Here is a 71,618-nt window from a genome sequence, read left to right as displayed (position 1 = left end):
GTTGCTGCAGACTTGGGATCTGGAGCAGGTTTGCTTGAGAGACAGGAAGACGGTTTGAATGACAGGAGGCCTACGAGGTTAACACAGCTACCGAACAACAAGAGGGACTCGAACGTATCATACGGTACAAATGAACAATGCAAGGACGTACATCAATGTTTCAGCTTGGCTTGGAAATCATCTCACAGATGAGCCTGAAAATATCAGGAGGACCTCTGTTACGCTCACGAGGCATTAGACTGGTTGTGCAGAAGAAGAGCACTGTGACTTCTAACTTGGCGATAACGCCATCGGTTAGTTTTGTCTTCTTCCAGTTAAATGATCAAATGAGCCCCAGCAGCCGTGCAGCCAGTCTCTGAAACATAAACCGCGTTTGCTGATTCAACGAGTCAAACGTTGAGGTTGTTCGTGAGAACAGCTTAGATGTGGCTGAAAATATGCGTTTACGCACACACATTAACATTCTCGCCGTCTCACGCGCACACGCGCGCGCGCAAAATAACCCCCACCTACAATTCACTACAGGAAATAAAGGATTTCCTTTAGCTGCATTTGGCACGGAAGGTGAGGTTAGTAACTCTGTGTTTGAGTATATTATGAATGAGACGCTCTCGCAACGTAAACCACATGCTCACTCATGCCACAGTCTGTGGTGATCAAACTTAAATAAACCGTTCACATCAATGCACAGTCACCTTCTACACACCTAATTAAAAGGCGTTTCCACATGCATGCCATGAACATCAGAGTTGTGCACACGAATAACATTGCCCCATGAGCTCCCAGAGACTGAAGGACTCTAATTTTGCTCAGCGTTTTAAAACTTGGCATGGTTCGACGTGTTGAATACAGTGAAAATGCACATCAAACTAAAGTTAGAAACACCAATTATCAAACCTTGTTGAAATACTAATTAGCGATATATGTCTATGTAAGAGTTCGTATTACTTTTTAATGGTGCTGCTACCGCACAGCTTCTAATGCAGCGCATTCTCCCACTTCTCCAGGACGGGATGAGGTCACATGACTCCATCATGCATGAAGAGAGAAGAGGCGTGTGTGAGGGATGTACACCGCTCCTGGCACAAAAGGGAACGGATCGCTCCTGGCAAAGGCAACTGGACTGATTATATAATTGGCCAATTACACAGGTGCTTATTATGACTTTTATTTAAGCTCGACGCTCTGATATGCTTTGTCAGCATAGACGCATAAGTGCACTGTGCGCGCGCGTGCATGTCTGTTGTGTATGGATTTGACTGCGTAACATAGCAACAAAAGCTCTCTGTTTATTCCTTATTAATGTGTGCACCTATGAGCAGTGTGTGTGTGTGCAGTGTGATTGAGGTTCAGGTGTTACCCCGGGGTTTAAGTTCAGAGTAGACTGTGTCCCAACAGCACCTACTGAGAACATACAAGAACTCATGCATGCTTCCACATGGATGGATAGATAGATAGATAGATAGATAGATAGATAGATAGATAGATAGATAGATAGATAGATAGATAGATAGATAGATAGATAGATAGATAGATAGATAGATAGATAGATAGATAGATAGATAGATAGATAGATAGATAGATAGAAAGAAAATCAGAAAGGGGATAGAGGACGACAGAATAGTGAAAGATAATGGAGCAAAGTAATGAGGACACAGTCTCTTTGCTGTGTGTCAGCCCCGGTCTCTCCCTCTGCTGCCAAATAAAACGGAAAATGAAAAAAGAAAAAGAAGTGTTTTCCGTGGGTGTGTGGTTTTACATTACCAGACGTAGCTGCAGCATGTGAAGAGGAGTGTTGGCCCTGTTGCAGCAGCAGCAGCAGCAGCAGTGTATAATCTGCTGTCGGTACCTGCAGCCACAGCACCTCGGACTAAACACAGACACCGTCTCTCATCAGCTTCCGTGCTGGGAAACTATGTGGGTCGCCGCTCATCAACAAACCCTAAACCACCGCCACAGCTTCCAGACAGCAAACAGGCCGAGTCATTTAGCAGATACAGCGATTAGCACACACTGGTGTGTACTTTCATTTGAATGAGCTTTCTTTCTTTTCTCTCTCACGATCGATGTGGGCTTTCATTCATGCCTTTGCCGCTGCGTGATGCACTTTAGTACGCCTGTAACACACATAATGCAGGCAGTGAGAATTTGAAATGACATCACATTACGCCGTCCTGCTTAAGAGTATGTGTAGATGGACAGACAGATAGACAGACAGACGTGGCCGCCTTCAGACATGACAAACACACAAGCCAGAGCAGAGATCTTGTCTCGCACGCTGATGGGCGCTGCCTTGCCCGTCGGACTGGAACGATAAGAACCATCCGCCTCATTTCTGGGCACAAGACTCCGCCAGTAATACCAGACAGCTGGGTGTTGAAAATGAAAAGTTTAACCGTTTCGCTGCTGGGCAGAGTTGAGTCGGCTGTGGTTGACTTGACAAAAAAGATCGCTATCGTTTCTTTCTGTGTATTAGTGGGGCGGTTTCACTCTTGTGAGTATTGATGAAAGTGTCGCGGTGCCTTTCCCGATTTTGTGGGTGCGGCTTGCGAGGCGGCCACGCCTGTCCTCAGTGCTACCTGATAGACTGGTGAGCTGTGCAAGAGACACCGACACACTGCTACTGTCTGTTGTTCCCTGCACACTGCTACTGCCTGTTGTTCGCTGCACATTACTACTGTCTGTTGTTCCTGCACATTACTACTGTCTGTTGTTCCTGCACATTACTAATGTCTGTTGTTCTTTGCACGCTACTATTGTCTGTTGTTCCTGCACATTACTACTGTCTGTTGTTACTGCACATTACTACTGCCTGTTGTTCTCTGCACGCTACTACTGTCTGTTGTTCCTGCACATTGCTACTGCCTGTTGTTCTCTGCACGCTACTACTGTCTGTTGTTCTTTGCACGCTACTTCTGCCTGCTGTTCGCTGCACATTACTACTGTCTGTTGTGTAAATGACCCATATAATTTTGTCATAATATTGTCGCGGTTTTTCTATAGCCCGGATAACTATGGATGGAGGCGGGGACTTTTAGGTGCGACAAACCGTGCTTCACCACCGTTAGCTAGATAGCTGCGCCAATGCTAGGGCTAGCCTGCTAGTTAGCTAGTTAGCCGTGTGCTAATGGGTTAGCAAGCTCACCTTGGGACTAGGGCTGGTGATGGAACAGGGCGGCTGAGCTCTAGGCGGGGTGGGAGATGGATGGCTGCTCTCCGGGGTGCGTGTCTCTCTCTCTCTCTGTACTCTGCTCCGGTGTGACCGGGTGAATGTCTCTCTCAGTCTCTCTGGGGAAGCTCTCGGGGGTAGTCAGCTAGCTACAGGTACCGAGGCAGTCTGCTGCTAACACTACCACTGCTAGCCACCGTATCTACTGTCTAGCCCAGGATATGCTAGGTTTCCCTGCTCTATCCCACGCTAAGGTGACAGTCTACGATATGGTTACTAAACAGTTCTGGCGCTTTGTCTCTCCCGCGGTGTCTAATATAGTTGCGTCTGTGACAGCGCGAGCTAACCTGTGATTGGTCCTCTAGCTGCACGAGCCCAGTGCAACATTCCAAGTACACCCCCAGGCATTTCCCACTACACTGCCCCCCTCCAGCACTGTTGAGTCCCTTCAACATAAATGAACAACAGACTACAAAGATCAGTCTGATTAATCTAACACGATAAACGGGACAGAACACCCGCGAAATGAACTAGGCCCGGAACAAAGGGCGTCAAACAAATGTGGGTGGTCGCTATTCATACTGGACTCTTGTGACTAGCCTAGTAACCCCCAAGTCAACTAGTCACGTCCGTCAAAGTTAGTCTAGGAGCCAGGCGGGCCTCCGGACTGGCCGGCCCCGTCTGGTGGTGTACGGGAGATGGGACTCAGCGGCGTCGGCTTCGTCTCCTTCTGGGTCAGGGGCGTTGGACTGCCCGCCCGGAGCACAGGCTGCTGTCCCACGACGTTGGGTGATTGTCGACTCGCCTGAAGAGTAGCTGGCAGCAGTGGGTTGGAGCGCTGGAACCGAGCCGAGGAGCCTGGTGTGCTGGGTCCTCCATCGTCGTTTGCGTGGAACAGGTCCTCCAGCCGGAGATCAAGGTCTTCATCGATCTCCTCCTGCTCTGTCACCCCTTCGTACTCCTCTGTTCTCTGCGCCCCCGGCTCCTCCATGTCAGCAGCGGGAGGACCTCCTTCAGGTGTTTCCTGCAGCCCTATGGCTGGTACTGGAGCAGACAACAGAGCATGGCGCCTGTCATCGGTGCCCCAGATCTTCACCGGGCAGTCATCTGAGCCCGTGAAAATGCGTCGCCCAGTGCGGTCGAAGGTGACACAGTAGACAGAGGAGAGATGTCCCAGAATCCTCTTGTGCATCTTCATGTGCTGGTAGACAGCTGTAGGCAGTAGCTGGCGTAGACGGTAGGAGCCATTGAGCCGACGCCCATTGCTCGTCTCCACGATATTGGGTGGACTCCCATAGATAATAGGAGGCTCTGGGGGTCGTCCACAGTGCAGAGCAGCCAGCGCTGAGCCCTTCCACACAACATGCTTGCAGCTCTTGTTGGTACGCAGGAGGTTCTGCCTGCCGGCTCCCAGGATGCTGTGGAGACCAGGCACGCTGGCAGGAACCTCTTTCTCCAGCAGTGGACATACTCTAGAACACACTTGGAGTAGGTGGTCTTGGCTGATGTGCCTGTGCAACTTCACCTTGTTAATGTGGTCGATGCCACTGGCCAGGGTCTTGAGCTCGGGGGTGCTCATGCTGTCTCCTACCGGCGGAGGACTTGGAGAGCTATCGCGACGCCGCTCGTCTTCCCATGCTACTCGCCGGATTCTCCCTTTTCCTTCAACCTCTCGCCCCAGCGTCGCTTTAAAGTCATACTCGCGTGCCTCAACCTTCCTGATTGCTTCAGCTAGTGTTTTGGGTTCTGCCCCCAGGACTTCATACGCGATGTTTTGGTTCTTCAGCCCGCGCAGAAAGGCTTCTGCAGCGTAGGCCTCCTGCAGTGTAACACCAACCTGCGGGTATGCCAGTGTGACAAGTCTCCTCACTTCCTCGCCAAACTCATAGAGGGTCATCTCTCTGGCCTGCTTAACCTCGCTGAGTTTACGGCGCGCAGTTCCCTCAGGCAGCTCTTTACCGTAGCGGCGGCGTAACTGGGTGATGAGCGCGTGGTAGTCATCTTTTATCGGAGCCGGCTGCGCGATGACAAAAGACATGGCGTTGTCCCTCAGTCGGAGATACAAGGCGTCCAAACAGGTCTCGTCGGTCCAGCCCCTCTTTCTCGCCATCCGTTCGAATGGTCCAACGAAACTATCCCAGTCGCCCTTACCATCAAAAGTGGCGAGGAGCTTGATGTCATTTTCGTGTCCTCGGTCGGGACCTTGTGAGCTTCGGTTACCGCTCCGACTTTGAAGGTCTCCTGTCTGGCTCTGTTGACCTCTAGAGGAACCTGCCTGCCCTCCAACGCTGTCATCCAGCAGGTTTCGGCCGCCGTTGCTGTCCAGGGACATTTGGCCACCCTGCATCCCGTCGGGGGGTGGTACTGCAGTCGCTCCATTTTTTCCACCATGACCGATCGGAGTGCTGGTAAGTGGTGCGGGCTCACTGGGTCCATTTCCTGTATAGCGCAGGGCTGCTGGGGCCGCTTTGCTGCTCGGCCTGGCTGGCGTCTCCTCGTTGCGCCAGTCGCTCAAGTTAGCCACTGCGGCCATAGCTGCTGGCAACAGGTGATCAGCGCCGTCTCGCTGTCTGGCCCCTGGGTTCTCCCGGGCCGGGGTGAACTGCGAGAGTAGGCTCATGTCTTGCACCGTTCTGCTAGTTCGTTCTCCGAGCACAGCCCCTGCCGACCCTACACCACTATCGCTTTGAGGGCTACTAGGAGAAACCCCTTGCTTCACTACTTGAGCGATGGGCGACAAACCGGGAGGCTCACCTTGGATATCTGAACGATGACGGGCCCAATCGGTGCGCTGAATGGGAGGTGTGGGGGGACGAGATCGCTTAGCCACCGCTTCCGCTAGTCCATCGATACGCGCTGTGAGGGCCTCCATCTGCATCTCTATCTGGCGTTGCATCTTAACCTGGGTCTGGCGTTCCATGTTTTCCATCTGGCGTTGCATCTGAACCTGGGTCTGGTTCATGGTTTCCATCTGCGCCAGGAGGAGCTTCATCCAGGCGTGCTCTCCGGGGTCTTCTGTCCCCACACCAGCACCATCCAGACTCAACTCAGACTGTTCTTTTACATTTTCTTTGTCCTGTGACATTTTTATTTTTCCACTGATTTACGTGACTACTGAAGAAATTACAGCGCTTCACAAAATGGCTGACTCACTCAGTTGCTAGCTGGGTTAGCTCACAGTGTGCAGGCTGAATTATGCCGCCATGTGACCGGGGCAGGATCCTCCGGTGTTGAGATTATGGCGAATCCCAACCTTTTATCCCACTTCTGACACCACTTGTCGCGGTTTTTCTATAGCCCGGATAACTATGGATGGAGGCGGGGACTTTTAGGTGCGACAAACCGGGCTTCACCGCCGTTAGCTAGATAGCTGCGCCAATGCTAGGGCTAGCCTGCTAGTTAGCTAGTTAGCCGTGTGCTAATGGGTTAGCAAGCTCACCTTGGGACCAGGGCTGGTGATGGAACAGGGCGGCTGAGCTCTAGGCGGGGCGGGAGATGGATGGCTGCTCTCCGGGGTGCGTGTCTCTCTCTCTCTCTGTACTCTGCTCCGGTGTGACCGGGTGAATGTCTCTCTCAGTCTCTCTGGGGAAGCTCTCGGGGGTAGTCAGCTAGCTACAGGTACCGAGGCAGTCTGCTGCTAACACTACCACTGCTAGCCACCGTATCTACTGTCTAGCCCAGGATACGCTAGGTTTCCCTGCTCTATCCCACGCTAAGGTGACAGTCTACGATATGGTTACTAAACAGTTCTGGCGCTTTGTCTCTCCCGCGGTGTCTAATATAGTTGCGTCTGTGACAGCGCGAGCTAACCTGTGATTGGTCCTCTAGCTGCACGAGCCCAGTGCAACATTCCAAGTACACCCCCAGGCATTTCCCACTACAATATTGTTATGTCTGCACACATCGACAGTGCTGCATTTGATTTGGTGCTGTTCTATTGTGCTGGGATCGATTGGTGATGCCTGCGGGCTCTGGGTTGTTTGATCGGGTCTGCCTGTGATGCTGAGTCAGTCTAAATAAAGAATGCAAGTTAGCGGTTGTGTCGAGCGACAGCGCTGTGTCCTGACGTGATTTCTAAATACAATATTGGCGACGAGGATGGCTGATATCTCTCTCCCACCACCTGCCCCCTTCCTGGCATTACCTGGCGAGCCTCCGGTACCATGGTTACATAGTTTTGAAAATTACATCATCGCATCAGGGCTCGACGACGTGAGCCAGGCTAGGAAGACGGCTCTGTTGCTACACTGCTTGGGAGCAGAGGGTCATCGTGTGCTCGGGACTCAGGGGAACGTCACAAACTTTGACGAAGCTGTGGGACTTATGAGCACCAATTTCGCTGCTCCACAGAGTGCCCTCCTTCGGCGATTTATATTCCGTCAGCGACACCAACTGCCTGGTGAGTCTGTGCGGCAGTACGTAGCTAATTTGCGAGGGCTAGCTAGCTCATGCAAGTTTGGCGCGCTTCAGGACGAGATGGTTCGCGACCAGCTAATCGAACACACCAACAACGCAAAGGTGCGTGAGACTCTCCTGCTGGAAAAAGACGATCTGCTGCTGTCCAGAGCAATTACCATCGCACTGCAAGTTGAGGGAGCAGCTGAGTGTGCTGCTATGCTAAATACACAGCAAGTGGCCACCTCCAGTCACGCTGCCAACGACTCCTCCCTCTACTCACGGCTGCCCCTCGGGACGCAACCCAGCCAGAGCGAGGCGGGCGCCGACTCCACTGGGGACGTCTTGCAACTGCAACGAAGGCGTTCTCGGCCCCGCCCTCAACAGTCCTGTGGTAACTGTGGATCTCGGTCTCATGTTTCAAGGGCTCAGAACTGCCCTGCCCGTGGCCAGACATGCCGTAGCTGCGGTAAGCAAAATCACTTTGCCAACGTCTGTCGATCTTCCCCGGCTGGGTCAGAGGGCCACACCCCCCAGTCTTCAACCGCCGTCATTCACAAGGTGAGCTCTGGGCCAGTGTCATTCAAATCATGCACAGTCAACATTAATGATGTGTGCATCCCCCTGCTGTTGGACACCGGTGTAGGTGTGTCTCTCCTGAATGTTGATACCTACAGTCAATTTTTCGGTTCACTTCCACTGTCCGCACCCTCAGCTGTCCTCTGTGGGTATGGTGACTCCAAAATCGATCTGGTTGGCTCTCTCCAACTGACTGTCCGCTATGGAACCAAGCTGGTGCCCAATGCAGTTTTTCATGTGGCACGCCGTGGGGCCAACCTGATGGGCCTGGACCTGTTCTCCGCTCTGGGGTTCTCCCTCTTAGACACAAGGGGGGCAGCAATCCTGACTGTTGCCACACCTTGGCAGCAGAAGTGGCCATCGCTGTTTATGGGGCTGGGCTGCCTCTCCGCCTTCGCCCATCAACCTCTCCTCAACCCTGCTGTGAAATCTGTCATCCAACCACTGCGCCGCATCCCGTTGGCTCTCCGTGATGGGGTCTCCGCCGAGCTGCAACAACTGCTGGAAGCTGGCATCATTGAACCGGTGGACGCGTCACCTTGGGTCTCAAACCTCGTGGTGGCTAAGAAGAAGTCGGGGGGCCTGCGTGTCTGCGTCGATCTACGTGCAATAAATAAGGCAGTGGTCTCTGATAAGTATCCACTGCCCACCTCAGAAGAACTCACTGCTCAGTTCTATGGCTCTGAGGTGTTCTCCAAGCTCGACCTCAGACAGGGGTACTTACAGGTGCCCCTCCACCCCAGCAGCCGAAACCTCACAGCCTTTGTGACACATGCAGGAGTGTTTCGCTACACCAGGATGCCTTTCGGTCTCAGCTCCGCCCCTAGCTGCTTCGAAAAAAACATGGTCTCCGTGCTGGCTGGCATACTGGGCGTGGCCATTTATCTGGACGATATAGTGGTACCACCACTCAGTGGCCCACCAGTGAAATCCATGATAAGCGCCTCAACATGGTCTTCGCAGCCCTGTCCAAGCACAAGCTAACTCTCAATGCTGAGAAATGTGTCCTCTCTGTGCCAGCCATCGAGTTCGTGGGGTTCCGGCTGTCAACGAGCAGTGTAACTCTACTACAATCCAACGTGGATGCCATTCAGCCCATCCCTGAGCCCAGCTCGGCCGCCCAGGTCGCCTCCTTCCTGGGTATGACAAGTTACTACTTGAGGTTTCTTCCCCAGTACTCTGCGACCACAGCCCCCCTGCGCCAGCTGCTGCGTAAGGACGAGCCATGGGTGTGGTCAAAGGCATGCAGTGACGCTGTGCGTGATCTCAAGACTCAACTGACTTCACCACCAGTGTTGGCTCACTTCGACATCTCCAGCTCCACCTTTGTGACCTGTGACGCATCAGCCACAGCGATAGGGGCTGTGCTGTCTCAAACCCAGAACAGTGTGGAGAAGCCAATTGCCTTCGCCTCCCGTGCCCTCAACCTGACCGAGCAGCGGTACTCCGTGGGTGAGCGTGAGGCGTTAGCCTGTATCTGGGCTTGTGAAAGGTGGCACCTCTACCTCTATGGCCGCTCCTTCACCCTCAGGACAGATCACCAGGCCCTGACAGCGCTGCTGTCCACATCTGGGACAGGCCACAAACCCCTGCGGTTGCACCGCTGGTCTGACCGCCTCCGCCAGTACAACTTCAGCCTGCAGTTCACCCCAGACAGAGACAATGTTGTCGCCGACCTGCTCTCTCGCTCTGTCTCTACCCCAGCTCCACAGACGGACACTGACTGTGTGGAAAAGGACATTGTCCAAATGCTACACACACCCCTTCAGGCCACCGTCTCTCTGCAGAAGCTGAGGGCAGCCTCCGAACAGGACCCTGTCCTCCCCCAGCTCTGCACCTACATCCGGAACGGCTGGCCTCACATGGTCCCAAAGGAGCTGGCTGCGTTCGCCCGAGTCAGACAGTAGCTCTCCTGCTGGAACGACACCTGCGTGGCACGTGGGTTTTGCACAGTGGTCCCAGCTGCTCTCCGTGTACGTGTTTTGAATATGGCGCATGAAGGCCACCTGGGCATTGTGAAAATGAAACAGCGCTGCCGAGACCTGGTGTGGTGGCCGGGGATAGACAGAGATATTGAGGCTCTGGTGAGGGACTGTTCTGCCTGCCTTGTGAGTGGCAAGACTGGCCACCAGGCTCCCCCACCCCTGCAACCTCTCGCCTGGCCCTCTCAGCCCTGGGAACACCTGCAGTTGGACATTTGTGGTGAGATCCATGGAGTTCCCCACCACCAACGCTTCATGGTGGTCGCCTACGATCTACACTCAAAATGGCCTGAACTCACCACTTCCGGCACTGTGACCTCACAGATCATCATCGACTTCCTGGACTCTCTTTTCTCTCGCTGGGGCCTCCCAAAGACCATCACCACTGACAACGGCCTTCAGCTGGTCTCTGCTGAATTCACTGCTTATCTCGAAAGCAAGGGCATCCGTCATATACACACTGCGTACTACCACCCCCAGGCAAATGGCGGCATTGAACGTTTTCACCAGTCACTGAAGAACGGCCTCAGAGCACACATGGCCCAAGGGTGCTCTTTCACGCAGGCCATCCGTCACACTCTGCTGCACTATCGGGCCACACAGCGCTCGACCACAGGCGTCTCCCCAGCCTCTCTCATGCTAGGCCGGGAACTGTGCATGCCCCTTGACAGGCTCCGCCCCTCCACACCCCAGGCACCTCCCTCTGGGGTCAGAGCCTCAGTCACTCGTCAGCAGACGCGGATGAAGCAACGGTTTGACCAGTCAAAACGAACCAGGGTGCCAGACATCAATGTGTCAGACTGGGTCAGGGTCTGCAGGCCCCACAGGGACAATAAAATGGCCTCATACTGGTCCTCTCCTCTCCAAGTCACCCGTCAGCTGGGCCCAGCCACTTACCTCCTCAGCGATGGCACTCGGTGGCACTCCAGTCGTCTACGGAAGGTGTCAGCTCCGCCACACACAGCTGGTGACACAACCTTAGCCATTCCCTCAGCATGGCGAGACGCCCCGGGGTTTCATGCAGCTCCTACACGGGCCCCAGACATTCCTGGGCCTCAGCTTCCCCTGCCGTCTCCCTCCCCACCTCGGCCTGCCCAGCCTCAGGCCGCCCCGCAACCTGTTCGCACACGTTTACGCCCTGGCCACCTAGAGGACTTTGTGTCAACCTTTCATGTTGGAAATCCTGCCGGGGGGGGGGGGGGAATGGTATGTCTGCACACATCGACAGTGCTGCATTTGATTTGGTGCTGTTCTATTGTGCTGGGATCGATTGGTGATGCCTGCGGGCTCTGGGTTGTTTGATCGGGTCTGCCTGTGATGCTGTGTCAGTCTAAATAAAGAATGCAAGGTAGCGGTTGTGTCGAGCGACAGTGCTGTGTCCTGACGTGATTTCTAAATACAATAAATATTTTTTATTATTATTGATTTGTATGGTGCTCATTATTGATTTGTATTTGGTGCCTAAAGTAAAGTCCTGATTGATATATTAACAGCGAATTACACTTCCTTTTGTTATGTGACCTTTATTTTTAAAAACTCTGGTCTCCCATGATGCTGTGCGCTGCTGCGAGAAAACGGCAGAACAAAACTCAAAGTTGGACACGATGGTCATGTTCGCTATGCACAGAACGAATTCACAACTTATAATTCATTGATCATCATCATTTATTTAGCACCTAGCTGGAAGGCAAACAGCTCTTAAGGTGGTTCTATGGTGTGACTACGGTGTGACTAGTAAAATGCTGCAATAAATGGTCTGATACCGCACCATGGACCCATCAGTCGTTATTGGAGTGCATCGTCTGAATAAAGTCCGGCTGGAATGCTACATGTTGTTCTCTGCACGCTACTACTGTCTGTTGTTCTCCGCACGCTACTACTGTCTGTTGTTCCTGCACATTACTACTGTCTGTTGTTCCTGCACATTACTACTGTCTGTTGTTCCTGCACAGAACATTTTGCTCTTATGAAGATACACTGTAAATTCTAACAAGTGAAGTGTACTGAAAACAATTAGTAAACCGATTACCTTGTTAAGTTCATCATACTTTACCACGGTAATCGGTTTCCTAACCCCCCCCTCCCGTAAACTTAACTTTTAGAATTTACAGCGTATCAACCAATACCATGACGAGTAAGACACATAGAATACCTTCATCTCTTCATGAAATGAAAAAAACAAAACAACAAAAACAATGACACACACAAACAGGGTGGGGTGGGGTGGGGTGGGGATGGGGGGTTGCAGTTTAGAGTCCACACCCACTCAGGACCACAAATGAGTCTGTGTGTCTTTCCCCACGTTGCACAACTCTCTCCCTTTTTCTCTCATGGGGATTCAAGGGGAACAAACTGAGTTTTGAATCTACGCAAGAATATGAAAACATCGCTGGGACCAGTGTGTGTGACTGTGTGTGTGTGTGTGTGTGTGTGTGTGCGCGCGCGCGCGCGCGTGTGTGCTTTTTGCACGTCATTGAAAAAAAATGTGTTATGCTTCAGGGGGGACTTCACGAAGAGTCTGAAGTTGCGGGTGACACAAACTAAAAGGGTCTCATGGTTGTGAGTAGTGATATGAGTGTGGATGTTCACACAGAAGAACCCATAGGAGTTGGCTGAGCTGAGTAGCACGAGGCACGTTTTGGTACCATCCAGAATCTATTGTGGAGCTAAAATGCGTTTGTCTTGTCGTAGTGGTGATTCATTCATTCAGACATTTTTTTTCAGCACACGTAGATGACAACTCAGCATAGCAAACATGGCGAACCACTAAATTACCACGTACAAGCTGAGGAATAAGAACAATTTTTCTTTTTTTTCTTTTCTTCCCCTCTTTTTCTTCCCAGTTGTATTTGGCCAATTACCCTACACTTCCGAGCCGTCCGGGTCGCTGCTCCACCCCCTCTGCCGATCCGGAGAGGGCTGGTGACTCCACATGCCTCCTCCGATACATGTGGAGTCACCAGCCGCTTCTTTTCACCTGACAGTGAGGAGTTTCGCCAGGGGCACGTAGCGCGTGGGAGGATCATGCTATCCTCCCACCACCACGAACAGGCGTCCCGAACGACCAGAGGAGGCGCTAGTGCAGCGACCAGGACACATAGCCACACCCGGCTTCCCTCCCGCAGACACGGCCAATTGTGTCTGTAGGGACGCCCGACCAAGCTGGAGGCAACACGGGGATTCGAACCGGCGATCCCCGTGTTGGTAGGCACGTCACCCGGACGCCCTGAAATAAGTACAAATTTACAAGATTACAACAAACAAACAACAGCAGTGGCCTTGACAGTGCTACACCGACAGGCGTGATGGATCTACGGGCCCGGCGTGTTTTGCATGGGGATACCCCGCACACATAGAACCACAAGAAGCATTTTATCTGGGCCTTTTTAGCAGCTAATTTGGTCTTGGTCTTATAAAAGGTAGCCGTTGACGAGGGCATTTCGATGGGTGTGCACACATGAGTGCATTTGTGCAAGGAAACACACATGGTGAACCACTTCTGGTAAATAAAAGAGGCGTGACTCGCTTGCTTGCCGCTGTCATGCTGATGTTGGCACGCAACAGAAAGCAAAAACAAAGCTGTCTGCAGGTGATTGACGTGCACAGCCGATGGACCGACTGAATGAACAAATATCCTGACGATAGACACTAGATACCTACAGTAAATTCACAACCGTGGTATGACAGATGGAGACATGTTCCCTTTTCTCTGAATGTAATGTGCTTGTGTGATCAATCTTACTTTCCTATTTGGATCCTCACCACCGTGTGACTAGAAATGACTTTGATAATGTCGGTATGTATTTCAAGGGAATGTGATTCAGTGTGATGAGTGGCTGACATATCATACATTATCAATCAATCAAGTTGCACTTTATGTAGCGCTCATCTTACTCTTCTTGACCATTTGTCCCCATTAGACAGGAATGGGGAGACATAATTAAGAAGTAATATATTGTGGCGAATTGGGAGAGCAGTCGGGGAACCGCCACAGCCGGGACGCGAACCCGCATCTCCCGCTCCGCAAGCGACAACGTTAATCAGTCGACTAAAGGGCCCGACCCGTTAGCCAAGGGCTACCGAGCCTGTTCATCCGTGATCGTTACAGTATGGAGCAGTACTGCAAGTAACTCAGTGCTTTACTTTTGCAATAATAACACTGCATTGACTACTTTAACGGGTGTTTTTGTTCAAATTAAATGGAAAAAGCTTATGAGGTTAATATGGCCTTGGGCAGGTCAGTGGGAATTCACGAATAAGAACAAATCTCATGCAAAACTCAAAACACCTGCAAACCAAGCCTCTCCGAGACTTCCTGTACATCACCCCCAACAGCTTTCCTAAACATCTTTAGACTGCCTTTATTATCATTAATTTTTTGGTTTAAGATTTGGAGAGTAGGACATGAGAGATTTTTTTTAAATTATGATTTCCTTATTTCCATCCGCAGGGGGAAACTGGTGCTAATACAAACTGAAGTGCCCTAAGGCAGGAGACATGAACTCATATTTTTTAAGTCTATTTCTAAAATGTCTTCATCCGATGACGGTCGGGGAAAAAAATGCATGCCGAAATCAGCAGTTCGCTCTGTGTCCACATCTTCCGATGAGAGCTTTTTTTCCATTTGTCCATCCACGCTGCTTAGAGGAAGACTCGAGACTTAAAAGATAATGAAATGCCTTTGCTCACTGCGTGAAAACATGACGTCCCCTTCTCTGTTTCTGCTTTACTTCCAGGAAACAATCGGGCCTAAAAGTGCTTACTATCAAAGCTCAACGACGACACAAAGTGCATCAAAATGCGACTTGGGTCGCCTACACAGTTTCATCTTCATTCACTCCATCGGCTATGATAAGTAACCACTCCATTAGACAGATTGTCCTGTTTCTGGGCCGATTCCTCTCTCTTCAGTGAACATTTCTCCTAACAGGACTGCTCTAAATTTTGCAGGCACGCACGCACGCGCGCACACACAATTCCTATATGCTAATACACAAAACACCTAGGTCTACACTTAAGAAAATACATTATTAGCGCAGATAATAATGTATTTTCGGGTAGCGCAGTGGTTTGCACTTTCGCCTCACAACAAAGAAGGTCCTGGGTTCGAACCCCACGGTTGGCCAACCTTGGGGGGAGTCATCACAGATCCTTTCTGTGTGGAGTTTGCATGTTCTCCCCGTGTCTGCGGTGGGTTTTCTCCGGGTTCTCCGGTTTCCCCCACCATCAAAAAGACATGCATGTTAGGGTTAATACTCCTGTCTGTGCCGCGAACTGGAGTTGGTCCCCGGGTGCTGCACGGCGGCTCCCCACTGCTCCTAGCTACACAGCTAGGATGGGTTAAATGCAGAGTGTAATTTCCCCACAAGGATTAATAAAGTATATCAAATCAAAGTCAGATAAACGAAAGTATACAAGTTAAGGATATATACATTAATTGACAGATACACACGTAGATAGACGTGTATAGATAGATAAATGTAGCCAGCCTGTAAAAAGGAGAGTTGACCCTTTTGCAGCATCAGTATAGTGTATAATCTGCTGTCGGTACCTCCAGCCACAGCGGCTCGGATTAAACACAGCCACCGTCTCTCATTCAGATTACATGCTGGGAAACTGTGTGTGTGGAAAGATGGTGGCGCAAATTCACGTTTGCAGCGGCCTCAGTGTCTTTGTCCACGTCTGCGTCTAAGTTTTCTTCGTTTGATGGCTGGGAGAGCTTGGTCTGCTGTGTCCTGTGGGCCCAAACCACGGCCCTGCCTAGAGCTGTGCCCGAAGAGGTGACGCCGAGGGCGGTCTGACAGGACACGGAAGCGGGGCAGGCTAAGCTAACTGCTAGCCTATACAGACCGGCAGTTCTGATAACACCGAGGACAGTCTGGCGGCGGCCTCGTCTAGCCTTGACTGTGTTTTAGTGTCGTCGTGTGAAGTGTGGGGAGGTGTGTCGAAGGTGTCTGGCTGGGAGAGCTGGATTTGGATCGGCTGAGGGAGCTTGGTCTGCTGCATCCTGTGGGCCCAAGCACCACAGCCCTAACTGGAGCTGTGCCTGAAGAGGAAACACCGAGGGCAGTTTGACAGGACGTGGAAGCATGGCAGGCTAAGCTACCTGCTAGCCTATACAGACCGGCAGTTCTGATAACACCGAGGACAGTCTGGCGGCGGCCTCGTCTAGCCTTGACTGTGTTTTTAGTGTCGTCGTGTGGAGTGTGGGGAGGTGTGTTGAAGGTGCCTGGCTAGGAGAGCTGGCGTTGGATCGGCTGAGGGAGCTTGGTCTGCTGCATCCTGTAGACCCAAGCACCACGACCCTGACTGGAGCTGTGCTTGAAGAGGAAACACCGAGGGCAGTTTGACAGGACGTGGAAGCAGGGCAGGCTAAGCTAACTGCTAGACCATGCAGGCCGGCAGTTCCGACAGTCATCCTGGCTGGCATCTGTTCTCATGGACAGTGATTAGTGATTTTTTTTAAAAAAGTTTTAGTTTAGATATGTGTTAGTTTGGATATATGTGTTCTTGTAGTTTTGGGATATGTGTTTTTGTCTTTGTGTTGCACTGCTGTGGGCTGGGGGAAGCGATGTTTCATTTCATTTCATGTACACAAGTGCATGAAATGAAATGACAAATAGTGTTTCTGATTTTGATTCTGATTTCTGATTCTGTATAAGTCGACGCTCATCAACAAACCCTAAACCAATACCAAAGCTTCTAGACAGCAAATAGACCAAGTCATTTAGCAGCTACAGCAATTAATGCTCCATGTGTACTTTCATCTGAATGAGCTCTTTTCTCACAGATCGATGCGTGCGTTCATTCATGTCTTTGCTGCTGTGTGATGCACTTTCCTTATGGGGATTAATATGCTTGTAACAAACATCATGTAGGCTGCGAGAATTTGAAAAATGACATCACATCACGCTGTCCTGCCTAAGCTAGTTTCTTGACTAGGCCAGAGACCTGAATAAAACTGTTTTCAACCTAGAGGCTCTAGTTTAAGGCAACTGATTCATCACAATTTTGATGGAAATTAGGAACTATCTCAAAAGAGTTGTCAAGATTAATTTGCTTCACGGCGACCAAAATTTCACTGGCAGAATTTAAACATTAGGTTTTTTACTGCAATGCAGTATTGCATGAATCAGAGAGCAAGTCTGTGGTTATTTTGATGGAGAGTAATACACAGTATTCTAGGCTCCCATTTGCTCTGTGTGTGTGTGTGTGTGTGTGTGTGTGTGTGTGTGTGTGTGTGTGTGTGTGTGTGTGTGTGTGTGTGTGTGTGTGTGTGTGTGTGTGTGTGTGTGTGTGTGTGTTTGTGTATGTTTGTGTGTGTGTGAGGGGATGAAGTCAAATGAGAAACGTGTAGCCTGCATTAAATGTTGTATTCAAAAATGAAACAATTCTTCGTTAGAGAAACGAATGCTGCTTCGGGTTATCTTTGTAAGTGAAAGACTAGCAGTGGTTTTCCTGTAAAATAGAAGGGTAAATACTGCAGACCATTTCATGGACTTCTTGAATTTTCATGCTATGGATGACAGTGTAAAAAGAAATTTCCAAACAAGTTGATTTAGATCCTTAGTATTGAAGTAGAGATGGCTGCACAGGCCTGGTTAGCATCGGCCACTTTCCACCAACCCAAACACAGCAATCACACATCTATAAATTACCTATTAAAGTCAAATGTAGGGCTCTTAATATAAGGTATACAATTATCCTTCCATCATTCATAAGTAATAAATTGCTTTATGCTGTTTATGCTATATATGTACTAGATGGACATTGCATAGTGGCGTTAGCTGTTTTTTTTGTTTCTTTTTATAAGCTAGTACAACAGAACGATCGGAAACTTGAATATCTAGTCTCAACTATCTGGTGAACTATCCTTGGACAGCATGAAACTAAGCCTGATTCTTCAAATTCTCATTTCCCATTTGTCGTCCCAACATACTTGGCCATTACCGCAACTGATTAAGGAAATGAAAATACGGTGAACTGACCTCATGCACACCCTGGCCTACTTCCACACTGCCCAACTTCTTCCATTGTATTACAAAGAGGAACTCGTGCTTTGGCGTCAGAGACAGCGGACACCTCGTATTCAAACTCTTCTCCCTTGTCCGTGAAGCAAACAGTTAGATTGACTCCCCCGTGACACCGTCTGCTGCCAAATATGTTTGGGTGCACATGCAGTGTTTTTTTAAGACCTGGTTTAAATTCGACAAACTCTTGATGTTGGTGGATGAGATGAAGAACACATGGAGAAACATCTAGGGAATTTGGGTATTTCTACTAGCTCCCTGTAAAGGGTCATATTTCAATTCCATTCAATTTAACTCAATTTACTGTCATTAAAAACAATGTGCAGGCACATGTTAAAAATGAAATAAGGGCTGCGGCTTCGCCAAACAGTGCAAGACAGACATAGACAAACACAGCAAAAACAGTATAACATATACACAGACGAAGACCAAAAGCTAAGAATAATTTAAAAAGGAAAGAGCGCGAGTGCAAAATGCTATTTGCAAAGCGGACGTCATCTGATAGTGCACAATGTGACATTTGGTACTAATGTTGCACTAGAAACGAACATCTGCATCAACTTGAAATGGTTATTGTGTAAGTACCTTTTAGTCCCTTAGCACATCTGACCTCATGTTTCACAGCATATGCTGCATGATGTATCTCTGGTTTGGGTGTGTTTGGTGGGTGCGTTAGCCGCTTCTCTTTGTCTTGACCCTCACCGAATGGTCTGAGGCCTTTTTTATCGCAAACCACTCCCTTGCGGACACATTCCTGTTATATTTGGAAAAAGTGCACTTCCTCTTTTCACACATCATTAGATGCCTCACCTTTTTTTTGTCGATGACTGTCTCATGGATCTTTCAAAGATGGCGGCGCGAATTCATATTTGCAGCGGCCTCAACCAGTACTGGTATGCGAAGATGGCGGCGCGAATTCATGTTTGCGGTGGCCTCACCCAGTACCGTCCATGCAGTGTCTTGGTCCATGTCTGCGTTAAGTTTGTTGTCTTCGTTTGATGGCTGGGAGAACTTGGTCTGCTGAGTCCTGTGGGCCAGGGGACCATGGCCCTGCCTGGAGCTACACCCGAAGAGGAAGCATCGAAGGCAGTCTGACAAGACGCAGAAATGGGGCAGGCTAAGCTAACTGCTAGCCCATGCAGACCGGCAGTTCCGATAACACCAAGGGTGGTCTGGCGGCGACCTGCCTCGCCTTGCATTGACTGTGTTTTTGGTGTCGTAGTGTGGAGTGCGGGGAGGTGTGTTGAGGGTGTCTGGCTGGGTGAGCTGGCGTTGGATCAGCTGGCGGAGCCTGGTCTGCTGCATCCGGTGGGCCCAAGGACCATGGCCCTCCCCGGAGCTGTGTCCAAAGAGGAAGCACCGAGGGTGGTCTGACAGGACGTGGAAGCAGGGCAGGCTAAGCTAACTGCCAGCTCATGCAGTTACGACAGTCATAAAGGGATTTTGTTTGTTTGTTTGTTTAGTTTGGGTGTATATGTGTTAGTTTGGATGTATGTGTTAGTTTGGATCTATGTGTTCTTGAAGTTTTTGGATATGTATTTTAGTCTTTGTGTTGCACTGCTGTGGGCTGGGGAAAACAATATTCATTTCATTTCATGTACATGAAATGAAATGTCAAATAAAGTGTTCCTGATTTCTGATACACAACAACGTGCCCTCTTCACCTCACAGTTCCCTCAGATCACATCCTGGTCTTTGATGGCGAGCTAATCTTTGTAACGTCTTTCAGAAGGGCCTTGCACAAAAACAACGGCTTAGCTCGGAGAGTGAAATCTCAACGGCCAACTTATATTTTCTCAAAAATTAATTGGTTTGTTTGAAAATCCACACTGACTGACCTCTCTTTACATAACCCAATACACAATTGATACGATCAGTTTCCACAAAATTCCAAAACTTACTTTGCAGTATTCCACAACGAAAAAACCCAATCTCATCAATTAACATCATTACACTCACAAATTCACTCGTCTTCATTAACCGGCATTAAAATCTCCTCTTCACTGAGGAAAAAAAAAAGATGATGCGATTAGCCGACTCAATTAATAACCCAAATGAGCATATAAAATCAGATTAGCTCTAATTAAATCCCTCCGTTTGCCTTTTCACATACTGGCAGACAGACGCAGAGTGGTGGGTGGGTGTGCAGACGGAGGGGAAGTGGGAAGGACAGTAACATATGCACCATGTCAGCCTGGGGCCGCTGGGCCCCACCGTCTTTTCCTGCCACATTCATTTGGCCCCAGCAATCTTCCTGTCTTGTGCTAAAGGTCTCTCGTCCCTTTAAGGCTCCTTGGCACTATCTGGAAGCTAGGGATGAAGAATATGCTGATTAAACACGCCTTCATTAATCCAATTACACGCACAAGACGATTTAACTTCCCATGGGCAGCCAAGTAACGATGATGCAGAAGAGGAAAGAGAGGGATTTTCAGTTTGTGTGTGTGTGTGTGTGTGTGTGTGTGTGTGTGTGTGTGTGTGTGTGTGTAAAAGAGGGGGTGTTCATAAAGGATATAGGCTGATTGACGAGTGACCCTTGTGCACTTAAGAGGATTGACAAACAGTCGTCTGAGCTGTTTGCTGTTGGAGCAGTTTCTCCTCCTGGGGACAGCCATGTTCCCCGTGATGAAGAACCCTACCTGACTCACTGCACCTACAGGCCACTTCCAGGTCGCTGAGCTTCCAAGCATGAAAGACCTTGCCAGATAGGCAGGAAAGAAGTTACTTCTGGTTCATTTGACCGAGCTGGCCACTGTTTAGTGCCTGGCACATGGTGGAGCTGGACGGTTGGGGTAAGAGGGATGTGAAAGTGCATTTCTAAGGCAAAAAAAAAAGGAAGCGGAAGGGTCAAAGTCACCGCGAAGGCTACATCAAATGAGCCTTGTGTCCCTTCTGGGTCCCTGTTGTTTTGTCCTCTATCACAAGACCCACTTATTACAGAGAATTATCATTATTTTTTCCCTACTAATTGCAGAGAATTAGTAGTCGACTACTCCGATGGCCAACACCAAACACAGGATCTGAAAACGGTGCAAATCAGTTTTTAAGTTCACATCTAATAAACCATAACAACAGTGTGCTTAAGATGCTTGGTTATAATATAGAACCCTTGCTGCCTGGACACGAATTCCCACTGACATCTCGGAAACGGTGGTAACAGCCTTTTTTTTTTTTACCCCCCCCCAATTGTATCCAGGCCACTTACCCCACCCCTCCGAGCCGTCCCGGTCGCTGCTCCACCCCCTCTTGCGATCCGGGGAGGGCTGCAGACTACCAACCACACGCTTACCTACCTACCACGACTCAAAATGTGGAGTCGCCAGCCGCTTCGTTTCACCTGACAGGGAGGAGTTTCGCCAGGGGAACGTAGCGCGTGGGAGGATCACGCTATTCCCCCCAGCCCCCGAACAGATGTCCCGACTGACCAGAGGAGGCGCTAGTGCAGCGACCAGGTCACATACCCACATCCGGCTTCCCACCCGAAGACACGAAGGATTGTGTCTGTAGGGACACCCGACCAAGCCGGAGGTAACACGGGGATTCGAACCGGTGCTCCCCGTGTTGGTAGGCAACGGAATAGACCGCTACGCTTCCCGGCCGCCCGGTAACAGCATGTTGTTATCACCATCAAACGTTCAGTTGTGGAGACAAGGTTGCTGCCCACCCGGTTGGCTGAGGTGGTTTTGACAGCTTTGGGAACACGTCACACGTCATACACGTTACTTCTCTTAGAATATCTATTCTAAATTGGTCAATTCCTCCCCGAGGAGGGTAGAAAACCTTCTCAGTGAGAGTCTGACGCCCTTCCACTACACTTTCATGAGGAAACCGGAGTCTGGCTCAGCCTAGATAAACATGATGAGGGAGCTGTTACAGAATTACACACGGCAGGAGGTGTAATGGGTTCATTTTGCGGTACATTTTCATACTTGACTCGAGAAAATTCATCTCGTTTCTTCGTCTTAGAAACGTTATGTTTCTGTTGAGCCTACACGTTGCTAAAGCGACACCTCTCCTCCTCCCTGCTGTCACCTGGCTTCTCTCTCTCTCTCTCTCTCTCTCTCTCTCTCTCTCTCTCTCTCTCTCTCTCTCTCTCTCTCTCTCTCTCTCTCTCTCTCTCTCTCTCTCTCTCTCGCGCTGCCAGCAGTCCTGTGCCCAGCAAACCTGCTTAGCCAGATTGTGACGTCTCCGCCACAGGCCTCATGCTCACCACCATGGCTGACTGCACCTATGGGCTTCTGCTGCCCCCCCCATCCCCTCCTTTCATTTTTCCCCTGCTATTTCCCTCATCCACTCCAACTTCTCAAAAGCAAAAAAAGGAATCTGTCACGTTGAATTACCCCCCCACTCAGACAAGATGACGAAATTGTGTGTATGAGGCATATATGTGCCGTGAACGTGTGGAGGCTCGCGTGCACGTGTGCTTGATGTGTGCTGGTTGGTTCGTGCATGTATGGCTGCATATGAGTGTGTGCAAAAAAACAACAACAACAACACATAACAAATTTACTCCACAGGGCAAGCAAGCAAACAAGCGCATAAACAACCATCTCTGATGAGTTGACCTTTCCCAGACTGACAACGCCAATACAGTAAAATAAAAGTTTTCTATTGCCGCATCTAATATGGTGCAAAAAAAAAAAGGAGATGGAGACTATTTTTCAACTAATTAACCATACACCGTGATTCATACATCTTCGTCAGCTCTGTGCAGACAGAATAAAGGTTTAGCAGAAGAGAGCAGTGTTGTCGGGCCACATAGGATATAATCTATGAACTACATGTTCAATTAACACTATCAGTTCTTCAATCTCTAAATCCGGAGAGAGAAAGCTTTTCACACCCAGTCATATTTCTTCAAAAAAAAGGACATCTATGTTAAAAAAATAAAAATCATAGTATTGTCAGCACAATAAAGTCATCTAGCTATCACCTAATGTCAATGTCCTTATCAGGGTTGAGTGGCCATGGATTTACCAGAAGGACATGACAATGATGATGATGATGATGATGATGAGCAGAAGGACATCTTTAGTTCCGTACGGTCTGCTGTGGTCAAACTGCAACATGTGAAGCTACAACATCACGGGCAAGTGCATCAGATTAGATAAGGTTTAGTGCACTTTTTACGGTTGATCTATCATTTCAGTATGTTGCACACTAGCCCACCGGTATTCCGCTGGTAAACTTGTGAACAAACCTAACAGCCCAAATGTTAGAATGGCCATCTACAAAGAAGATGATGATAGGGATGAAACTAGCTGACTGGTTCGTTGGTAGCATATTGTAGCGAATTCGGGGGACAACGCAACCACAGGAATTGCCGCGGCCGGGAAGCGAACCTGTATCGCCCGCACCGCAGGAGACATCGCTAACCGCTAGACTAAAGGGTCGGATCCGCGAACCACCGGCCAGCGTGTGTTCTTATCCATGCACGTTACACTACCCTCCTCATTCGGAAAGCGCGTCCCGCGCTTAAGCATATCAGCTCCTTCACGCCTCAGGGCGCATACGCTTCCGATGGCCTTACGGTCGCTCCATCCCACTTCTGACACCAATGTAGCGAATTCGGGGGACAACGCAATCACAGGAACTAGTGTGGCGAACGTAGAAGCAACGACAAAGGCAACTTTGCAGCCCATTTATTGAAATAACACAGAAACAAGAACTTACCGAAATATGACACAATACATGGTCGTCATCAACTCGAACAACAAAGTTGTTCAGGGTTTCAGTTACAAGGTTACACAACACAACAGATTGATAACTGCAATTACACAACAACAAATAGTAATCACATAAACACATAAAACCACATAAAACACTTACAAAACATTTAATAACAACTGACAATCTGCCCGCAGTGCCTGATGGGTAAAACAGGACAATTGGCACAATTCTGACGTGGTAGCAACTTCGCTACAATATGAAAAAAGAATCCGCTTGCCGGATCGTCATCGAAGCAAATACGTGTGGATTTAGACAGTAGGTTGGAAAATTGAACGAGACCTGAAAACACGTGGGTGGACGGCCCTTTGGGAAGTGATTCACATGTCATTACCATAAAGAGGAGACAAAAACAAGGTGTCTGGAGCAGGGTAGAGACCCTCTTGTCCTTTTATACTTCTAAGTTACACATCAATAGTGGGATTTCTCTCAGTTTCAATGGACGCATGACATGTGTCGTAGCAAATTCAACAAACGTTTAAAACCACACCGTGCCCCCCCCCTCCGCCATGGTAAATTCAACACTCGTTGGAATAACCACATCGTGCGTGAAGAAAATCAAAGGGGAAAAAAATTAGGGCAGCTTTTTTCGTTGTTACGTCTTTCGACAGACATTATTAGCCCACTTATCCCCGACCGACAAGCACGTACAGGTGTCTCCGAAAACACAAAATTACGAACAGAATACTGACAAAAGAATCAATTTCTTGTGTAACACGTAGAGTTGGATTATATAAAATTCATTTTCTAAAAGAGAAAAATGGCACTATTAAAAACACAAAGCTTGCGCCATCCTCTTCAGTTCGCCCGGGGCCAAAGAGCGAAGCCAGGACGCCGACTTGGCCTCCCACATCCCGGAGGTGCGGACCTGGAAGCGGTCCAGACTGGGACCGGCTTCCCGCTCTCAACAGGGAGGAACCGGTGTGCCAGGATCTCCATATATGGACTGCCCCTGATATCAGATCAGATATGACTCCATCATCTTTTGGACATCGATGAATGTGAATTAGTGGGAGGAGGGATTGGTCTAACAGTGATATATAATTCAGCATGGCGATTAACGAGGGGCATGCTGTATTTCTAAAGTGACTGCTCCCATAATCCCTCTTACACTCACTTGTCACTTGCTTTTAGCAAACTGACTGATATTTTATGTATTTACTTGCTTTGTCTGGTTTCTCCGACCTTGTTTTGCTGTCCTTGTTCCCAGCAACAAGAGTCTAATATGACAGGAGGCGGGGAATAATGTTGAACAGCCAATAGGCTCGACGGATGGGCGGGGTCTTACAGGCTGGTGACTGGTAAGTCTATATAAGGACCACCGAGTGCGTGGTAAACGTCAGATGAGAGCGCTGTGTCAGACAAAAGAAACCAACAAACAAGCGGATTCAAAAGAATAAGTCGCCGGACACAGCTTTGATTCACCCTAAAGGAACAAAGCGACAATTTGGTACAGTACAGTTCCACTATTTTGGAAGTATTACCTTAATTTTTTTGATAAGTTTGATCTGCGTAATAATAATAGCCTACAGTGGGACTTGTTGCTGAAAAGGGAAACATTAGGACACTGGAGATTTGGGCTCAAGTCAACATCTTTCCAGCGCACAAGTATAGGCCTGTTTGACTGTCTATTTGAAATATGTCCACAATAATGGAACAGCCTTTTTATGACGACTCGTTTCTCTCTGCTTATGGCCATTCAGGCGCTGCCCTGTCAGACTACAAGCTGCTAAAGCAGAACATGAACTTGAACTTCTCCGACTCATTTCGGAACTCGAACCACAAGTCACAGCAACACCTGCCCGCCGACACCGACTTGTATTCAGCAGGGACGGCGGACGCGGGCTCACTGAAGCTTGCCTCTCCAGAATTGGAGCGACTGATCATCCAGAACAGTAACGGTATCATCACTACAACGCCGACCCCTCCCCAGTACCTCTACAACCGGGGAATTACAGAGGAGCAAGAGGGTTTTGCTAACGGTTTCGTTAAAGCACTGGACGATCTCCACAAGATGAACCAGATGGCTCCACCGAACGTGTCCATCGGTGCAGGTGGCGTTGCGTGCTCCGCACCCACCTCAGTGTTTGGTTCCTCCATGCAGGCGGAGCCCCTCGAGTACACTACCTTGAGCAACTGCACGCCGAACTCTAACCTGTCATCTGCAGGCAGTTACCCCTCCACCACCATCAGCTACCTGCCCCACCATCAGTACCACCAGCATCCCCAAGCCCTTGCGCATGGCTCCCACCACTTCCAGCACCCGCTGGTCGGAGCAGGTCTCCATGCCCAACGCTATGGCGTGCTGAAAGAGGAACCTCAAACAGTTCCCGACATGCAAAGCAGCGACAGCGGCTCTCCGCCGATGTCCCCCATCGACATGGAGAACCAGGAGCGCATCAAAGCGGAGCGTAAGCGGCTGAGGAACCGGCTCGCCGCCACCAAGTGTCGGAAGCGCAAGCTGGAACGTATTGCTCGTCTGGAGGATAAGGTGAAGGTGCTGAAGAACGATAACGCGGGACTGTCCAACACCGCGTCGTTACTGCGGGAACAGGTGGCTCAGCTCAAACAAAAAGTCATGACACATGTCAGCAGTGGCTGTCAACTTATACTGGTTCCTAAGGTCAAGTATTGACGGGAAAAGTGCACTTTAAAAACACTGGACAATGCGTGAAGAACCTGTCAAAAAGAAAAAAATTGCACTGACAATATAGCAGTTCATTGACGAACGATGGGCCACATTTTCATGTTGGAAATAGCAGTGTTGGCTAAATTGTTTAACTGATGAGTTTCAATAGGGGTTTCTTTAACTAAAATTCAAGGGACGCTGACATCAATACTGTCGAAGACTGAAACACAGGGCATTTTGAACAAGTTTTGAAAAGTGTCGTCCCTTTGGCTTTGCCTGTTTACATTTTACTTTGACAACTGCCGTTTGTGATGCATTCCACTGTAAGTTATTTGTGTTTATCAGGCTGAGCCCGATAAGCCCATGTCTTTTTTTTACTTGTACAGTATATATTTAAGTAAATACGATGAAGAAATGTGTGTGGCGTCGTTTCACTTTTGTTAGTTGTTATACTCATATCAAGACTTAACACGAGTGGTGTTGAATTTTGAACTATTGCTGCTTAAGTTTTTAAACTCGAAGTAACTCATTGCAAAAGACTAAATATGATCACCGGCTGTGACGTCTTTTTTTTTTTAAGAAGCGGTTTGACGCTGGAGTTGTCAAGGCGTGGGATTGTTTCCTGAATGACGTTACACGTACGTCCATATATGGTTATATTTGTTGCCAGACGTCAGAGCGCAAAGGTTTCCGGGAACTCCCACCTGCACTGCCCGTCAGGTCGGTTGCGTTACATCCGCCCACTGCCTTGACTCGACATGGTAAACGTGTGAATGAAGAGGTCTCTGCAGAACCGTGGAGTTCCCCTAGTTTTCGATTTCCCAAAACAACTCTCAACATTATTTAAAAAAATTACAAGACGTTCAACTAAGTTTACCGTAGTGGAGCATAGGCAGTTTACCCAATATGAGGTGGAAAAGTTCCACAGGGAACAATGCTCAGGCCTGATGTTGTGAAGCGAGGCAAATATTTACTCACCGAAATGTCCAAACAAATATGGCAGAATCTTGTCTATATAGCGCTAAATACATTTGGATTGGGTAATATTTGGACAGGCGTTTTAACAGGACAAATTGCATGGGCGGCAACTGACGATTAATTATAAAAACACGTTTTCCTAGCTACACTAGGAACCAAAATCGTATCGGAAATATAAAGCAGTTACACCAGAAAGTCGCTGCCTGAAATCTAGTCGGGACCGGTAAGCCCTGTCAAATCGATCCAATGCCCGGGAACCGTAGTAAGTGAAATGGCGTCATCTAGTGGTCAGAGCAACACTGACAAGCATTTTAGTAGACAAAAAACATCGCAACAAGTGTATCATTGTTCCTCGCCACTTTAATGAAACGTTGCAAGGGTACATGAATGCAAAGTAAAAAATAGTCACAATTTTGATGAAAAAAAAAAATCAATACTTTCAGTGCTCAGGACTCCACTTGTACCTTGTCATACAAACATAGGATTTGAGTCATGTTAAAGGGTTTTGTATTCAACAGCCCTCATATTTTTTCTAGGTTGGGATTGGACGCCAAGAAGAGACTCCTGAATAGGGAAACTTGTCATTTGAAGGCAAGTACTACAGCTAGCATGTCAACTGCAGGACCGCCACGTTCACTGCTTTGAGAAGAACTCTTTGCTCTTCTGGACATCAGGAATAATAGTATCACTCCCTGGTTTCCAGCCAGCGGGGCACACTGTATGGGCAGAGAGAAAAAACAAAGTCCACTAGTGTTAGCTAAATAAGCAGAACTGGACTTTAAATGCCAAGAGCACACAATCTATGAGTGAATACAAAGTGGCAGGCTCACAAACTAACTGACCCCTTTAACTCTAAACTTCTAACCTTGGTATTGAAAGAATTGTGTTGATCAGTTTAAGTAAGCAATCAAGATGAAGGCTCAACTGATGCCAGCACATAAGACTAAAAAAAAATCCACTGAAAAGCCCAATTTAAGATAGATTTATGGTTTAACGTTAGTGCATTTGTGAACATGTACAATGCATTAACACAAATGTGCACAAGGGCATTTTCCTACATACTTGGCCGTAGTGCTTGCGAGCAACCTAAAGGGCAGTGTCAAAAAAACAAATTATACAGGAACAGCTGAAGAAACTTGGGAACAGAAAAAAAAGTAAATAATAAGAAAAGCATTAGGCAAAAAAAAACAAAACAAAACAAAAAAAATAATAATAAATTTTTGTTGTGTTGTTTTACTATATTTCAAACTGTCTTGTGCCCTTTTGGATATTGCATCAGCCCCTTCGGTTTTGTTTGATGTCAATATTGATAATGTGTATAGCCAAGCTAATACATGTCTGTGAATGTTCTCATTCATCCAGGTCATAGTTATCCAAAGGAGTTGAATCAAGTGCAACTGGACTTGGTATATATCCATGAAGACGTTTCGCCTCTCATCCAAGAGGCTTCCTCAGTTCGTGCCTTTCTGACTAGACCAAGCTAGTCTGACTGGCTGGTGATGAGACTCAGAATTTATCCTCTTTGGAGTCGTTGTCAGAGCTATAGATGTCCATGGCTCTTTGTGTTCCGATGTTTACCAACGCCCATCGCTAACAGAGCCAGAGCTAATACAGTTCAGATTTTGCAGATGTGTAAGTCTGAGACACTGAGCTACAGTCACTCAAACGCCCCTTCCTTATAATGCTTTTTAGAAACATTTACCTAAACAACAGCATGTCCCATCCGTTACACAACCTGCATCGTCATTACTCTAGCGGATCGCATGTTTCAATTTCACTCACCCTCTCCGAATTTGTCAGTGTGCTGGAAGGCCTGCACCAGACGCAGGGTCTCATCCACTGAGCGACCTACAGGCAAATCATTGATTGTGATCTGCCTCAGGATGCCCTTGTCGTCAATCACAAACAGACCCCTAACAGAGACAAACAGATGTTCAGGGTGATGGAAAACAGTCATTTGGTGAGGTAACTATATCAATGTGTTGCTGGCAAAGTTGAAAGACATACAACTGCCAGTTTTACTTTTCAGCCAGTGGCACATTTGTAAATTAGTGAAGTGGGTAGAGCACAATAAAACCATAAACTTGCATAACTGTCCTTTACATTTAGGGTTCACCATTTGGTGCATTATAGAGTATTGTCAGTATTGTACCAAACAATCCATACTTTGCTAGCAGGTAACATTCTGAAGAACAAGGACTAAATATCTTTCACAGCACTTGGTGTGAAGGATGTAAGGAATATTGGAAAGTTGTACACAATACATTTGTACACCCCTAGAGTCAACTCATGTAGCTCAGTTCCAATCTAGTTTCAACTGTGAAAAAACATCCCAAAGCTTTGTTTCATTGCTACCATTCACAAATTAATAGAAAAAAACAAACAACTTCTAAATACTACAAACAAATTGGAATTTACACCTTGCATGCCAAGGTGAGTGCATACGAATCCAAGGATGAAAAAGAAATGTTGAGAGGAAGAGTAATCGCAATGTGAAACCTCTGATCAGGAGGAAAAACTTAAGATTTGGATTTGATAGGACCACACAGGATGTCTGTCAGACCTGTATGCGATGCCATCCTCCTCTTTCAGTACGCCATAGTCTCTGGAGATCGACTGGTTGAGGTCTGCCACTAGGGGGATGTTCATGGGACCCAGACCTCCATCTTTCCTTGGTGTGTTAATCCTACAGAAAACATTGGCGCCAGGAGTCCTTTTATTTCATGCTTTTTAAAACCCCAGTCAACACTTAAGCTTGTGTAGGGAACCCCAATAAGATGTATTATTAACACAAAACTAACCTTACATAGCCTAGTAGTAATAAGTTAAATTTAGGGAACGCTTTAAAAAGGACTCTAGCATTATCATTGAGAAAAGTTTTAATTGAACACTAAAAAAAAATCTGCCCCCATTATTTGATTTTTTTCTTAAAGGAATGCTGAGTCATGTCTGTTAGCTCTTTTCAGCTATGTTGGGACGAAGCAGACTTATCAATACTTAGCAGTGTGGCTCACTGATTCGAGATAAACTGAAATGGGTGTTTCCTACATACACTCCTAAAACCAAACTGATAGATTGAGAAGAAAGACTCGAACAACATACAAAAAAAATATGCAACACCTAATCTGTAAGAGGTGCACATCTCCGAAACTGGTGTATTTAACTTGAGTATCCTCGACTATGAAAGTGGCCCTTCAGATGTGCATGATCTTGGGGCTGCCATAATGAGGACACATTCACAGATGTGTGGATCCTTTTTACTGTTAAAAGCTAATCTCAGAATCTCCACCCCCAATAAAAATTAGCGATGCTCACCAGGCCAGGTGGCAAAAGTGTGAGTCTGTGGAGGCTGCAATGACCTCACAACCAATCTTGCGGAACTCCGCTGCTCTGTCGCTGAAAGCCACAATTTCGGTGGGGCAGACAAAGGTGAAGTCCAAAGGATAGAAGAAAAAGATGACATACTTCCCTGAATAGCACAGAGTAAAGCAGTGTTAATTTTGATCAACCAACGTTTATTATGCCCTGACACTAAAAGGCTACTAAAAAAAAGCTTTGATATCTGTACATTCAATCAAGGGATTGGCCTCTACATATTCATTATACAAAGTTAGAGCAAGAAAATTACACAGAGGTCCTCAACAGGACTGCAAAATCTTTTATAACCAATAAACTACACAATCTGTGGGTGTCTGTACAGGGAAATTAACCAACCTTTGTAGTCTGACAATTGGATGTCCTTGAACTGTCCATCAACTACAGCTGTGGCTTTGAAGGCTGGGGCAGGCTTGCCAATCTTGGCGTTTCCTGATGACATAGTGTTGGTGTTGGCTCACTGAGGGGAGAAACACAGGTCGTCAAAAGGGCATTCCCAACACTGATAATAACAACATACATGACGCTCCCTGGGTGGTCAGAAACCCCTCCTGTGGTATCTGTTGGCAGCAACACCTTTTGGCAGCAAAGTGAGCATGAAATTTCAAATGACCGGCTCAAGTGCACGTCCTCGATAGCTGGAAGCCAATATAGTCACATGCAAGTCAGCAGTTCGGCAAGCTGGGATCAATGGCCTTTAAAGAAGCTTGAATAATGATGAAATGCATCAACCAAATATGAATACCACACATGATAAAGAAGGGGTTTTTACAATGTTTTCTATTATACTCAAAAGCGAATACCCCTTCTTGTATTATTGGATAACATTAAACCGATTATCTTTCACCAGCAATTGTGTGGCGATCGGCTCAACCCCTATAGCTAAATCAGCAGAATGTAGGCCCAAGTGTAACAATATGTTTGAACTAAAACATTCAAATTTGGCTCGTCATTACAGAGGTCGGCATAACGTCTCTGTTGTTTCGCATCAAAGACACATGCACCCAAGCATTGTTTGTTCCAATTTCAACATATTCAATTCGTCTTTTAAAAAGTGTTTAATGTAACCCTTATCCACGAATCAACCTAGCTGGTTTTGACTGGCGTTAGCAGGACGGCTACTCAGACAATGCGTGGTGCCCTGCAGCTTTCTACTCCACGGGGACAAAGAACAAAGCTAAACAGAGGCCGCAAGTACCGAGCACTTGACACACACTGCTCAGCTAGTTTAGCTACTGAAAGCCGGTCTCCTTTCGTCTGTCCGCGTTCTTCCCACGCATAGTTGTGTCTCTAGGTCGTGTTACGCGTTCGCTTTTAAATACTTAAAATGAAAGAAACTGCAGTAATCCGATGCGAGTTATACGTACGTTGCTTGAGATTTTAACCACGGACAAGCCGCAACACGGGAGCTGAGCTGTAGCAGGAGTCAGAAGGAACGGATATGCGGCTGTTATAGGAGTAGGCGTGCCATCCCGGAAGTACAAACACGACCGCGATATGAGTTCTTTCACAATAAAATGTAGCGCCTAGCGCCTTAAAACGGTTATATCATATCTACTACTACTACTATCGGCTGCTCCCGTTAGGGGCTTACCACAGCGGATCCGTTTCCATCTCTTCCAGTCCTCTGCATCTTCCTCTGTCACGCCAACCACCTGCATGTCCTCCCTCATCACATCCGTAAACCTCGTCTTTGCCTTTCCTCTTTTCCGCTTCCCTGGCAGCTCCATCTTCAGCCTCCTTCTCCCATTATACCCAGCATCTCTCCTCCGCTCATAAACCATCTCAATATCACCTCTCTTGCTTTGTCTCCAAATCGTCCAACCTGAGCTGTCCCTCTAAAATTAGAGAGACAACTCAGGTTGGACGGTTGGACTCTTTCTTAATCCTGTCCTTCTTCGTCACTCCCGATGAAAATGTTACCATCTATAACTCTGCCCCCTCCAGCTCCGTCTTCTGTCTTTTCGTCAGTGCCACCGTCTCCAGACCATACACCATAACTGGTCTCACTGCCACGTTGTAAAACCTTCCCTTTAACCCTTGCTGGTACCCTTCTGTCCCAGATCACTCCTGACACTCTTCTCTACCTACTCCACCCTGCCTGCACGCTCTTATTCACCTCTCTTCCGCACTCCCCGTAACTTTGAACAGTTGACCAGTATTTAAAATTATCCACCTTCGTCACCGCTACTCCTTGCATCCTCGCCATTCCGCTGTCCTCCCTCTCGTTCACGCACATGTGTTCCGTCTTGTTCCAACTGACTCTCATTCCTCTTCACTCCAGTACATACCTCCAGCCTCCCCTCAACCTGTTCCCTGCTCTCGCTACAGGTCACAATGTCATCCGCGAACATCATATTGTAGCGAAGTCGGGGGACAACGCAACCACAGGAACTGCCGCGGCCGGGAAGCGAACCCGTATCGCCCGCACCGCAGGAGACATCGCTAACCGCTCGACTAAAGGGTCAGACCCGTTAGTCAAGGACCAACGTGTCTGCTTATCCATGCACGTTACAATATAGTCCACGGAGACTCCTGCCTGATCTTGTCTGTCAACCTGTCTATTACCACTGCAAACAAGAGAGGAAGGGCTCGGAGCCGTTCCTTGATATAATCCCATCCCACCTCCATCTTGAACACATCCGTCATTCCAACCACACACCTGACCACTGTTACACTGCCCTGATACATATCCTGCACCACTCTTACATACTTCTCTGCCACTCCCGACTTCCTCATACAACACCACACCTCCCCTCTCAGCTCCCTGTCATGTGTTTTCTCTAAATCCACAAAGACACAATGTGACTTCTTCTGACCTTCTCTGTACTTTTCCATCAACATTCTCAAAGCAAACATCACATCTGTAGGGCTATTTCGTGGCATGAAACCATATTGCTGCTCACTAATCATCACCTCTCCTCTTAACAAAGTTTCCAATACTCTTTCCCATATCTTCATGCTGTGGTTGATCAACTTTCTACCTCTGTAGTTACTGCAGCTCTGTACATCTCCCTTATTCTTGAAAATCGGTACGAGTATGCTCCTTCGCCACTCCTTTGGCATCTTCTCACTTTCCAAGAATAATCTGGCTAAAAACTCCATTGCGATCTCTGCTAAACATCTCCATGCCTCCACATGTATGTCATCTGGACCAACCGCCTTTCCGTTCTTCATCTTCTTCATAGCTGCCCTCACTTCCTCCTTGCTAATCCACCGCGCTTCCTGATTCACTATCCCCACATCATCCAATCTTCTCTTTCTCATTTTCATTCATCAGCCCCTTAAAGCAGTGGTTCTCAACCTTTTTGGGGTCCTGGACCCCCTGCGTATTTTTGATCTACCCTGAGGACCCCTCCACCTGATCTTGGGGGAGGGGGGTTGCAATTTGTAGAAACAGTAGAAACTGCATTTTAAATTGCATTATAGCATTTATTCACTCTTTGGGGCAAAAATAAGAGCTTTCAATTGTAACTTAGATATAGTTAATAAAACAGAATTCTTATGCAGTAACTTTCAGATATATGTAACAAAACAGAATATGTATTCATTAACTTTCAGATATATGTAACAACAGAATTTTTATGCAGTAACTTTTAACAATGCAAACGGGAGCGAGATCTCTTATTAAAATACAATAAATTACACTTGTGAAACAGATGTAATTAGAGAAAAAAGTCCTGTTACCCTTTATAGTTTAGGTAGATAAAGGTCTCAGTTACATTTGAGTAAAATAATCCTATTTCTATAAACGTTATAGGATCTTTTTTTAAAGATATTTTATTTTCACGGACCCCTTGCAATTACACCACGGACCACTAGGGGTCCGCGGACCCCCGGTTGAGAAACACTGCCTTAAAGCACCCCTTCCACCTTCTCAACACACTCTCCTTAGGACATTTCCATCTCTATCCTTCATCACCCTAACTTGCTGCACATCCTTCCCAGCTCGGTCCCTCTGTCCAGCCAATTGGTACAAGTCCCTTTCTCCTTTCTTAGTGTCCAACCTCTCATACAACTCACCGTGCACACTTTCCTTCGCTTTCGCCACCTCTCTTTGCTTTACGCTGCATCTCCTTGTACTCCTGTCTACTTTTTTTCATATCGCTGACTAGCCCACTTCTTTGCCAAGCTCTTCCTCTGTATACTCTGCTGTACTTTCTCATTCCACCACCGAGTCGAGTCTCCTTGTCTTCCTTCCTCTGTCCAGATGACACACCGAGTACCTTCCTAGTTGTCTCCCTCACTATTTCTACAGTGGTTGCCCAGCCATCCGGCAACCCTTCACTAACACCCAGTGCCACATGTCTGTGAATGTTTTCATTCATCCAGGTCATAATTATCCAAAGGAATTGAATCAAGTGCAACTGGACTTGGTTATAGCTCGCCACAGTACCATATCTATAACAATACTTTTTATTTATTAGTCTCAATAGTCTTAAAATAATGAAATTACAAACATCTAAATGTGTACGCTGACCTCGTCAGTGAACAAAGCAAGCTCCATGTTTTAGCCGGAAGACAAACTCCCGAACTTTTATTTTGAAGTATTTTGTGTTCTCTCCTTTCTTTGAGGAACATGAACATTTCCTTGCTTTTGCGTAGGTGTTGGACTGGTTCGGCGAGGCTGTCTGAACAAGTTTGCTTGTGAGGCAGGTAAATACGACATTTAACGTGTGTTTAGTACAGCATAGTATAGTATTTAGTATCGTATAATGTTTTGACATTAGAGCATATTGCGGTTTTGTCGCTACAAGCCACTTTCCCGATTGCAATTCTATTTTCAAAGCAACTGACTGTCCTCAGGCAAAACAATGGATCCGACCTGAAGAAGCTAGTTTCTCTAACCTGACTAGCTTCGACAGCGATATTCAGTGTGCACAGAAAAGTGCAATGTGGCTAAGGTATATTTATGTTAAGGATATCTCATCGCCTAGGTTAGTGGCTGAGAACAGTTGCATTCTCTGAACCAACAGTTCTAACCTAAATGTATTGCCTTTACAGGGTAACTAATGAAAAAATGTTTCTGCGAATTTGACTGGATAAGTTCACTTATGTACGTAGCAAGTGCCTTTAATAAGATGCTGGCTTTTGTATATTTTAATCTGACCTAGTCTTCTCAATTAGCAGTAATGCTAACATGTCTGATCAGTATAGCGCCTTATTTAAAACTTGACTTATTTCCGGAGCCTGTCTTGCCCTTAACACCTGACAACATTTAATATTTGTTATTTCTTTCGTTTCATTCTTTATATAGGAATCAGACCACCACAAGGACTAAGCGGTCTCAGCTCTCCAACAAATCCCACACATTTATTCACAGCCATGGATTCAAACTGTAAGAGATTAGGAGGACGATATGTGACTGATTGTATGAGTATAGTCATATCCAAAGGAGTTGAATCAAGTGCAACTGGACTTGGTATATATCCGTGAAGACGTTTCGCCTCTCATCCAAGAGGCTTCCTCAGTTCGTGCCTTTCTGACTAGACCAAGCTAGTCTGACTGGCTGGTGATGAGACTCAGACTTTATCCTCTTTGGAGTCGTTGTCAGAGCTATAGATGTCCATTGTTCTTTGTGTTCCTATGTTTACCAACGCCCGTCGCTAACAGAGCCATAGATATGAGTGGCTCTTTTGTGTGCCGATGTTTGGCCGCGCCCGTCGTTATCGGAGGTATTGATTTGCGTTTGTTTAGCAGCGACGGTCGTTGGGGGTGTGAGTTTCGACTTCATTATTCAGTGGTCATGAGAGTCGTTGGAGCCGTTAGTGACCGACTGTTGTTCTCGGAGGCTAGGCTTCTTGAGTCTCCTGGGTAGAGATGAAAGGACGGCATTGTAAGTGGGAGATAGGCGGTGTCGCAGACCTCCTCCTCTGTTGAGGGATGGTTTTTTCCAGTTTCGCATAGATGGCTTCCTTCACCCCTCTTTCAAACCATCTATCTTCTCTGTCCAAAATGTGTACGTTGCTGTCCTCGAAGGAGTGCGTCTTCTCCTTTAGGTTTAGATAGACTGCTGAGTCTTGTCCTGAGGAGTTTGGCCTTCTGTGTTGGGCCATCCGTTTGTGTAGTGCTTGTTTGGTTTCTCCTATGTATAGGTCAGTGCAATCCTCATTGCATTGTACAGCATACACCAGATTGCTTTTCCGGGTGTGTGGTACACGGTCTTTGGGATGAAGCAGTCTTTGTCGGAGTGTGTTGCTGGGTTTGAAGTATACTGGGATGCGGTGTTTGTTGAAAATTCTCCCGAGTTTCTCGGAGACCCCAGAAACATACAGGATGACTGTGCTATTCCTTCTGTTCCTTTTCTCCTTGTCGCTCACCTGGTTGGTCTTTTTGGAACGTGTTGCAGTTTTCACAAAGGTCCAACTGGGGTAGCCGCAGGTTTTTAAAGCTCCCCTCAGGTAGAACACAGGGCCCTGAACTCCTTCAGAGGAACACCTCCGAGCCACTGGTTCAGATATGTGGACGACACATGGGTCAAAATCCAAACACAAGAGGTGCAAGCGTTTACCAAACACATCAACTCAGCGGACAAGAACATTAAGTTCACAAGGGAAGACATAAAGAACAACAGTTTGCCCTTCTTGGACTGCGACGTCCACATTGGGGAAGACAGGAGCCTCCACATTGGGGTTTACAGGAAACCTACACACACAGACCAATATCTACTTTGCGACTCACACCACCCTCTGGAACACAAACTGAGGGTCATCAGAGCTCTGCAACACAGAGCTGACAATGTGCCCAGCAGCACTCAGGCGCAACGAGAAGAACACAAACACCTGAGGGGAGCTTTAATATACCAAGTCCAGTTGCACTTGATTCAACTCCTTTGGATAACCATGACCTGGATGAATGAGAACATTCACAGATGAGTATAGTCATATCATTTGATGTTAATGTCTGACAAATTGACACGAATTTGATTTAAAGGTGGAATAATCAGATCCATAAATGAGTTTTTGCAGAGTGAAGTCAGTATTGATGACAAAATAGTATACAACTGCGGGGCCTTGTTTTCTCAATTTTTGTGCCTTGAGTTTTGCCTTGTTTGACTTCATAAATTTGTCAGTACCTTTGCACAGCTCTAAATAGTTGATTAAGCCTAATTCTGGATCAGTTTATCACAACCTTTGTTCAGTGAAACACTTTGTCAGAGAAAGTTGAATCAGTTCATCTGGTCATAATGTGTGACAGAAATGTTTCGTCACTCATCTAAGTGACCTCTTCAGTCTAAACCGACCACATGTATCCCTACCCTTATAAAAAATACAGTTCCACAACGACCAAAACCAACCATCAGTTTCATATGCAAATTGCCCTGACCATTAACAAGACATCCAATGTCCATGTGTACTATTCACAGAGGGTTTGGGAATGTTTGCAATCACAGCATTGTAAAATGGCGACAGATGTACTCCTAGCCCCCCCCCCCCCCAGTTCAGGGATGATTGTTCCCTCTTAACATCGATGGCCTCTCTGACTCCCCATTCAAACCAGCATTCCTCCCTATCAAGGATGTGCGCATCCTAGTCCTTGAAAGAGTGGCTACTGGCCTGTAGATGGGTGTAGACTGCGGTGTTCTGGCCATCCTCTTGACCAGCGTCTGTTTGGTTTCCCTGATGTACAAATCACAGCAATTCTCCTCGCTCTTAACAGCTTACGCTATATTGCTCTGTTTGTGCCGGGGGAACCAATCCTTGGGGTGGACCAATTTCTGGCACAGTGTATTTTGGGGTTTGAAAGCAACTGAGATGCGGTGTTTGGAAAATACACATCTCAACTTTTCTGACACTGCCGCCACATTATGCTTAGGCAGCTTTTGTCCTTCTCCTCTCTGTGATAGGCTGGTGCACTGTCTGGGTGTCTACCTGGCTTTGACAAACACCCAGTTAGGATAACCACACTTAACTGGGCCTGTTTAATGTGAGATTTCTCCCCTTCCCTGGCCGCTGTGTCGGTGGGGACGTTGTCAGCTCGGTGGTACAGCGTCCTGATGACTCCTAGTTTGTGCTCCAGTGGATGATGAGAGTCAAACCTTAAGTACTGATCAGTTTGTGTTGGTTTACAGTAATGCTGTGATTGCAAATATTCCCAAATCCTCTGTGAATAGTACACATGGCCATTGAAACTAATGCTCACGCCTATTTGCATATGAAACTGATCGTTGGATTCAGTCATTATGCCACTATTGTTTATAAGGGTGGGGATACCTGCAGTCAGTTTAGACTGAAGAGGTCACTTAGATGAATGATGAAACGTTTCTGTAAGTAAACATTGTGTCCAGATGAACTGATTTAACTTTCTTTGTATTTCTTACTTGATTATTGAGCATGCATAAAGACAAACGCTGATGTGTGCTGCCAAAGAGTGACTAATTTTCCATAGTGTGCAACCAAGAAATGTTGGGCAACTTTTGATATAATTATGCCGAGTACTTTTCCAAGTTTGACTTGTGCAACCCCAGTCCATTTATCATGATGCAATTAAAGTTTACTGAGACAGTAAATCAAAATGAATTTGAGGGCTTAAATTGCCACATTAGGTTGTAAGCCATTTCCAAAACTAAGCTTTCATATTTTCACTATTTTTACAAACAGATTTATCAGAATCTTTGGCTTTGCCATTCATAACCAAAACATTTTCCCTGAACTCTCCTGTAGTAAGTGCACAGCCAATGATGTGTGAGTTGTGTGGGACATTTTTTGAGACTCGACAAGGGCTCTCCAGCCATGCTCGAGTCCACCTTCGGCAGCTAGGGGTGGCACTATCAGAAAACACCAGATCGCCCATTGATGTGCTGTACCAGATCATCCAGGAGAGAGACGGCTCCCTCCCCAGCCTGCCCAAAAAAACAGACCAGAAGGGGCTCAGGACATCTCTCGAGAAAGGAACTCTCCTCAAAAGCTCATCCTCAAAAGCAGCAGGTAAAGCGACACAAAAGTCAGCTCCTCAGGGATCTTCATCTGTCTTCCCTTCATCCTCCCCACCTGTTCGGGTGGCTGAGTCCAGAAAAAGTGAAGGCAGTAGCTCAACCCCATCAGGGTTTCACCAGCCAACAGCCAAGCCATTTTGGGCACCGCAGGAATCTGATGCTCCTCTGACCCTAGGTATGCTTCAACTTTTACTGTAGATTTTACGGCAAAGCTGAAACCGTTTAGGGTTGGTATAGCTGCCGGTTCAAGAAAGTTGTATTGCCATCTGTTAGACTTTCACAGCAGCACAAGAACAATGCCGTCAAATACTAAGTATAATGATTTTGATGCAAGATTATTTTGCTGCCAGTGAAGTATTTTTTTCTTTTGCAAAGTAAATGGCATTAAATGACTAATTTTGTTCACAATCTTCCTTCTCCCTTCTTTGTACATTATCATAGCCTCAAACTCCAATCACGAGGATCATGTGTGCCAACTTTGTGGTTCTTGGTTTGAGAAACGCAAGGCCCTTTCCTGTCATGCACAGGCCCATTTGCGCCAGATTGGAGTAATGGAGAACGCCGATGCTAAAGAATGCCCGATTGAGCTGCTCTACAAGATTATGGAAACAGAGGACCTCAAGCCTTTTAGCAGTGAAAAACAGGAACGCTTCAACGTCCACACTTCACCTAAATCCTCCACCAAACGACCCTCTGCTCGATCACCCTCACCTATGTTCAAAGGATCCCCCTCTTCCCTTCCACTCCAGTCAGCCCCCAGAAAACGAGCCAAAGCATCAGATGAGTTTACCTGTGTCCTGTGTGGAGAGATGTTCGAGAACCGCAAAGGATTGGCCAGTCACTCGAGATCTCACCTGCGGCAGGTTGGGGTAATTGACTTGCTGGGTAAAGGCTCTGCTATTGATGCTGTCCAGAAGCTAGTCAGCAGTGGCATGCAAGCTGCATTAAAACCCTGCAAAAAAAACACCACCACTGCTTCATCCCCAGCACCGTCCCCTGCAACACCACCAGCATCATCTTCAGTCCCAGGTCCAACACCCCCTCTCTCCACATCTCTTTCCCCACCCCCCTCTCAGTCCCTTTCTTCAACCCAAGGACGTCCCAGTCACTCCCCTCTTACATCTGCCAACCGAGCCCCAAAGGCCAAGAAAGGCTTTCGGCTAGCAGTGGACCCCTTGAAACGGAAGCCCAAGCCTGAATCCATACAGGGGGAGATGTCTGTTCTACCACAGGGATTGATCACCAGCAGTAACTCTACCACTCAGATGTTGTCAAGTCCAGTTGTTAAGCCAGAGTCTATCAAAGCAGGTAAAGGAGGCTCCCAAAGCTCAGATTTGGTTGGAGTTTTAATGTAACATGCATCAGTTATTTGGTAGCTTACAGTGTTATTACTATTACTCAATTCAGACATTTGACTATTTAAATTCTCAAAAACTATGACATATCCTTTAGATCATGTATTTATTTGCCGGTGTATATACTTGTTTTTCTTTTTTAAATGTCTTTCTTTCTTTTATGTATTGAGTGCGTGTGTTTTATCTGGCCACTTCCTCCATTCCTAACCCATCCTCCCATTTGCCAGGGACATCAGCAGTCATCGAATCCATTCCAAGTGTCCCTTGTGATTTTTGCGGCCAGCTCTTTGACACACGAAAGGCTTTATCATGCCATGCTCGCGCCCACCTTCGCTATCTTGGCATTTCATGGTTAGCCAACACATCACCAGTTGACGTCCTTAGAGAAGCCATGCAACAGGGGCAAGGTTTGAAAGATTCAGTGTCCAGTGGTAGCTCAGTGTCTGGCGGAACCTTGTGGGCAAAACAAGGCCCCAAGAGGTCCCTGGATAGCCTCATGTCGGGAGATCCAGCTACCAAGGCCTGTATCCCCCCTTTTGGCTTTTCCCCAAAAGAGAAACCCTCCCCGGGCAAGACTGGAATCGCACAAGCTGGTAAGCCATTAATACCAGCCTAAAGCACAGTTGTTTTTTGGCAAGGCTATTTATGTCAGTTTCCATTACAGAGATGTAGTTTCACACAGCAGTTTTGTGTTGAGCCCATTTTCTACAGCAAGAATGATGTAGAAAGACTTAATTTGTACATACAAGAGCACCTTGTCAACATGACAACACACTAACCAGGAGACACGGAAGAAATGGCACTGAGTGCCCTGGCTTTTTAACATGTTTTTGATGTTCATTTACTGAAAATCACAGAGATCTGGTTTATAATGAAAGTATTCTTTTCTTTAAATATATTGTACATCTAAACCTGCCTGAATGCACCTCTTTTCAATCTGGCCATGTAGTAGACACCACCTGTGAGCTGTGTGGGTTTGACTTTGACAACCGCAAGGCCTTGGCCAGCCATGCGCGTGCCCACCTGAGACAGCTGGGTGTGACTGAGTGGAAGGCAGATGGGGCAAAAGGCTCGCCTATTGAAATCCTTAGAGAGTGGATCCAGAAAGAGCCGGCCAAGGTGGCAGAAATAACCCGGCGCTATCGCATAGGAGACCTGTACATCAAAAAGGTTGGCATTTCTGTCTCCAAAAAATGGAGGATTTCTGTTACCAAGTATTGCAGCTACATAACTCCCTTGAACTACCAAGCATAAGTCTGAGGGATTTAGGTACCAAAGAAAAACAATGGATCCTTAAATGGTCCACAATTTCCTTGTTGTTTGTTCAAATCTGGTGCATATGGCATGAGCCACGTTAGCAATGCAAACTTTCTAATCTACATGCTCTCTTGCTTTATTGTAGAGACATGTCCCAACTTCCTCTTTGGCCCTGGACTCAGGCAATGCACCTGGGGGTAGCCTGAAGCCTTTGGGGTTACAGGGCGGGCAAAAGGTCGAAAAAGAGAAGTTGGAGGTCGCTAGCAGGTCATCCAGTACAACTCAGGTACAATCACACAAGTGGAGGGGCTACATGCAGACACAGGGAACCCGCAGTGACTTCAGTGCACACTCTTCAAGGGGTAAGACAAGAGAGACAAGCATAGAGATGGACTCTGGAACAAACAAACATTCTGTTTTTCTGATTTCTCCTCATCACTTCTGTGTGTTTTCAGGCTTCCGTCCCTCAAAACATCCAGTGCATACACAGGAAAGAAACCAGGACATAAACTCCCAGCAGCCATCACGGTCTGGGAACATCCCTGCTCTGCTGCCCAAGCCTCCACCTACTCCCCTGGTCAAGTTTGTGGGCAAGATTTACTCACTCAAGTGCAGGTTAGTTCATTTAATAGAAAATACTCCTTCTCTGTGTTTGTACTCTGTAAAAGCGCACTGTAGAAATTTCTCTGTCAGATAGACAGATCTAATATAAAAGGTATTCTCTGATATAAAGTGTATTCATATAATTTTAATGAACCTTTAGTTGTGCAACATGCATCCCACGCTGCCTTTTCTGCTGCCTAGGTTCTGCGAAAAAGAGTTTCATGGACCCCTGTCCATCCAAGTGGACTGGATTGCACACCTGCAGAAACACATCCTGACCCTGGGCTACAAAGGCAAAGCATCACCCCCCCCTGCACCAGTAGCTACTTCAGCACTTGTGGGTCCAGTCACTGTCTAGTATACTTCCTGTATCTGTAATAAATTTAAACACCTGGTAAGCCTGAGCTTCATACTCAAAGGTCATGCTTTGTGCCATCAAATTGAGAACCTTACCATGACAAGGATGTTCAGTGCAGTGGAGAGTCACTTTACTTGGCTATGGAATGTGGATTGGACCAAAACGTTTAGTTCAGCATTCACATTAATATGTCAAATTTGTTGTCTTCAGACGAAAGAGAATAATTTACAATTTCATTTAGCAGACACTTTTATCCAAAGCGACATACATCTGAGAGTTAATAAAACACAAGCAAGGATCTAGTCAGGAGGCGACAATGCAAGTAAGTGCCAAAAAAACTAGGTTCAAGTCTGATAGGACATATGTGTCAACAGGCAGTGCACAAAGGCAATGCATAGGGTGCATAGAAGCAGGGGACATTTTTATTTATTTATATATATTAATACCATCAGGTATGGCGGTGTTTGAGAAAGAACTGGGTCTTTAGCTTCTTCTTAAAGATGGAGAGGGACTCAGCGGATTGAATGGAGTTTGGTAACTTGTTCCACCGTTGGGGAACTACAGAAGAAGAGAAGAGTCTGGCTATAGTGACTTAGGCCCCAGTTGTGGCAGAAGTGCCAGGCGCCTTTCATTGGCAGAATGTAGTGAGTGGGACTGAGTGTAGACCCGAATGAGGGAGTTCAGGTAGGCGGGAGCCATTGTAGTTGCTGTTTTGTAAGCGAGCACCAAGGTTTTGAATTTGATGCGGGCAGCAACTGGGAGTCAGTGGAGGGATATGAACAGCGGAGTGACGTGCTGTTTTTGGTTGGTTGAAGACCAGACATGCTGCTGCATTCTGTATCATTTGCAGAGGCTTGAAAGTGCATGCAGGGAGACCTGCCAGTAAGGAGTTACAGTAGTCAATGCGTGACATTACAAGAGCCTTAACCAAGCTTCCACTACATATCTTCAAGGTGTGGTTGATCAACTTTATACCTCTGTAGTTTCTACAGCTATGAACATCACCCTTATTCTACCAGTATACCTCTCCACTCCTCAGGCATCCTCTCACTCTCCAAGATTCTGTCATTTCTACAGCTATGAACATCATCCTTATTCTACCAGTATACCTCTCCACTCCTCAGGCATCCTCTCACTCTCCAAGATTCTGTCAAACGATCTAGTTAAAAACTCCATTGCTATCTCTGCTAAGCATCTCCATGCCTCCACAGGTATGTCATCTGGACCAACTGCCTTTCCACTCTTCATCCTCTTCATAGCTGCCCTCACTTCCTCCTTGCTAATCCACCGGACTTCCTGATTCACTATCCCCACATCATCCAACCTTCTCTCTCTTTCTCTCATTTTCTTCATTCATCAGCCCCTCAAAGTACTCCTTCCACCTTCTCAACACACTCCTTGCTTGTCAGCACATTTCCATCTCTGTCATTGATCACCCTAACCTGCTGCACATCCTTCCCAGCTTGGTCCCTCTGTCTAGCCAATCGATACAAGTCTTTTTCTCCTTCCTTAGTGTCCAACCTCTCACAACTCACCAGACACCTTTTCCTTTGCCTTTGCCACCACGCTCTTTGCTTTACGCCGCATCTCCTTGTACTCCTGTCTACTTTCTTCATCTCTCTGACTATCCCACTTTTTCTTTGCCAGCCTCTTCATCTGTATACTTTCCTGCACTTCCTCATTCCACCACCAAGTCTTCTTGTCTTCCTTCCTCTGTCCAAATGACACTTGAAGTACCTTCCTAGCTGTCTCCCTCACTATTTCAGCAGTAGCTGTCCAGCCATCCATCAACTCTTCACTACCACCCAGTGCCTGTCTTAACTCCTCCCTGAACTCCACACAGCAAGTCTTCCTTCTTCAACTTCCACCATTTGATCCTTGGCTCTGCCTTCACTCTTCCTCTTCTGATCTCCAAAGTTATCCTACAGACCACCATCCGATGCTGCCTAGCTACATTCTCCCCTGTCACCACCTTGCAGTCTCCAATCCCTTTCAGATCACGCCTCCTGCATAAGATATAGTCCACCTATGTGTACTTTCCTCCACTCTTATACGTCACCCTGTGATCCTCCCTTTTTTTGAAATATGTATTCACCACCGCCATTTCCATCCTTTTCACAAAATCCACCACCATCTGTCCTTCCACAGTCCTCTTCTTGACACCATACCTACCCATCACCTCCTCATCACCTCTGTTCCCTTCGCTAACATGCCCATTGAAGTCCACCCAAATCACCGCTCTCTCCTCCTTGGGTACACTCTCCACCACCTCATCCACCTCACTCCAGAATTCTTCTTTCTCTTCCATCTCACACCCAACTTGCGGCACATATGCGTTGATAACTTTCATCATCACACCTTCGATTTCCAGCTTTATACTCATCACTGTCCGACACTCTCTTCACTTCCAACACACTCACCTCCGATACTCTTCCTTCAGAATTACCCCTACGCCATTTTTCCTCCCATCCGCACCATGGTAGAAGAGTTTGAACCCACCTCCAATGCTCCTGACCTTACTCCTCTTCCACCTGGTCTCTTGCACACACAGTATATAACCCGGGCCTCGACTGATCTGGTATGGAAATCTGATTTATGAGCTGCATATTTGATTTGTCGGGAGGCACGGTGGCACGGTGGTCAGCGCCGTCGACTCACAGCAAGAAGGTTCTGGGTTTGAGCCCCGGGGTAGTCCAATCTTGGGAGTTGTCCCGGGTTGCTCTCTGTGTGGAGTTTGCATGTTCTCCTCGTGTCTGTGTGGGTTTTCTCCGGGGAGCTCCGGTTTCCTCCCACAGTCCAAAGACATGCAGGTCAGATGAATCAACCATATTAAATTGCCCCTAGGTATGAATGTGTACGTGTGTGTGTGTGTGTATGTCGGCCCTGTGTGATGGCCTGGTGACCTGTCCAGGGTGTCTCCCCACCTGCCGCCCAGTGACTGCTGGGATAGGCTCCGGCATCCCCATGACCCTGAGAGCAGGATAAGTGGGTTCAGATAATGGATTGATGGATATTTGATTTGTAAAGGGTTTCACGCCGCATGCCCTTACTGACACAACCTTCCCCATTTATCTGGGCTTGGGACCGGCACTAAGAATGCACTGGGTTGTGCATCCAATTAGATTTTTTTTTTTTGTAAACTAATTGTCACCATGTAAAATATAATTCACACCACCATCGCATTATAAAATACTCCTTGGCAGTACAAAAAATGTCACCATTAACCAGAAAGGATCGTAACCAGTTTACACTGAAATCAATGGCTTGCAGAACGCCAAATTCTTTTTCCCCCAATATACTCAAAATTCAACAGGCTGCCATTTTTGCTCTAATACTGCCGTTTAGCGGCCACAGGCAAACACACCACGTTAAAGCAATATGTCAAGTATGATATTGTGTACAAGCTAAATTTTTTCTCAATGAGTAACCAGTATTCTACAAAAAATGTAGATGTTAATGATATCAATGTAATCGAATATTATTTCTTAAGCCCAATTCAATCAGTGTTATTTCTTATACTCGATTCATACAAGGAAAGTTGAATGGGGAATTTTTTTTCTCTTTTGCCTGCAATGATTGTATGTAGGGTTTCCCCTCAGAAACTGATGAAGTGGTCGACCTCAATTTTAAACGCCTTCGAGTTGGATGTGTTAAAAGCGTCGTCTTAGATACACAAATGTGACATATTAATGCGACCGCCAAACTAGAAGTTTTGGTCTAATCCACGTTCCATACTTGGCAAGCAAACAGGATTTCAGAGCCCTGGTTCTATGTAAGTGTGAGCGCTTATGTCAAATGTTTTGCAGAACACCTGCTGATACACCTTACAAGTTCTTACCACATCATCTGCTCCACCTCAGCAATTTTTCTCACTTTTGTCTGTTACAGGATCTTTAAAAAACAGACCACTTGGTGAATCCATCGCTGAAATATGATTTAAACTGTCTTTTTTTTTTTTGACATGTGGGATCTAAGGTTCTTCTCTATAGCTAAAGTGACTGTCTGGCTTGTCATTCCATAAATGAGATATATGGAAGTTATCCTTTGCTGGTTAAAGAAAGAAAAGCAGGAATGGGAAATTCCAGGGAAACAACAGCCTGAGTTTAACAAAACTGACCTATGATCCTTTTAAAAACTTTATAATGAATAGATTCATTTGACAATAATTAACAATTTGTCTCTTGAAGTATTTGGAAAAAAAACAAGAAAAAGGGTCCTTGTTTTTAATGTATCTTATTAAAATGTGTAGATTTTCATGTGGTTCCAAACTGTACATTTGAGTTTTTGTGCAAAATTGATTTCCTGTTAGTGTCCTGAAGAGGTCATACCTGAGTCAAACAAGAAAAAAACTAAGTTTTTTCAAGTGGAAGTCAGACGGTAGAAAACAATAATCCTACTTTGTCAATGTTGTCCAAAATGTACAATTCTTAAATCACCGTCATAGTTTACATACATTCCTTACTATTTTGATAACTATTTACATATTTTAAGATTTTTTGATTATTCCATGTGACACGTCCATTCTTCTTGTCACATCCAGTATACCATTTACTTGTTCTTTTCATTTTTGTCTAATGTGTTGGAAAACTGTAGTGTTTATATGTGATGAATGAGCTGTCTATGACGAGAACAACACTGTTAAAAGTTATACACTGATGAGCCAAAACATTATGACCACTCACAGGTGAATGGAATAATATTGATCATCTCCATACAAGAGCACATATCAAGGTCTGGGTAGATTAGATGGTAAGCAAACAATCAGTTCTCATAGTCAGTGTTGACAAGGGCCAAATTGTTATGACCCAGACGACTGGGTCAGAGCATCTCTGAAATAGCAAGGCTTGTGGGATGCCCCCGGTCAGCAGTAATGAGTACCTATCGACAGTGGTCCGAGGAGGGACAAACTACAAATCGTTGATAGGGTGTTGGGCGCCCAAGGCTCATCGGTGCATGAGGGCAAAGAAGGCGTATCCCGTCTGGTCCAAACTGACAGAAGGTCTACTGTAGCACAAGTCATAGAACATTTTAATGATGTTTATGATAGGATTGTGTCACAGCACACAGTGCATTGTACCCTGCTGTGTATGGGGCTGCATAGCCGCAGACCGGTCAGAGTGCCCATGATGACCCCGGCCCACCATCGAAAGCGCCTACAATGGGCACACGAGGGTCTGAATTGGAACTTGGAGCAGTAGAAGAAGGTCGCCTGGTCTAATGAGTCCTGTTTTCTTTTGAATCGTGGGCCATGTGTGCTTGTGTACGTGTGTGCCATTTACTTGGGGAACTGATGGCACCAGGATGCGCTATGGGAAGACAACATGCCAGTGGAGGCAGTGTGATGCTCTGGGCAATGTTCTGCTGGGAAACCCTGGGTCCAGCCATTCCTGTGGATGTTAATTTGACTCGTACCACCTACTTAAACATTGTTGCAGACCAGGTACGCTTCTTCATGGCAATGGTATTCCCTGATGGCAGTGGCCTCTTTCAGCAGGATAATGCGCCCTGCTACAATGCACACATTGTTCAGGAATGGTTTGAGGAACATGATGAAGTGGTCAAGATGTAGCCCTGACCTCCAAATTCTCCAGATCTTTATCCTTGAGCATCTGTGGGATGTGCTGGACCGACAAGTATGATCCATGGCGGCTTAGGACTTGAAGGATCTGCTGCTAATGTTTTGGTGCCAGATACCACGCGACACCTACAGGTGTCTTGTAGAGTCGATGGCTAGGCGGGTCGGCGCTGGTTTGGTGGCACATGTGGAACCAACAACATATTAAGCAGATGGTCATAATGATTTGCCTCATCACTGTATATGTCTGATGGGTATATTGGTATGGTCAGCATTTGATTTTGAGCTCTTACCTGTATTGTCATCTGAATATAGTATATTTTAGGATTTTGTTTTTAAAGTTCGATATAGGGTGTTTTTGATATATTTTTGAATTCAGTAAACTTTGAATTCTTTCAAATGGCTCAACTTTGTAACCAACAAATTCATATATTTTATTTTGATACCAGTGATGCACATCGAGAAGTTGTATTAGTCCAGCCACTGTGTAGCATAGTCTCTTATCCAAAGCCAAGGTTCAAAAAGGTTTTAGCAATGCGGGATAAGTGGAGAGGCTATACATCAGATTTTGTCTGTCTTTAGCTCTGACATCTGACCATGCACATGTATGTCTTTTGCATACTAAACTCACTAAGTAGAGGCCAAGCCCTCCAGATGTATTAACTGTATTTACATTCTACAAGGCACCCGCGGACATCTCATCAGGAAACATTTAATATCCAGGATGTTGATCAAATAAGTAACAGAAAATGAGACAGTGATGAACTACAAGAACACATTATTCCACAGCATTTGGCAGAGGAAAAGCACATGTCTTTATTCCATACGCTTATCCTGGACATAATTGAGTTTCGTTTAATACTGATGAGAGATGTAGATATTGGGACGTTAGTTCTCCTGAGAAACGACCTCTTCTCTCTGAGACCAAAGTTGAGATCTAAAAAAGATGTCTGATGTCGCATCTCTCAAACTGCTTATCTCCAAACAGTCTGAGTAAATGGCAAGATCCACAAAGTAAACTCTGCTCATACAGGTGAGCTAGGACAACATCAGGAATCAGGAACATTTATTTGTCGTTTCCCCCAGCCCACAGCAGTGCAACACAAAGACAGAAACACATCCAAACTACAAGAACACATTATTCCAAAAAAACAAAAACAAAGAAAAAACAAAACAACTACAAAACCCCATATATCCAATATAAAAAAAAAAATTCACTGTCCAAGAGAGCGAGTTACTGTCGGACTGCCGGTTTGGATGGGCTAGCAGTTAGCTTAGCCGGGCTAGCAGTTAGCTTAGCCAGACTGCTCTAAGCAGGGCCATGGTCCCTGGGCCCACCTGACACAGCAGACCAGGCAGAAGAAGATCATACTTTACCTGTTTTTCTGATATGCACTTTTTGTTTTTTTTAATTTCCCCCTTCTTTCTCCCCAGTTGTAGCTGGCTAATCACCCCGCTCTCTGAGCCGTCCTGGTCATTGCTCCACCCCCTCTGCCGATCCGGGGAGGGCTGCAGACTACCACTTTCCTCCTCCGATACATGTGGAGTCACCAGCTGCTTCTTTTCACCTGACCGTGAGGAGTTTCACCAGGGGGATGTAGCTGTAGCGCGTGGGAGGATCACGGTATTCTTCTCAGCCCCCCCCCCCCCACGAACAGGCGCTCCAACCAACCAGAGTCAGTCATCATTGCCCCAGTAACCATCGTATTTAGTGCTGTAACAATTAGTCAATTATCAAGTAAAAATAGCAAACATTTGCTGGTTACAGCTGCACAAAAATGCAGAACGTTGCTTAGCGTGGAGGTTGCACATCAACTGAAAGAGACTTTGTTGGAGATGGCTGAACCAGAAAACACCAAAGTTAGAAGAGATAACACAGCATGGCCCAGTACTCACTTTTCACTAGATGTTACCAACACACACACACACACACACACACACACACACACACACACACACACACACACACACACACACACACACACACACACACACACACACACACACACACACGACATATCTAGCCAAGATTTGCTTGCCTTTCTCTTATTCTTATCACCATGAGATGAACCGTTAAGGTGTTTTTTGGCTGCTGGCCAAAACTAGGGGAACCAGAAATCACTTCGGAGTCTCGGAAATTCTTCTTCTTCTTCTTCTTATTTTTGATATTTTATAGATGAAATGATTAATTGAGGGCGGTTAGCGCGGTCGCGTGCTGGATTCTAGCCCTGGGGTAGTCCAACCTTGGGGGGCATCCCAGGTCGTCCTCTGTGTGGAGTTTGCATGTTCTCCCTGTGTCTACATGGGTTTCCTCCGGGTGCTCCGGTTTCCTCCCACAGTCAAAAGACATGTAGGTCAGGTGAATCGGCCATACTAAATTGTCCCTAGGTGTGAATGTGTTGGCCTTGTGATGGTGGCCTGGCAGCCTGTTCAGGGTGTCTCCCCAGCTGCTGCCCAATGACCGCTGGGGCAGGCTCCAGCATCGCCACAACCTGAATTCAGATAAGTGGCTTGGATAATGGATAGATAATAATAAATCAAACTTGGATGATTAATTGAAGAAATAACCGATTGCTTAGTTGATAATGATAATATTAATAATAGTTCGTGGTTCCCACAGGCTGAATGTGTTATGGACAGGAGTCCTGACTGCTGACATAATGAGTGACAGTTGTTTCCCTCCGTTAGCGCTCTGCAAAACAGCACGTTTGATACCAATGGTGTTGAATGCCCATCTGAAAATAACTGCTCCATGTTGAGCAGTTATGCATGTAAGATTGCGTTCACCAGTACAATGCATCTTAAGTGCCTCTGATGAATTCAACCACAGAAACAGAGTAAACATGGTTTCAGGCTGATGGTCTCATCTTCACATATTTGTTTTCCTCACCCACTTACTTTTTCTGGGGGTTAGTGGGAAACACTTTGGGTTGGAGGCAGAAAGTCACCTGTCCACAGGATACTGGTTGGTCGCAGGCTTGAGTCATAATACATCAGGCCTCATGCCTTCATGTCCTCGAGTACCTTGGACAGATGCTAAAATGAGACGGTATGACGCTGTGTCTGCATAGTACAAAACAATGTGAAGCTTATTCAGCTCGCCGTTTAATTCTCGTGTTTCACTAGCATTGCTGATGATAGCTGTGCAGAAGGTGAAGTGGAGAACCAGCTGAACCGTAGGCTTTATATCAGATTGTGAATGTGAGGGGAAAGGATAGACAGGACAGTGTGTGGCTGTTTGCCTGTGCCCAGACTCTTCTTCGCTTTCCGCCTGACAGTCTCTCTGCCTGTCTGCACATCTCGCTGTTTGTGTCCAGCCTGTGATGGTTCACGTTTATGTCTTCATGCCAGGTGCTGCATGAGAGAGGGAGCGGTCTCACCTGGCTGAATCTGACCTGCAGAGGGCTCTGATCCTGTTCACTGATGTTGATAGCTCATTTCAGAGCAATCCGACTCGCTGAATCTCATTTCAAACAGTCCAGGTCATTGAAGTTAGAGCCCAAAGCAGGACCAAATTGATCTTTTCTCTCCAGGGGCTGTGGGATTTGGAAGATCTGGCATAATAATTTTAGGGTTTATGACTGTGGTTTATGGGTTTTACACAGATGTAGGATTCATACTGGATCCGTTTTGCCGGGAAACTGGACATTCTGCTTCCCCAGAGTAGCAGTAGTTGCTGTTGACTAGACACCAGGGTGGAATACAGGCCACCGGTTGTGTATGTTCTTCCAATGCAGATGATAGCAGGCAGCACATTGCTAACCAGCGCAGTGTTGGACGGTTCTGCCAACCGCTGTTACGCCTTGTCTTCTGTGATCAAAAATGTCATGCAAACTGAGAATAAAAGAAATCCAAGGCGTTTAAGCTGATCAGATGATTGATTGTCTGTTCACATACCAGATGTAGGTCTAGTGGGGACACATAAGAACTGATTGAATTGTCTAGAAACACAGTGTATGTAATAAGCAATGCTGTTTAAAATTAACATGGAGACCTTTCTCTGAGCTTCCCGATGATATCCAGTCAACAACTGTATGATTTCAATACTCGGACAGTATTTTGGTCAGATTTTAAATCTAATGACATGAAAAGTACCACAACTTCCTAACATGGAAATGCCCAGGGGACACTTCGATTTAATTTTTTCCTCTCCTTCTGTAAATAAGGAAAGCACACAACATTGCACAAAACTAACCTTTTTATTGTGCGGATTGAGTAAGGCAACCCCTTACAAGGATTTCATCTTTGTGTTTGGCCTTGACTTCGAGTCTTAAACTGAATTCTCTAGCATGTTTCCAGCATGATTTATAGGACATTATGGGGCTTGGCAGGGGATGCAACTTTCTCACACATCTTGTGGCTTCATAATCAGTCCTCTCAGAGGACTGATTCTCTCAGGCTGTGTCATGCTGGCAGCATTTTGTCCATGCTTCTTCTGCTTTGCTTTCAAGAGGCTGATATTTCTGTATTTAAATAAATGACAGTGGCCACTATCCTTTTGAGGTTGAAGGTTGTAAAATGACATTGATCATGTACAGATCACTGTTTTCAGAAGCTTAAACTAATCAATCAGACGCAGGCTCAGCAGAAACCGATGCGAGTGTAATTGCCTCTTTTTTTCCTACCACTATAGCAAAGTGATGCTCAAGTTTGCAACATATGAACCAAAAAAAGCAAGTCCCTTCTGAATATGCGACCAAGAGACAAGGCAGCCAAAAACATATCAGGTAATGTGTTTCGATGCAGTACTTTTGCAGTCCTTTGGTTGACATGGAATAAGATCCTGATAAGATCATCAGAGTAATCCCGATTGTTCCGTCCATGACACTGGACACCAGGGAGGACTCCCATTGTTCCTTCCCTGGGCTCACTGGCTAGCCTAAAATGGACTCAACCCAAACTTGATATGTGTAATATTCTGAGTGCTGGAGCTCCACAAAGATGTCTAGTAAATAAAGGGCTAGCACTTAAGTTTTAAACATTTATTGTCTCATAAAAGTTTCTGGCAAGATGCCCCTTTTCAGTGTGCTGTATGACAAACATCTCTCTCACCAATGACCCTGTAAAGTAACCAGGCCAACACAGCAGTGACCAGGGATGGCAACCTCCAGGCCTCCCTCAGCTTACCTGGACCATGGACTCTGTGATCAGTCAGGTTGTGTCATAAGCAATGAGTTGTGAGCCTAGCCAATGCTACTCCACCTTGTTTATTGCATTAATTTTTACATTTACGTTACGCTTACATGAGTCAACAGAGGATAAAATTCAACTGTCATGGGTGTCCGGGTGGCATGGCGGTCTATCCTGTTGCCTACCAACAGGGGGATCACCGGTTCGAATCCCCGTGTTACCTCCGGCTTGGTCGGGCATCCCTACAGATACAATTGGCCGTGTTTGTGGGTGGGAAGCTGGCTGTGGGTATGTGTCCTGGTCACTGCACTAGCACCTCCTCTGGTCGGTTGGGGTGCCTGTTCAGGGGGGAGGGGAACTGAGGGGAATAGTGTGATCCTCCCACGCGCTACGTCCCCCTGGCGAAACTCCTCACTGTCAGGTGAAAAGAAGCGGCTGGTGACTCCACATGTATTGGGGTTGGCATGTGGTAGTCTGCAGCTCTCCCCGGATCGGTGGAAGGGGTGGAGCAGCGACCGGGACGGCTTGGAAGAATGGGGTAATTGGCCAGATACAATTGGGGAGAAAAAGGGGGAAAAATCCCCCACAAAAATTTCAACTGTCACTTACCGGTATCAAAGAGCACTAGTATATGGTAATCATATGATAACAGAGAGTATCATATCGAGTGCATTTGGTGTTGGTGCGCCTTAGCTCACCAAAAAGTGGAGAGTAGGAAAATCAAAGTGCAAAATAGATCAATGTTGTCACAAAATGATAAAACAGGAAAAGTATGCCATGAGCATTAAATGGCAAGTGCAGGTAGAAAAAGGCTCAATGGTAGACACGGATAGTCATGGTGTTTAAGCAAGCCAAGGCACAACAGTGACAGGCGGTGCTCATTCTCCGTCGCTGGAAAAGGCCCCTGCAGACCATTTAAGGGTTAGGCGTGGACGAGGAAAGTTTTCTGGCCTTTCTGGAAGGAAGGAAGTGAGTCAGTAGATAGCAAGCCTGCCAGATGCAGAGTGAAGAGGGCGGGCAGCAGTATACACTTTCTTATTGTTTGCATTCATTGACTGTGAGGCTCAAATTTAAGTCAAAGCTGAATTTCCAAGAAGCATCTCACTAAGTAATCTCTTTGTTCCACTGTAAATCGGTGGGGTGGTGGTTATCGTGGTGATGAAATGCTTTGGGGAAATATTGTTCTCAGCAGAGATGATGGAGACACGGTGTACCGTGATGGAGACAGCTAGCATCGTAGGAAAAAGACCCAACAAGCAGAGGGGAGGGAGCCATGGACCTTACATAAGATACTGGAAAGTTGCTGCAAATTTTTTATTCCCCTACCATGATTAAAGTATCGCTGATACGGAAGCGGATTATATATTGTTTAGTTGTCTTATTGGGCATTGTAAGTCATGACCTTTGAACTTTAAAACAGCAAAATGTTTCCAAAAATATTTCTTGGTCGTTTTAGAGCAGAAATGAACACATTAAGTAAGCTCTTCTCATAAACCAGAATTATTATGATATTTTAAGATGATTTTTTTTCCTTTCTCAGTATGGTTGTCCACATGTTAGGTCCTATTTCTCATATTTGTCATTGTATGCATTACAGGAATATGATATTTTTTTTCACCAGATGTCAGATGTAACCTGTCGTAATTCAAAGACCACAACTTGACATGAAGAGTTTATTCATTTTGCACTCACATTGCGTAATTTTCAGTGACTAAAGAATGATATAATTGTTCCAGCAGAGCGAGCTGTGATTTGGGCCTCAGACAAACAGCCCCTGAAATAGAACTATTGTCAGAAAGCGGGAGGGGGAGGGGGAGGATTTGTTTACTTCTGATCCAGTTTTAATGATCTTTCAGCTTTAACGATCAGCCGTGTCTGTCGGGTGCATGCCGTTAAGTTGCTCATGTGGTCACTGCGTGCACATGTGCATGCTTGTGCATCATGTGCATGTGTTATATGCATGTGTGTGTGCACATGTGTGAGGTGTACATGCGTGGATGGAGCATGTGCAGTTATGAGTGTGTGTCTGTGGTTGGCTGGGGTCAGACAGAAGGTAAGATAGTGTGCAGAGGGTTAAACAAGCACGCAGCTGCCGGGTCGACATGTTATGTTATGAAGGATGGAGCAGAGCAGGGAGAGCCGGAGGATGCAAAGTGTCTTAACAAACGTTTATCAATGCCAGCTGCAGTGAGAGCAACAGGAAAATCATGCAACCCAGCGCAGTGTTGTCAATGTCACCTCTGTTTCAGCTGCTGTAGGGGTTACAGAGGGATCACCACAAAAAGGTGTAATGGATAGTTCTGTATGCATAAAGAGAATGAAAAATATGTCTTTGACTCTCTCTCTGCATATAAAGCTATCACAAAAGTAAACATTCCCATAGCTGGATGGCTTGTTGTTGAAGACCCTATTTGCATGACCTAATATATTGGACATGGTAATTCTTGATGTGAGCCAGTCATTGCCTGGAAGTCAGACATCAGCGATGTCACAGGGGCCGGAGAATCTTTTGCATAAGGTTTCAGGGGGCTGTGATGATGGGAGGGGACTCCGAAACCAGACTAACATGCATTCCACACTTTTCTACGGCCTCTTGGACTACATACAGGACACACTCTGGGCGACATTTTTTTCCCCCAAGTCATTGAAGAAACTGGAGAATAATGTGCCAGTGAAAATGATTAAGATGGAAGGATGTAAAGGAAAATGGGCATTCAAGTATTGGTACTTCCTTTTTAATGAGAGCATTAAGAGATGTACTAGTGCCAGAAATTTCCCTTGCCTTATGGAAAAACAACTCGGCATGTCATCCCAGGGACGCACCCAAATCTTCAGTATGCAGCAGCCTGAAATGTAATGGACTAAAAATAGAGTCAGACAACACATTTGAACCCCGTCTTCCTCATGACAATAGTGGTCGTGTGATATTCTCTCATTTCCTATAATCACTGACTCACAGTTAGGTGTGCCAGAACACGGTCATATTCCTTCTGTGGCTCCAACATCCTGCAACCCTGAGCAGGATAAGCGGTTTGGATAATGGATGGATGGATGGGTTCACATCTCTAGTGTAAACTATGTTCCTTCGTCAGGAGAAATAAGCAAAACAAACAAAAGTGAAATTCAGAATTTGTTGGAAGGCATTACATGTCAACCATATCTCAGTGTCTTACGGTAAATGGATGAACGGAAAAACGCAGATTCCACCCAGTTAATGGACTTTGGTTTTGGGTTATGAGAACCCTTGGTTTAGAAAAAAACAATGAGATTTCAGTGTGTGCTGGAAAATCTGTTTTGTTTTGGGCAGTTTTATACAAATGATGCAATTTTTTTACCACAGTCACATTCAAATCATCTAAATACTTACGCATGCACGTCAAAACGTTGCCTTAATTGATCGTTTTTTAGTAAGCAAACAAAATCGCTTCTTGCTGTTGCTTAAGGGAACAGTTTTACATTTGTCCACTCCACGACTAAATATTTTAAGACATTATAGATGGTGGTGCGGACAGTCTGGCGCTGCATCAGAGAAAGGACATAGAAATGGAGGAACGCAAGACTCACTGCACATTATCTCATCATGGACAAGAGTGGGTGAAGATGGGATTGCTCTGTTAGACAGATGGTATCGATTGGCCATTTTCCCCTTGAAGGCCATAACATCTAGTAATCTTAATGTACTTTAGATCGTTTAACAATTCCGTCTGGAGGAAATGAAGCACAATTTCCTAGTGTGCATTTCATCGAGGTAAGAAGTGGTACAGAAGGAAACGTTTGGTAGTTTTATCATGTTGGTACTTGATACTAGTGATAATGCATTTCACATATCGAACCATTTTGCGTTGCTTTAGCGGGACTCGACAGCTGCCTCTAATGCATGTTCTATCTAGGTAGTGGCTTCAGATCCACAATTCAGCTGTGTCACAAGCACATCTCCATCCATCCATCCATTATCCAAACCGCTTATCCTGCTCTCAGGGTCGTAGGGATGCTTGAGCCTATCCCAGCAGTCATTGGGCAGCAGGCGGGGAGACACCCTGGACAGGATGTCAGGCCATCACACGGCCGACACGCACACACACACACACACACACACACACCCCCCCCCGGGGACAATTCAGCATAGCCAATTCACCTGACCTGCATGTCTTTGGACTATGGGAGGAAACTGAAGCACCCGGAGGAAACCCATGCAGACACGGGGAGAACATGCCAACTCCACAATAGCGTATAGATTATGACTAATTGATAACTTAATTGATTATGACTAATGACCATTGCAAACTGTTCTCTTCTCTCACATTTCTTTTCTCTCTCTCTGAATGATGTCTTCTCCTTTCTCTTTTTCTGTGTGTGAATGGTGTCATGTGAGTCTCCCTTGTGTGCACGTGCAGTCGGTTCTCCTCCCAGGTCTCCATGGTGATGGTGGTCCCCACTTGGACACTGCCTGCCATTCCCCTCATCACATTTTCTTTTTATATACCTTATAAATCCATGAATTTTTTTTATATGATGATGCTGGTCACGTGGCTTGGGTCCTGGACTATTTCGGTGGCGTCTAGACACTGCTTGGCATCCTGCGCATCATATTCTTCATACATTTTATAAGTCCATTATAATTCTGTTCATCCTCCTTCAATGTTGTATTGTGTAAATTGTGTAAACACAACATCCACTGCATGTTGTCTGTCTTGGGAGAGAGATCCCTCCTCTGTTGCTCTCCTTGAGGTTCCTTCCTATTTTTTCTCCCTGTTAAAGGTTTTTTTTAGGGAGTTGTTCCTTATCCGATGAGAGGGTCTAAGGACAGGATATTGTGTTGCTGTTAAGCCCACTGAGGCGAATTTGTGATATTGGGCTATAAAAATGGACTTGACGACCCCCAAGGTTGGGCTACCCCAGGGCTCGAACCCAGGACCTACTTGCTGTGAGGCAACTGTGCTAACCACTGTGCCACCGTGCCACTCACAAGCACATCTCAGACCTATCAAAATTTTGCTACAGCTGCATGAGATAGGCATTGAAAATACAGAGGAATTCAAAGAAAAATCGATTAAATTAACCAAAGGGAAACTTTAGGAGCCACTACAGCAACTGTCTTGCAGTCACTTACATATAGCATTGTATCTAAAACAATATTTTTGTCGGCATCCGGGTGGTGTGGCAGTCTATTCTGTTGCATACCAACGCGGGGATCGCCGGTTCGAATCCCCATGTTACCTCCGGCTTGGTCGGGCATCCCTACAGACACAATTGGCCGTGTCTGCGGGTGGGAAGCTGGATGTGGGTATGTGTCCTGGTCGTTGCACTAGCGCCTCCTCTGGTCGGTCGGGGCACGTGTTCGGGGGGGAATAGCGTGATCCTCTCACGTGCTACGTTCCCCTGCCGAAACTCCTCACTGTCAGGTGAAAAGAAGCGGCTGGTGACTCCAGATCTATTGGAGGAGGCATGTGGTAGTTAGTTGGCAGCCCTCCCTGGATCGGCAGAGGGGGTGGAGCAGTGACCTGGACAGCTCGAAGAGTGGGATAATTGGCCAGATACAACTGGGGAGAAAAAGGGGGAAAAGCAAAAAATATTTTTGTCAACATTTGAAACGAATGGCTCAGATGAGCTTTGCACTACTGGTGAGTGACTATGCAAAACTATTTGGATCTTAACACCTCCAACCCCCGTTTGGTGCAAGGACAAACCCGTACTTCCTTCTCTATGCCGTATAACCTTACATGAGCAATTTTTATTGAGGGACTGTGATGACATCTCCAGAGTAGCTTCTCTGTCTTTCCATGGAAAGCAGATGGCAGGCTGGCTGGTGGTGACAGGACACACACAGATAAGCAGGGTCATAACAGAGGAGAGAGAAGCAGGGTCCCGCCCAGTCCATGTGTTTGGCTTCATTAACGTTGGAAACATTCAGCCCATCAGGTGTAATCCCGGAGAGATTGATGTCTTACTTCAGTCATCAGCAACAGAGTGGAGTGGAGTCAGGTTTACTCATACAGCTCTAAATCACAGAAGGTGTTGCATTCCCACAACAGAAAAAACAGGTAGATACAGCAAATGACAATGAATAACACCATCTATTCTTAGACTTCAATGGGATTCATTTCACCATGCTGAAGCCCTCCAGAAATAAGACCCATGCATTATTCATGGATCTGTGGATACAGTTGAGTTTTTTCCCTACAGTGAGTGAATCAAGGGATATATCTAATTTCTCTTGAATTTTGCAACAGCTGTGGAGAATTGCCTCCAGTCACTACACAAGGAAAACATTAACTATATGATTTTACATTGTTAGTAGGATAGCGTTCATGACAGGTCATATAAGTCAACAGAACAATTGGAAGGGCAGCAGGATGCTGATACATACTGACTACTGCACAATAAATACATACAGATGTGGAGAGTTTGCTCTCTTGGTCTGTCTCATGCCTAGCCTTGCTTCTCAGTGTATATTTACTATTTGTATATTTGTATATGTATATTTACATAGTTCTGCTACGGGTGTGGGAAGATGGTGGCGCAAATTCACGTTTGCAGCGGCCTCACCCAGTTCCGGTGTGGGAAGATGGTGGCACAAATTCACGTTTGCGGCGGCCTCACCCAGTACTGTCCATGCAGTGTCTTTGTCCACGTCTGCATCTAAGTTGGTCTTCGTTTGTTGGCTGGGAGAGCTGGCACTGGATTGGCTGGGAGAGCTTGGTCTGCTGTGTCCTGTGGGCCCAAGGACCATGGCCCTGGCTGAAGCAGTGCCCGAAGAGGTAGCACCGAGGGCGGTCTGACAGGACGCGGAAGCAGAGCAGGCTGGGCTAGCTGCTGGCCCATGCAGGCTGGCAGTTCCGATGGCACCGAGGGCGGTCTGGTGGCGGCCTCGTCTAGCCTTGACTATGTTTTTACTGTCGCCATGTGGAGTGCAGGGAGGTGTGTTGAAGGTGTCTAGTTGGGAGAGCTAGCATTGGATCGGCTGAGGGAGCCTGGTCTGCTGCATCCTGTAGGCCCAAGGGCCACAGCTCTGACTGAAGCTGCACCTGAAGAGGAAACACCGAGGGCGGTCTGACAGGACGCGGAAGTGGGGAAGGCTAAGCTATTTGCTAGCCCATGCAGACCGGCAGTTCCAACAGTCCTTTTGACTGGCATTCATTCTCCAGGAGAGTTTTTTTTTTTAGTTTAGATATATGTGTTAGTTTGTATATATGTGTTAGTTTGTATATATGTGTTGCAGTTCTTGTAGTTTTTGGATATGTGTTTTTGTCTTTGTGTTGCACTGTTGCAGGCTGGGGGAAACGGATGTTTCATTTTATTTCATGTGCGCAAGTGCATGAAATGAAATGACATATGAAGTGTTTCTGATTCTGATTCTGATTCTGATACTTAGAACAAAGACAGCATATAGTTTTCAACTTTTTATATTTTGTAGATGTCCCATCAACGACGATGCTAAATGTGTGTTTTGCTCCTGCAGGCAGATACTCCACAGACTGAATCAACCTAGTCATGCAGACATATTCCAGGAATGGTAACAGGTGATCATGACTTTGTGTAATCTACAACAGCTTCCCCAGTTTCACTCAATAGTCCAGAGGAGCCACGTCCAAAGAGTTCTTCCCAGAGTCACATGGGGATAGAAAGCAGGAAAGCTGCAGTCAGACAGGAAGGGCCGATTCAAAGGTGACAAGTGAACTTTCTTCAAAGGTGATCTCATACGCTTGTCTGGAGCTGCACTCATTCATCATGTGTGTTATTTGATTATTTGATCATGCAGAGAGGCTTATTCATTTAAAAGCTTGAATGGTCAATGACATTTCGGGTGCTTTCTTCCCCACCCTCACAAGACAAGAAAATTAAGGGAGTACAGAGTAAGTGCTCTTTGTTAATGTACCATAAACTATCTGACATTCAATCAGCTATTGAATGTTGACTTCATTAATTGAACCCGGGCACACGGTGCGACTCGGTGGATTTGCATTCAGCAGAGCAATTCTGTATCTACTCAGCAGGTAGGAGGCTTTGAAGGACATCTTTTATTAAAGAGTTGCAAGCTGAGGCAGAATGGTATGACCCATCTGGGGGGGGGGGGGCTCACAGGGGCTGGACCCCGAACTGCTCACTTCTGTGTTCTTGAAATAGTTAATTGTTTTTTTTTTAAATGTTCAGAGAGGTTAAAATTGATCTTTTTGTTTTTTTTGTTTTTGTTTTTTTTGTTCAAAACCTCTGAACATATCTACATTTAGAGCTCTGCCAAGAAACGTTGGGTTTCTTTGCACTTCCCCCTGAGAAGGACTGCTCCAGCTAATCATGACTATTCGAGTGAGTCAGGAGTCAGTTAGTTAAGACAGTTTGTTTGTTTCCAGGTTCATGAGTTGCTTTACATTTACAATTCAGTTTTACAGAATTCAGTCTATAATAATTCAATGTGCTCTTTGAATTCCTGGTTAAAAGACAACCCAACTGATTTAATTCTGCCATTGTAAGTAATATATACATGAATATCAGGTCTTTTTCCAGCCTTAAAACCTATGAAAATCTTGAAAACCAAACTTTAAACTGTTATTGTCCCTCCTGGCACAAGAGGAAAGCGACACAAAGAAAACCAGAAAATAGGAAAGGTAGTAATGTGATAAATCTGAACCAGAATACTTTGTTCACAGTTGCAGCAAGAAACAAAATGGGATACCATTAAAAGTTTGCAGAAGCAGCCACACACAAGCATGCACATGCTAACAGACACAAATTTCTTGTAGCAGCTGAAATATTTTAGATTCACATCATCACAAACATCATCACAAACAATCATGACAAACAAAAGGAAAAAAAATGAGCATTTGCCTTCCTTATTACATTTTCCAACCATGGTGGCCCAGTGGTTAGCACTATTGCCTCCCAACAAGAAGGTCCTGGGTTCGAACCTCAGGCTGTCCCAGGTCCTTTCTGTGTGTAGTTTGCATATTCTTCCCGTGTCTGCGTGGGTTTCCTCCGGGTGCTCCGGTTTCCTCCCACCATCAAAAAGACATGCATGTTAGGGTTAATACTCCTGTCTGTGTCCCTGAGCAAGGCAACGGAAGGAAGAACTGGAGTTGGTCCCCGGGTGCTGCAGCTGCCCACTGCTCCTAGCTACAGTGTGTGTCGGGATTGGTTAAATGCAGAGGATGGAGTTCCCCACCAGGATTAATAAAGTACATCTTATCTTATCTTTATCTTACACAAATTCACTCCATGTCTGAAATGTAATTTTTTTGGTGTGTCATCTGAAGTCACTTAGTCAACATTGAACAGAACAGTTAAAGTATACAATGGAAGTTTGTACATTAAGTTAAATGACTTATCAGTGTGTCACATAAACACATGATGTTTCCATGGTTCAGTTATACTCAACAGTGCAGCAAAGGTCCAAATATGGACCCAAAATAAAAATATTGGTGAGAGACCAAACTCTCACTGACAGATCTTATTTTAAGGTTGTTTATACTGACACTCTGTTAAAGTAAGTGGAGGCTAAAGATCCTGGAGGGAGAAAATGAGCACAAGATGTGCATTAGTTTGCTCACAATGCAGAATAAACTGTTCCTGCTCCGCTTACATTTTTCTCAGTGTCATCTGCTTCTGTTCCAGTTCAGTCTTTTGTAACCCTTGGTGTGTCACTTCGGGAGATTTCCCTTGCACAAATACAGATGGCAGTTAACAATTTGCCTTGAAGGTTTGCGGTAACTTAAAATAAGTTGAGAATTTTTCAAATTACCTGCAGCTAAATCAAAAAAGGACAATTTTTGCTTACTTTGTCTTTTCCATAAATAACTGACCTCATTTAAATATATGCTGTTCGCTCATTTCAATGGATTAAGCAAACAAAAAAAACCCCAAACACACAAAAAACAAAAAAACAAAACAAAACAAAACAAAACGATTTTGCCGAATCATAATCTATCATTTAAAGATGAGGTGCTGCGTTTTTGGCCACTAGTAGCACTACTGAGCAAAGTGAGTCAGCGCCGTGTATTCACCCTTTGCAGACGCGTCACAATTATCACGTGACGAGGGAGACTGCGCCATGACGGACGGCAGTAAGTGATAGACCGGGAAATTCAAAAGCGAACAACAAAAACAAACAAAATATTGCGACGGATGAGTAGCTATTATAGTTTAAATTTAAGTGATGGCTACCAATAGACAGAGTAATGTTGTGGAGTTGTCCTGTGAAGTGAGTCACCTTGTAGGACGGCACAAAGAGCGATATGTGGAGAAGCTAGCGATAGCAGGGTTAGCTACCGACCCGTACCTTCTTCCTACCGATGTGTTCACGGATCTAGCAAATTCGTCCAGTCTGCCCGAGTTCAATCCACACGATCTGTACCGCCATGTTACCAACGGAGTGTCCCCATACACAGGTGCTGACCTAAAAGCATACAAAAGTCTGGATGCTTACCAGTTCTTTGTAGCTGGTTGGGTTACAGAATCGCGGCGCTACGCTCACAGCAGGGGGATGTACCTCATAATGGCAAAGGTAAGACATAGCTAGCCAGCTGTGTATGTTTTTAACCTGTTTCCCCTAGGATGCCATCAAAACTCAAATCGACTGTAACCAAAAGCAGCTCATACTTTCCTTGCCATTTCATAGTAGGTTACACAGTCTTGCCATCTAGCTAGCATTTGGGTCATTCCATAGAAAGTGTTAAGTTTGAGTCCACAACATTCAAAGGGGACAAGGAGGCATAATAAAACTGTCAGTAATGTTTTCAGTGTCTGAAGCCACTGATTAAAGTGTACTGGTTAGCATGAAGCAAAATACAATTAAATAATAAAATAAACAATTTGTATATTTTTAGCTGTTTTTGTTAAATTACAGTCATTTTCTCATGTCCACTCTGACCATTTCTCACATGCATGTAAGGTAACACTTAAAAAATATCACATAAATCTCAGCCTTTTATTGTTCTTATGAGCAAAAATACTTCCCTCTTCATACGAAATGTGTTAATTAAATTAAAAATGCATATTTTTTTGTTAAAATATATAAAATATATAATATTATATATATATATATATATATAATATTTGGTTATGATCAAAAACCTCAAACTTCCAAAGTCCAATCTTAACACTTTTCATGGAATGACCCCGCCTGCACTATTTGTAATTTCAGGTCCATCATAGTCAGGCTCTGTCTGCGACCTAGCTGAAACCATTGGTGTCTATGAAGAAGGATGGAACCGTTGTGTGCGGCCACTGCTCATGTAAAGCAGGCCTTGGAGAGGTCTGCTCCCACATCACGGCTCGGCTGTTTGCACTAGACTCCGCCGTGAAACACCTGGAAGACAGAAGCTGCACTGATGGGCCACGACAGTGAGGACAGCCTCCCTTGAAACCAGGCAAAGCTCTGTTCGAGGAGGCGAAATCGATTGATCTTCTGCCGTCCGTCATGGAGTTCATATTCCCCGCGAGTGGGACGTGACGTCACGTGCAAAGGGTCAATAGAGAGTCTGGCCATCCTTTGATCTTTGCAACACGCGCTGTGATTGGCTGAGAGTCTGTCACGTGCTTGGCAGGCGCCGTGTTGCCTACCAACGTCTGGCTCTGTCATCATGACCTTTCAATGATGTTTCCTGCGTTTTCGGCCCATTTCTCGCCGATTTGTAGCAGTTGAAGGAGAAATGGTGTGCTGTGCGACTTTGGGCTGTTCCGTTCGGCCGGGACAAGGCCGTATGATGCATCAATTTCCACAAGATGCACAAAGGAGGGCAGTTTCGACTGTGAAGATTCACAGGCTGGGCTGGTCCCCCTCAGCTTATTCCTACTTGTGCTCGGTGAGTTCATGTCAGTATTTACGATTTTTCGATAAGCTAACTTGCCTAGAGTAATCCACAAGTCTGTGAGGTATTGATCTGTGGAAATCAGTTGTATAGCACATCCAAGCCATGTATAACTGTTGACACAAATCAGGCAAATGTAAACAGTGTCATATTGTCATATGGGATGGATTGAGTGACAGGCCTGAGCCTGAACCGAGGCATTGTGTGGGTAGTGTTGAGATAAACTAGACAAGAGCCCCGATACAGAACTGACGCTGCATTGGCTAAACCTCGAAACAGGTAGGCCTAATATTTCTCAAGTGTCCCTGATATTATCATTCACTAGTAGCCTACTCAACGTTGCAAAATATGTAATACTGGTACTGATCACCAATTTACCCACCACACCAGTAGTGTAGTGGATAAAAACTAAAGTCTCTGGAGTACATTCTTTGGGTTGAAATCTAGATGTATGCAGCAGAGGCCCCTGCTCAGTGCCTGCGATTGTGTTATGACTGCTGGTGGGTTTCTTCCTGATCTCATCACCTTCATCATGGAGTGAAAAAGTGAAACATGTTATTACCATAGCCTCTGCTCCTGATCTGGTGTTAAACCACCTCCTCTCACTGCTGGTATACACAATGATAAAAAAAATTTCTGGTTCTCTGCAACTGGGATTGAAATGATGGAAAATCCATAATTTATAGAACCCTAAGTACTGGTACTGAATGATGTAAAATATATAAAGTGCTTCTCAAAATTATTTACGCAGTGGTGTGGCCTTAAAAGGCCAAACCCCTTTCTCAGTAGCTTCAATATGTTGTCTAAATTGGGGCCAAAGTCTAGTAATAGAAATTAACAGAGTGATCCATTCATAGTACATCACACCCACAAAACAGGGTAAGCTGTGAGCCTCATTTTGCCATGTGACCAATTGACACATGACATCACATGCCAGGTGACAGACACAAGTCATGTTAAATTCTTATTCAACAGTAGTCAAAAGTGAGGCGACTTTTAGTCAGTTATCTCATTAAGCTGGTCACATGACATAATAAGGCTTATAGCTTACCCTATTATTGTGCTTCAATCGTCCTCCTGATTTCGATTACTGCACTTGTTCTGTGACCTCTGACTTTCAGGAACATGGATTTATTAGATTAAAGAATTTAGACAACATTTTAACACTATTCAGAAAGGGTTTTGAGCTTTTCTGAGGCTGTCATTAGCATTTAGGTCATTATTAGCTGTCATTGTCATTAACGCATGCATGGGGCTGCCTACCAGTTGGTAGGCAATATGGTGTCCATGTAGCCAGTTGGCCAGACGTTCTCTATACACGGTGCTAAATTGGCAAGTAGGCAAAAAGGGCTGCACTACAAGTGACTGCACTCAAATCCAAATGAAAGCTGCGAATTTGAGCCGTGTAGTATAAAAATTATAATCTTCTAAATACTGAAACCTGGGATTTTACAAACATGTTTGAAGGTAATAACTATTGTCACAGTCAGTGGGGTCTAAATATGTCTGCACAAGCAAAATTATGTAAATAAACCCATCTACGTTTACATGGAAAACTCTGCAGCTCATCCTCTAACTTACACCAGGGCTTGGAGGACTCCAGGGAGTGAGTGATTTATACCATAGATAAGTTACTGCCGTCAACCAGCAGTTTAATGACTGCAGAATCACTGGAGACAGGGGCCAGAAACTAATGCTCTGTTCATGATGGATCTTGTTTACTCGCTGTAGTCAAGAGCTATGGACATGTTGGAGGAGTCTAATTTGCAATCTGCTGCAATAACTCCTGGTGGGAAATGGATCAGTTTAGTCCATTTCATCATAGGAATTCAGATTAACCATGGCTACAGTAAGAAATGGGGCAACAAAGTAAGATTACTCAACTTGATCCTTCACATAGATGCCCCTGAAATAATATATCTATCGATCGATCCATCTATCTATCTATCTATCTATCTATCTATCTATCTATCTATCTATCTATCTATCTATCTATCTATCTATCTATCTATCTATCTATCTATCTATCTATCTATCTATCTATCTATCTGTCTATCTGTCTGTCTGTCTGTCTGTCTGTCTGTCTGTCTGTCTGTCTATCTATCTATTTCTGTCTGTGTGTGTGTCTGTGTCTGTCTGTCTCACTATATCTTTAACTTTATGTATAGCCCTTACATGTATCTTATTAATGATACTATTATTGCTTTGTTGCTCTCTGTGTACAACAATACATATCACTCCCCATCATCTTTGCCTACTTGCCAATTTAGATATTCTTTGGTACACAGAGATACTCTGATAAACGTACATTAGTCATTCTTATTAACATTCCTACGACTCTTGTGTGCTTATCTGCTACAGCCCATTGAGTTAATCATATGTTTTCTTGTTGTACATTAAGTTAAATTCCTCTCATCTGCAAATATATTTGGCTGACGATAAATACTTGAGCATGAACTTGAACCAGACCCACTCAGGACAGGACCAGCTGGAGAGAAAGGATGGGACCTGAGCCTCCATCCAAACGATTTTACCATGTGTCTCCAAACGACAGTTCGGAAAACTGACCAGAACAGCACGGCTAAATATGCTGGAGAGAGAAAGATTTTTTTGATTTATGATGATTTATAGGTATAAAAGCCCATGTGAATGGTTAGGTCTATCAATCTTGTTGGAAAACACAGTCTTGTTGGAAATGACTCAAGGATTGCTGAAGACCTGCAAAGTACAAGGAGAAGGGAAGGAGGGGGTCTACTTTTTTTTTGCGTTGTTTTCCCTGAAATTTAGGAATCTGATTTGCTTGAGCTGTCCCAAACACCTCCCAAACAGTTTCAGATTGTTTAAACAATTCTCGTAAGCAAATCCTCAGTTCACAAATAAAAGGACTGATGAGTAATAGAGATTTCCACCAACTGCAAAGGTGACCTTTCTACATGACCTCCTTGATTCATCAGCATCACACCTCAGCCTCCTAAACTTTTACAGCAGTGGAGTTTTAATAGCAAAGGTAATTTCTGTTTATTTCACGTCAAGTTCACTCCTTGAATTGTTTAACAGGCAACACCAGGTTTGCAGCTGGAAAGTTTCAAAAAGTAATCAATGACACTTTTCAATAAATGACAGACAAAATTGGTTTTTGAGTGCCCAAAAGATGGCACTTTTGAAGATTGACCTCTGCAGAGTTACATGATTGTCAATTGCTAGCCCATTGTCCACACTTAGTATACCCCCAAATGACAAATATGCCAGCTGAGTTTGTTTTTTTGTTTTTTTGACAAACTGGTAAGATAACTACCTAACAGGCTTTCAAGGGGTAATGTAATATCCTGGACACACAATACCTGTGGGCGAGAGATGGACCCAAATCCATCTCCCAATTCTTAAAATTGGTAAAATAAACCAAGGGGCTTATTCCTCTTTCAAAGAATGAGCATAATTTTATTTCCATATTTATAACAGAACCATTAACCCACGAGTTCATATGAGGGTAACTAAAATTAGACTGAAGAGTCCTCTCTACAACGGCCGGAGAAGAAATACTAGGTATTTCACCTAACGGCAGAGGATCGATTTATGCCGCTTTCTCTGCAGTTCGGTAGGCTTTTTTTTTACACTCCATATTTCAGGTTATTGGACAAGTGAAGCAGAAGGATAAAGAACTAAAAGCCGGAACATCAAGCAGATTCTGAGTTCAAAGAAAAAAAGATAAATATGTCTGGCAGATCTGTCTGGCAGCATTGCCGTGCAACACCATGCGGCTGCAAATTACACAGCCGAGTTCAAAAGTCTGTTAAATGTCCAAGTAAGGATTCCTCCTCTCTAGTGTCTTGAGTTATGGGTAAGGTATGTTTGGTATTTATCCCAACACTGGCCTGACAGCAATCATAAAAATATCATAGCCATTTGTTGATAACATACTAAAAAAAAAAAAAAAAAAAAAAGAAAGAAAGAAAACAGTAGAAAAACAACAAGCCAAATACAGTTTAGAAGAAGGCTGTCATCGCAGGGGTTCCTCATGTTGATTTTCCGCCACGCTGCACTGGTTTCCGTTATTTCAGCCTTCACACTATTTCAGTCATCAAAGAAAACTTCTTTAAAGCGATAACCCCGAACTTTTTCATTAGAAACAAATGTCCATTTTATTACTGTCACCAACTACGATAAACCAATAATGATTCACCTCACTCATGGAAGTACGGAAGAGGATTACGGCCACATGTGAAAATTTTATTTGAGTTCTGAGTTTAAAGCCAGAATTCTGAGAATAAAGTCAGAACTCAAATACATTTTCACATGTGGCCCTAATCCTCTTCCGTATAAAAGCCTTTGTTTCTGAAACCATCCACATCTTAAAAATCACTGTTGGTACATTTTCCATGAAAAAAAATCTCAAACTATTGTAACTTACAAAAAGACTCACTGGCCGATCGCCAGGGGATCGGCCCCCTTTAGTCGAGCGGTTAGCGAAGTCTCCTTGTGGTGCAGTATATCTCGGGTCGAATCCCGCACCGGGCTTTAAAATAGTTAGGTTGCTGCAGCGGTGGTTTCCAGAAGCGTGTAGATTCCCACAAGTCTCTGCGAAACGCGGGTTTAACGAGCTTCCGGGAGAGGGTGACTACTACAAAAAGACTCACTGACCAATCGCCAGTGGGTCGGCCCCCTTTAGTTGAGCGGTTAGCGATGACACCTTGTGGTGCAGTACGTCGTTGGCGTCTCTCGTGTCCGAGGATCCATTCCAAGAGATTAAGGTGTGCGCTTAAAACGAAGATGGTTTGACAGTCCAAGGTGAGAATAGAAGAGGCTGGAACAGGGTGGACAGGGGATAGTAGGGAGTTGGACCCATTCCTGCGGCTCTCTGTTCTTGGCGGATTTTTCGGCGGCGGCGCTTTTCTTCCGCATGCGTTCGTTTGTTTGTTTCAGCCTTGATGGAACCAGCCAGGTAGGCAGCTCTCCAGTGCTTTCGATTTTCCACTACTTTTCCCCAGTTCTTAGGGTCGATGTTGAAGGTGATCAGCATTCCCTTGATACAGTCTTTGTAGCGTTTTTTGGGAGCTCCTCTTTTTCTCTGACCTTCAGTCAGTTCGGAGTATAACATTTGTTTCGGGAGTCTGTCATTTGGCATCCTCTGGATGTGGCCAAGCCAGCGCAGCTAGTGATGTTCAATTGTTGTCTCGATGGAAAGGAGATCGGCTCTTTCGAGAACATGATTGTTGGTGACCCGTTCTTGCCAGGAAATTCCCAGAATACTTCTCAGTTTTAGCTGGTGGAAGCATTCTAGTGCCAATCGGTGTGGGACTTGCAATAAAAAACAGCCTCCTACCAAGACTCACTGAAACACCGATTGGCGTAAGTGAAAGGCTCATGTCACTCCGGATCCCTCTGGCCAAGAAACGCTATGCCACCCTCCTAGGTGCCTATGCACCAACTCTACCATCAGAAGATGACGTAAAGGACCGCTTCTATCAGTCAGTAGATGACGCTCTCCATCGTATACCCAAAGAGGACAAGATCTTTTTTCTGGGCGACTTCAATGCCAGAGTGGGGAAAGACAACAAGGTGTGGAGTGGTGTCATTGGTGGGCATGGCATTGGGAAAGTCAATGCTAACGGTCTGCAGCTGCTAAGCCTCTGTGCTGAGCATGGCTTGACCATCACAAACACGCTCTTTCAATTAAAAAATAAGCACAAAACATCCTGGATGTGCCCACGCTCCAAAAATTGGCACCTGTTGGACTACATCA

The 71,618-nt window shown here is 45.8% G+C and overlaps 3 protein-coding genes across 5 annotated transcripts; 2 read left to right on the top strand and 1 right to left on the bottom strand.

Annotated features, from left to right (window-relative positions):
* Positions 1-25,009: 25,009 nt before the first annotated feature.
* LOC130112463 (transcription factor JunB-like) lies at positions 25,010-26,922 on the top strand. 3 transcript variants are annotated; one of them, XM_056279817.1, is made up of 2 exons: positions 25,010-25,183; positions 25,586-26,922. In XM_056279817.1, the coding sequence occupies exon 2, from the start codon at positions 25,624-25,626 to the stop codon at positions 26,515-26,517; it is 894 nt and encodes a 297-aa protein (XP_056135792.1). In that variant the 5' UTR covers positions 25,010-25,183; positions 25,586-25,623; the 3' UTR covers positions 26,518-26,922. The 3 variants fall into 3 exon arrangements, with proteins under 3 accessions (XP_056135792.1, XP_056135791.1, XP_056135790.1); XM_056279816.1 differs by lacking the exon at positions 25,010-25,183 and adding an exon at positions 25,190-25,332; XM_056279815.1 differs by lacking the exon at positions 25,010-25,183 and having other exon boundaries at positions 25,222-26,922.
* A 909-nt stretch (positions 26,923-27,831) lies between these two features.
* On the bottom strand, positions 27,832-32,331 carry prdx2 (peroxiredoxin 2). Its single transcript, XM_056281135.1, has 6 exons — positions 32,232-32,331; positions 31,204-31,324; positions 30,805-30,958; positions 30,053-30,175; positions 29,272-29,402; positions 27,832-28,205 (listed from the first exon to the last, which is right to left on the bottom strand). The coding sequence occupies exons 2-6, from the start codon at positions 31,304-31,306 to the stop codon at positions 28,123-28,125; spliced, it is 594 nt and encodes a 197-aa protein (XP_056137110.1). The 5' UTR covers positions 31,307-31,324; positions 32,232-32,331; the 3' UTR covers positions 27,832-28,122.
* A 3,151-nt stretch (positions 32,332-35,482) lies between these two features.
* Positions 35,483-50,418, top strand: wiza (WIZ zinc finger a). Its single transcript, XM_056280342.1, has 10 exons — positions 35,483-35,520; positions 36,122-36,202; positions 39,528-39,974; positions 40,241-41,107; positions 41,382-41,747; positions 42,104-42,324; positions 42,557-42,773; positions 42,867-43,026; positions 43,216-43,351; positions 50,382-50,418. The coding sequence occupies exons 2-10, from the start codon at positions 36,190-36,192 to the stop codon at positions 50,385-50,387; spliced, it is 2,433 nt and encodes an 810-aa protein (XP_056136317.1). The 5' UTR covers positions 35,483-35,520; positions 36,122-36,189; the 3' UTR covers positions 50,388-50,418.
* Positions 50,419-71,618: the final 21,200 nt, after the last annotated feature.

Source organism: Lampris incognitus, chromosome 5, assembly GCF_029633865.1.
Source record: "Lampris incognitus isolate fLamInc1 chromosome 5, fLamInc1.hap2, whole genome shotgun sequence".
NCBI classification, from domain to species: Eukaryota; Metazoa; Chordata; class Actinopteri; order Lampriformes; family Lampridae; genus Lampris; species Lampris incognitus.
Note: the sequence above shows the minus strand (reverse complement) of the source record. Positions and strands in the feature narration are given on the sequence as shown.

Bases quoted from the DNA above. Each gene is read 5' to 3' on its own strand.
- LOC130112463 (XM_056279815.1), top strand. From the start codon at position 25,522: ATGTCCACAATAATGGAACAGCCTTTTTATGACGACTCGTTTCTCTCT.
- prdx2 (XM_056281135.1), bottom strand. From the start codon at position 31,306: ATGTCATCAGGAAACGCCAAGATTGGCAAGCCTGCCCCAGCCTTCAAA. The intron at 30,959-31,203 runs GTTGGTTAATTT...TGTGCTATTCAG, and splicing joins CCAATTGTCAGACTACAAAG to GGAAGTATGTCATCTTTTTC. The intron at 28,206-29,271 runs GTGAGTGAAATT...CTGCCCATACAG, and splicing joins CACTGACAAATTCGGAGAGG to TGTGCCCCGCTGGCTGGAAA.
- wiza (XM_056280342.1), top strand. The intron at 39,975-40,240 runs GTATGCTTCAAC...ACATTATCATAG, and splicing joins TGATGCTCCTCTGACCCTAG to CCTCAAACTCCAATCACGAG. The intron at 41,748-42,103 runs GTAAGCCATTAA...CTGGCCATGTAG, and splicing joins GACTGGAATCGCACAAGCTG to TAGACACCACCTGTGAGCTG.